At 38.2% G+C, this 72,089-nt stretch overlaps 2 protein-coding genes across 2 annotated transcripts; one reads left to right on the forward strand and one right to left on the reverse strand.

The window, feature by feature from the left end:
- Positions 1–8,036: 8,036 nt before the first annotated feature.
- On the forward strand, positions 8,037–41,461 carry LOC140138909 (uncharacterized). Its single transcript, XM_072160693.1, is given in 9 exon segments — positions 8,037–8,155; positions 17,131–17,289; positions 17,708–17,826; positions 19,076–19,146; positions 19,149–19,184; positions 21,128–21,177; positions 21,989–22,129; positions 23,564–23,632; positions 40,148–41,461. Coding segments are annotated over 8 exon segments (1,371 nt in total). The 5' UTR covers positions 8,037–8,155; positions 17,131–17,163; the 3' UTR covers positions 40,907–41,461.
- Positions 41,462–52,477: 11,016 nt separating this feature from the next.
- On the reverse strand, positions 52,478–70,633 carry LOC140138910 (protein ABHD8-like). Its single transcript, XM_072160694.1, has 5 exons — positions 70,569–70,633; positions 60,353–61,079; positions 59,214–59,384; positions 55,824–56,034; positions 52,478–54,706 (listed from the first exon to the last, which is right to left on the reverse strand). Exons 2-5 carry the CDS (start codon positions 61,048–61,050, stop codon positions 54,512–54,514), a joined length of 1,275 nt encoding a protein of 424 aa, XP_072016795.1. The 5' UTR covers positions 61,051–61,079; positions 70,569–70,633; the 3' UTR covers positions 52,478–54,511.
- Between the last annotated feature and the right edge of the window lie 1,456 nt (positions 70,634–72,089).

Genomic DNA, 72,089 nt, shown 5'->3' on the forward strand with positions numbered 1-72,089 from the left:
CCACCTCAAGATCAAAAATTTAATTAAGACACCCTACAAATAGCACAGCTGCATACGGAAACCCACGTACAAATGTCAGCCGGCCGAAAATTTAACTCAAAATGAGAATGCAAAAAATTAACCACATTGCTTTTAAAAACAGAAAAAGATGAAGAGGACCTAACACTAAGGGGAAGCTGATTCCAAATTGGCACAATGCGGTTAAAAAACTGGACTTAAAAGCTTCCGCTTTGCAGAAGGGGATCCTAAGGCGCAAGGTGTCGCATGTTGCTCTTGTGTTGGGACCGTCTTGCCCAATCTCTGACTTGTAACACTTGACATACTTGTAGACATCCAGATCGTAATTGTCAGACAAGGACTTGTAAAATAAACAAATATCAAGTTGCTCTCTCGAGCGTGAGGGGTAACATACCCAGATGGCACAACCGCTCCCGATAATCCAGATCAGGATAGTGCATGATGAACTTGGTAGCTCGCCTTTGAACACTTTCGAGACACTGAATATTGTGTCTGGATGTACCACTCCAAAGGCAGCTACCAAATTCAAGATCACTTCTGATCAATGAATTATACAGAGCTATGGAGATTTATTCAGGTGCCTTAAAACCAACTGTGCGCATGATGAGACCCATTTTTTTATTGCACTTTTTACCAATCTGTTAATATGGTCGTTCCAATCAAGTTTGGATATGACATCAACACCAAGGTCTCTGACTGATTTGATTGCACTAAGTTTTGTGTTATTCATAAAATAATCAAAATTCACTAACAAACGTTTCCTTGAAACAGTAATGACTTGGCATTTTGAGGGATGAAAATTTAATTCCCAAGTATTACTCCATTGAACAAGATGATGAAGATCTTCCTGAAGCAATTTGCAATCATTGACATTTTTTACAGTAATGTAACATTTTGCGTCATCCGCAAAGAGTGCAACTTTTGCATGATGGACAATGCTAGGCAGGTCGTTGATATATAAAACAAAAAAGTAAAGGGCCAAGGATGGACCCCTGTGGCACTCCAGAAATAACAGGCAGCCAGTCAGAATAAACCCCATCAACAACGACCCTCTGCCGTCTGCCAGTTAAGTAAGCCCTAAGCCAGTGCGAAAGATCTGAGTGGATACCAAATGAGCCAAGTTTATGAATAAGAAGCTCATGAGATACACTGTCAAAGGCTTTCGAAAAATCAAGATATATCATATCAACCTGCCCAGCATTGTCCAGGATGGAATTAAATTCATGGAAAACTTCAACTAACTGTGTAGTGGCTGAGCGTCCTTTCATGAACCCATGTTGGAGAGGGTAGATTTGGTTTTTAATAACAGGAAAAATCATATTAAAAATAGCACGCTCCATGATCTTGCCACATATACAAAGTAGTGATACAGGCCTGTAGTTGCTGGCAAGCTGCTTATCAGATTTCTTAAAAACAGGGACTACATTCGCGTCCAACCACTGGGTGATTTAAAAAAAAAAAGTTTTTGGAGTATTATACCCCTCAGTCATTGTGTATGATTTCCTTCAAATTTTTAAAGTGAACGAAACCCACTGGCTATTTCGACCATTTAACATATAGTTCCATGGGGCTGCATAATTGCTCATTTAAACTGACAAACATAATAAATTTGTGATAGGATAAAGCAAAATCAGTCGGAACTTGGAAATATTGATTTTGAGATATAGCCAAACAAAGGAAATATTTCCTTTTGTTTCCTGTTGTTTTGGAAACTCTTTATTAATTGCTCATATCTTTGGAATTGTTTGTTTTTAATGCAGTTTTCTGCAAAATACAGCTTTGTAAATGTTTTTTACTGTCTTTTAAGAAACTGAAAATTTCATATTTCTGAGTTCCGACTGATTTTGCTTGATCGGGTTTAGAAACAAATTAACTAATTAACTAATTTCATAAGATCGTACATTGTGGCTGAGGTGTAGTTTTCAAATGGAGTCACTCATTCAACTAGCCCCATTTGGCATGTTCTAAGGGAGTGTTCATAAATACTTTGGTGGGGGTTGGCAAATATGGGGGATCAAAAAAATTTGGGTTCTAAAAATTCCATCCTTACGGGAAGGGGTACCGGTATGAACGTTTGATAGTATTTATTGTGGGACATTGAGCACATCAGACATATCGAATTGCATTCTGAATACGAAGAATGTCCTTCTGATATCAAATAATTTTGATTTTTTGAAATTTGCAATGTAATGCACATTTTATGGCAAATCATTAAAAATTGATATTTTTGATATTTAACAGTACTTGAAGTTAACTTTATAAATCTGATGATTTATACTTAAAGTGTATGTAGGTGGGATGAAAAGCCGACGATCAATTGAAAATTTTGACCTTTCATATTGAAGATATGGATTTTTTTCCCAAAACACCCAAAAAATAGGTCTTTTGGGAAAAAAAATCCATATCTTCAATATAAAAGGTCAAAATTTTCAATTGATCGTCGGCTTTTCCTCCCAGCTACATACACTTTAAGAATATATCATTAGATTTATAAAATTTATTTCGAGGACTGTTATATATCAAAAATTTGAAAAATATCAAATTTTAATAATTTGTCATAAAATTTGTATTATATCGTGAATTTCAGAAAATGAAAATTATTTGATATCAGAAAGACATGCTTCGTATTCAGAATGCAATTCGATACGCCTGAGGTGCTCTCATGTCCCACAAAAAAACTACTGTCGAAACGTAATAAACGCTCATTCTAGATCCCTATAATGGGGGAGAGGATCAAAAAATTTTGTTGGTATTAAAGTCCGGGGTATTTAGAAGGCATGCACATTCCATATTTTTTGCGCGCTCAGAGCGCATGAATGTTAAGTATTCAATTGTGTACTCTCAAGCTTCAAATCAACAAAATTTGTGCAATACAATTGGGTGTAACACAATGACTCCAATGAGTAATATCTACAAATGATAATTTTTAACTAATGAGTTTACATATATTTTGGTTTCTTTTTTAGGACATGAAGGGGGGATCAAAAAATTTTACACCATAAAAAGTGGGGTGGGGTAAAAAAAAATCCACACTTTTTTATGGGATCTAACAAATTTTGATGTCCGAGGTTCCAACTTTTCCAACCCCCCCACCAAAGTATTTTTGAACACTCCCTAAGCTTATGTATTTTCACATTGTAATACGCTGATAAGTAGAGGGAGCCATGGATGTCATCGGTTGCTGGGTGGCCTCAGCTGTTCTACTATTTTGGGTGTTTGTCCTCATTTACGTGTCTATACAAATGCACCAACACACACACTCCACCCCTATACACCCTATCTCCCCCCCTTTGGCTTGCCAAAAATTTCTCCCCCCACCCCACACATGCCCCACAAATCATGTACATATTGTAAATAACTCGTACAGCTAAGTTATATATGAAATCATTGATTGACAATCATAGGAAGACAATACATATTACAGTAAAAAAACAGTTGCCTTGTGTTTTGATTATATGCTTGTGTTTGAGTACCGTATGTATTTATTTATGACATCTTCAGTGCTGAAGCATTGCTTTCCATATATATGAAGAGCTTTGTTTCAAAACCCCTTACATCCACTTTTGCCCGGCACTTTTGGCTGAAATTGAGTTATTGGCATGGTATTATAGTGTGGGTAAAAATACACATTTTGGTGGTTGTTTGACCTTCATACTACCTTCCCTTCCGGAGCTTAAGAGGTATCGTATATTTCCCGTTTGGGATATCTCAGGGAATTTCAGGAAATCTGAACTTAAAATGAATATAGAATTGTTTTGTTTTAAATTTTTTGATGTATAATAGTAGCCTGGAATGTTCTTTACCTGTAGGAACTGTATTTTGGTCACTATGTTATTTTAATTAACAAAAGGTGTAGCTTTGGAAATGCCCAAAAATGCCATTTTCCCGAATTGAATTAAAAATTCATAATTAAGAAAGTAAATGAGATATTTCAATTTTTCTTTTTGATTTTCAAAGCATTAGTCAAGTTACTTAATGTACACTGTAGTTCAAACAAATGGGCTCAAATTTGATTGCAAAGGTGGTTTCTACAAAAGGGGTAATTTTATTTTGTTGCAAAACACCTTACATCCACAAAAGGTGCGATATAAAATAAATAATAAAATAATTAGGAAGGCTTGAAAATTGTACCAAACCTATTCTTTTAGTTTCTATTCATCAACACTTTATCCAAAATCAAATCGAACAAGTAGGCCTAATACTTGCACAATTAAAAAAAGCTGTTTTTCCTCAAAAAGTCAAAAGTGGATGTAAGGGGTTTTGCAACAAAGGTCTTCATATATTGGATGTAATCAGATTTGGACAGCCAGGGTTTACACCCTACCCATTTCAAAACTGATATGGATAAGGAGGCCTATATCTGCCCATTTGTTTAACCCCATGAGAACTACCTGCCGATTGGCCAAACAATTTTCATTAATATCGGTTTGACCAATCAGCGACATTGTTAGAATAATTTCACCACTCAAAAGAATTTGGGTGAATTATTTGCAAAGCTCCATTCTGATTGGTGATTAAAGTGAAGATATCATATAATTGACCAATCAGAGGCAATGTTAGATCAGCAGGTAGGACTCAGTGGGTTAACTATCTTCATCTTTTATACAGTGATCCCAGCAAAAGTGAAAAAAAAAGTAAAATTGTGTATACATTGCCTAAAAGTGAAGGATAAGTCATTGTAATTGTCATTGGGTATTTTTGAAATGACAAATTTGCCAAAAAAACAAGGAAAGCAGCAGTATTGACAAAGTTGAAGCCCCATTCAAATACATGTAGCTAATTTCTCTACTTAATTAGAGAAATTACAGATTCGTGTAAAATGTTCTATTTTGTCTTAATACACAGCTTTCGGCCGAACCCCTAGCAGGTTATGTTAGCACATCTATGACACTAACAAAGTTGCCAAAATCTGAATTTTTATCATTTTTGAAATTCGCAATGTAATACACATTTTATGGCAAATCATTAAAAATTGATATTTTTGATATTTAACAGTACAAGTAAACTTTATAAATCTGATGATTTATACTTAGAGTGTATGTAGGTGGGATGAAAAGCCAACGATCAATTGAAAAATTTGACCTTTCGTATTGAAGATATGGATTTTTTTCCCAGAACACCAAAAGAAATTATAGGTCTTTTTGGGAAAAAAATCCATATCTTCAATATGAAAGGTCAAAATTTTCAATTGATCGTCGGGCTTTTCCTCCCAGCTACATACACTTTAAAAGGGCATTTCGTGATCCACAGCCTCATCCCCCACTTTTCTCAAAAAAAGTTGAGATTTTTATATCACTGGAATACTCTGGCTACATAATGTTTATGTACAAAATATTTCTTGCAGATAAAATCGATTTGAAAAGATATCGGGAAATTTGAATATCGTTGTGGTGCACCAGAACGAAATTACAACGTATTGTCTATGGAGCAGTGTAATACACATAATCATGCATAACTCGCAAACGCAAAAATCGGAATCAACTGAAATTTTGAGAATATGCTTTTTTCGTGGATATGTACTGAAAAATGTCATAAAAAGAGGATGCTAGGATCACGAAATACTCCTTTAAGAATATATCATTAGATTTATCAAATTTACTTCGAGTACTGTTAAATATCAAAAATGTGAAAAATATCAATTTTTAATAATTTGTCATAAAATTTGTATTATATCGTGATTTTCAAAAAATGAAAATTATTTGATATCAGATATACATGCTTCAGATTCATAATGCAATTCAATATGTCTGAGGTGCTCTCATGTCCCCTAAAAAATACTGTCGAAATGCTCAAAACGCTCATTCCAGATCCCTTAACAAGTATGCAAATAAATATTTTTATACAACCTAAAACCGAATATTCAATGACTTCATGAATATTCAACACCTGGCTCATAAATATTCAATGAACTTATGAATATTCAATGACCTCATGAATATTCAATGTCCTCGTGAATTTTCACTGACCTCATTATTATCCAAGTACCTCATGAATATTCAATACCTGGTTCATGAATATTCAACACCTGACAGATGAATATTCAATGACGCAATGAATATTCAATGACCTCATGAGTATTCATCAACACCTGGCCATGAATATTCAATGACATTCATAAATTTTCAATGACCTCATGAATATTAGAATTAATTAGTGACCCTGCTATTTCTCCTGTGAAACAAGTTCGCAACCCGGGGTTCGCAATTCTAGGCGTGATCTAGGGATGCTCAAATGACTCTTACTTCGCACATATCTTCTGTTACCAAATCTGCTTCATATCATATTAGAAACTTGGGTAAAATTCGCAAATTCCTTACTGAACAGGCTACTGAGCAATTAGTGCATGCATTTATCACCTCTCGTTTGGACATTGGTAATTCGTTACTTCTTGGACTTCCAAAAGAACAAATTCATCGTTACAGTTGATTCAAAATCCAGTCACATAACCCCAATTTTATCTGATTTACATTGGCTGCCAGTTCATTTGAGACTCCAGTATAAGCTCCTTCTCACATATCGCGCTGTTCATGGATCTGCACCATCATACATCACTGTGTCGGATGGGCATGAAACTTGGTGGGTACAGTCAACATTTAAAGCCAAATTTTTGGAAGGTCATTTCGAGGTCACCAGGGGTCATCTGAGGTCAAATTAGTAAAAACTGTCATATGGGCATGAAACTTGGTGGGTTCAGTCAACATTTAAAGCCACATTTTTGGAAGGTCATTTCAAGGTCACCAGGGGTCATCTGAGGTCAAATTAGTAAAAACTCTCGTATGGGCATGAAACTTGGTGGGTGCAGTCAACATTTAAAGCCAAATTTTTGGAAGGTCATTTCAGGGTCACCATGGATCATCTGAGGTCAAATTAGTAAAAACTGTTGCATGGGCATGACACTTGGTGGGTAGGCCTACAGTCACCATCAGCCAGATAATCGTGCCCAGCCGATAACCACCAAATTCATTTAGGCCTACCTCTACCAAAAGTAATCGCATAAGCAGACGGCCGCGAAAGCAGGCGAGACTCGTGGTTCGCCTTGTTTAATTTTATTTTTGTTATTTTATAATTTAGTGGCTCCTGAACTGGGGCCCTACACCCCCCTCCCAATAATTTTGGTGAGAGGGCCCAATTACCCTAGGCCCCCAATAATCTAAGGTAAAATTCATAATGGGGTAAAATGCATAATTTTAGGATAAAATTCATAATTCAAAATGTAAGGTGCAATTCATGTAAAAAAGTACCCCGGAAAAGTACTATCATCATGGAGGTATATAAATTTATATACCTCCATGATTTCAAAAGCTTCTGTGCCCCCGCCCCCATATTTCAAATCTTCCGGAGCCTCTGCTATTTATTTATTATATTATGTTCTTCTTCTTTTTTATTCATTTTGTTCTTTATTTGTTTTTTAGTTATGCATTTAGGGGTGGTGCAATAATTATGTGTACTCGGGGGTGAATTATAGGGGGGCAAAGATTTTTGGCAGGCCAAAAGGGGGGCAAGCATTTTTTGGCAGGTCGAAAAGGGGGGTCAAGCGATTTTTGGCAGGTCGAAGGGGGGGGCAAGCAATTTTGGCACAGATATTTTGGGCACTGCTTATATTACGCCCTAAAAAGGCGAGAGAAAACGTTATTTAACACGCTCAAATATGCAAAATTTCCTGTCACTACCGCCAAGCATTATATGTTAAGACAATTTTAGGTTTTAAATTGGGTTCCCCAAAATCTTGCATGTGTAAGGGGGGGCAAAGATTTTTGGCACGCCAAAAGGGGGGGCAAAGGTTTTTAGCACGCCAAAGGGGGGGGCAAGCGATTTTGGCAGACCATTTTGAGAATTCACCCCAGGGTACACATAATTATTGCACCACCCCTTATTGATTTATTCTGCTGTAATATGTTATATGACAAGTGCAGTGTCAATCATTGTAACCTGTCCAAGCTTGGCTTTAGTTCTGACGTCATGTAATTAATATTAAAATCTCACAAAGGACCGTTGGTTTACAAGGATTTCAAAATGGCGACTGAACCAACGATGTGTACACGTTTATTTTTAACCATGTGAAATTGAGCCGTTTCTTTTGTTATTTCAGTACAGTGCACAGTTATTTCACTTTGCAGGTTATATAAGAATAAATAAGGTAAGTTTTACGGAGTTGCTCGTTTGCTAAAATGGCGTAAGTAAGCCCATGATAAGGCTAAAGTCGGTATTTTTAAAGACACCAGTTTTTGAATTTTTAAGCTTCCCTCCACTCTGCACTTATAAAACATTATGGCCTTTTTTTCTTCTTTAATATCCTCACACAAAGTAGAAAGCCCATATTTTTCTCATTGATCCTGTCTAGTAGCCAGGGGAGACATGCCAACTAGTAGTAGTATGGCCTCAGGGAACCCACTTATCTTAAAATAGGGCATATTGTAGGGTCTAAGGGTGTCCACATGCAGCACACGGCGGCTGACGGCGCACCGTTGTTTTCCATTCACACACAGCACAGGGCTTGTTGAACGCAAAAAGCAAACGTTTTAGAATTGTTCTCATTTGTAAGATAGAGCTATACAACTTCGTAATACTAAAAAGGGATGAAATCAAATTATAGAAATCCAAAAAATATCGAAATCCGATGAGTATTTTTGCATCTACGATTTTCCAAAGTTGAGGTTTTTTCCGACTCCCGAGCGGCCATGTCGGTCGTTTTTTTGTGAATGGCTCCAATATTTTTCGTCAAAATGGTGATATATCTCCAAAAAGAAAATATATGCAGACTATAAATGATTATTTTTATTAATTGTATATTAAGTACAGACTTCAATGCCCTATATACTGAAATCCCTAGATTTTTTGATAAAGGGAAAGTATTTTAATATTTTTTTTTTAAATGCATCACTTACGGAAATATGGTTCCCGTCACCAAATATACTACATGTGATATCAAAATAAAGCTTGTTCTGTCGGCTACAAGATCCATTTAAAAAAATCTTTGTAAATCGCCCACATGTTACTTTCTCTTCCATACATCGTCATACCATACCCGCCCGTTGTTCAGGGCTGTCAACTCTCACGCATTGGCCGTGAGTCTCACGCATTGGGTCACTTTCTCACGGTCTCACGCCGTAGTATAATCTCACGCCTAGGTAGTAAATCTCACGCAAAAAGCTAGAAAATGAGTATAATCGCACGCATCGTCATGAATAATTTGTTGCTCCTACCCAGCCCCCTGCTTTTCACATTCTCGAGCGCCGTGGCTCAAATAATCATGGTACAAAATGAACATTGGAGTCAGCAAATCCCGGTACGCCTCTTTTTCACGCCAGGCAATTCCAAAAAGTTGACAGCCCTGCCGTTGTTTTCAATGAGAAACAAGGTGAAAATCAGCTGTTGTGTTGCCAGCAAGCTCACGCAATCTCGTCCCCGCTGCTAGCGCACATGACTAGCGTACGTGCAAAACCAAGGCATGTGCCTGTACTGTATGACGGCGCGCTGTCGAGTCTGCATGTGTTGCCGTATTGGACAAACATGTGCTTGCTCGAAGCCGGTTGGGGCCGGTTCTGTGTTGGTGATTGTAATTAAAAAAAAATGACTGTTCATCTTCTAGTACATTTTAGAGGTATTTTATCCCGAGTTTTATAAATTAAAGAATAAAAACCAGGCAGTTATGTGGTACAGTTTTTTGTTTTTAGGCTTGTACTTGTAGATGGTGAATTTCTATTTCTAACGCAATGATTTTTTTTAAATGCGACCACGTGACGCACGTAAACCCATGGAGCTATTATAAGATGGAGAGGAAATAGATTACGTAACGCATTGAAACCTTGTGCCGATTTGAAATCTGACAAGCTATTCATCGAAAGGTACCTTTTGTTTGGGACAAAGGGCTTCCACCATTAAATCGGTAAGCTGACCCGAAAGTGTATTAACGCTTTACCTAGCAGGCTACTGTCAATAAGTGATCAAATGCAAGTCGCGTGAAAGCGCTTAATGGAATGAAAAGTACCTATTGTTATACATAAACCCAAGGGTGTGATTGAGTAGCCGTAAGCACAAAAGGCACACATTAGCCGCTAATGCATAGTTCGTTGTCACCCCACTGACATTAGGTGCTTCATTTAAATAAATTGAATGCGCCTGCTGAATGATTACACATCATGGCTGCCATGTCTATAATGGTATTAAATAGCTACGTCCCGGAGCTACGTATACATGTAACATATAATAAGTATACCGGTATAGGCCTATATAAAAGTTGTTTTACAAATTGAGATTTTATTTTATTTTATTTTAAGAAGGAGAAATATGTCATAATCAGTGGCGTACTGAAGGGGGCAGCTCTTCTGTGAGAGGTCTTGGGAGGGGATGAGGTTGAAGGAGGGATATGAAGAATGAGAGGGACTGGAGGAAGAGAGAAAGAGGAAGAAATAAAGAGAAATAAATAAATAGACGTAAATAAATAGAAAGGTAAGGAAAATGATAGGAATGAGAGGGGACAAAACGTAAGAGGGGATGGAGAAGGGAAGGGAGATAAGAAGAGGGAGTGATACTTTAGCAAGTACAGAGAAAGGAAAAGATATGAATGACAAATAAATGTAGGCCTTATAATAATTATTATAGAAACTAAACACAGCCCCCCCCCCACACACACACACACACATAGGCCTAACACTAACAGCTCTATAGGCAGCCATTCGATGATGCCAATGCCTTTATGCGTTACGTGATTTAAAACGCCCAGTCAGATGTATTTTACACCTGCCAAGCACAAGTCACCCAATTTCAAAATTGGACGTTGAATGTACACTCTCATGAATATTGATTGGCAACATTTTCCAATATGTCAGCCAAATCGGACACAATAGAACAATAGACCATTCAGTGCGTTGGTATCACCCAACAGGCCAAGTATGCAGTCGCGCACGAGGTGTAGCTGGGCTATTGCATTGATTGAATAGGGTGATGCCCGGGTGACATGTATGATATTGAGGGCACTTTTCAAATTCCTAAATTTAGATTAGTTTTTCTTTTTTTTTTAAATAATACTTATTTATTTAGTATGTTTATTGTATATGCAACTTTTTGTTTAAGAATTTAAGGCCATTTAAAAAAAATCAACATTGGGTGGGTGGGGGGGCGGGAAAGAGGGATGGGGAAAGGGTTTGGGGCATGCGATGTGAAATGAAGATATGCAAATAAAGACATACTTTTAACTTTAATTGTTCACAAATGTTTTTTTTAATATTTTCATATTTTAATATAACAGGTCTAAAGTTTACTGGTAATTTCATGAAACAGGAGAGCGTAAGAGGGTTTTTTTGTGTGTTTTTTTTTTTTTTTTTTGAATATGCTCAATCAAGTCAATTCAAGAATTGTTTGTTGATGTTCTTCTTTCATATATTAATCTTAGTTCTAATTTTTGGTTCACATTTTGCAAGGTTTAAATTGCACCTTAGTCTATACTTTGAAACACCCATAAACAAAATGGAATATTCCACTCAATTTGCAATTGAATGAGACTTGTATTATGATTATTATTTTCTTTTTCAACCATCCTATTTTTACATCAAATAGGAAACAAATGTACATTGTGTTATATCAACCTTTATTCAGGAATGCAAAATACAAAATATGCAATGCAAGAATACAAGGAGGAACAAAAACCCAGGACAAAATCTGGACAAGATGCCCAAATTAATGCAGGGTGACATATTATACATTAGCAAAAATACACAAGAATATACAAACAAGCAGAACACGCCAGGAATATCAAGCAGGACTAGAAGAACCCAACAAAATGGCAGGGCGGCGGGTGCGATCACAAACTGATGTGGGGCTGGTCTTCGGAGCCCCAGGCCGGCTCCTGCCTACATGTAGCATTCCAGATCGTGTAACTAGACAGGAGGGCCATTTTGCTGAGTTCTTTCATGAATTTCTTAGACGGTTTGGCTCTGCCTACAAAAGAAAATATCTCGACAATGCGTCCAACATTTTCTTGGGTAATGAGCCCACGTGATCCGACTTCAAAACATGTCAAATCACAAGTAAACCCATTATCTGAAATGTCGGACACAAGGTCAAGGTACTTCGCTTGTTTTCGCCATGGGCTTTTGATATGTTGGTTTCAAATGGCACAGTTAACTCAACAAGATGGATGGAATTGTCCTGATTATTTTGGATGACAATGTCAGGCTTGAGTTTAGAAACAATGACATTAACTGGTAGGGTACCCCCTGTTGTGGTGAAGCCCGAAATGTCACTGAAGATGAGGATATTGTTATTTTCATGACCGGTTAACGCTTTAAGGGTGTGTTTGAGGATGGAGTTATGGCGCCAGGTGTATCTACCTTGATTTAGTGACACGGGCAGTTGTTCAGAGCGTGGAGCAAGGTCTCATGATTGCCACATAACTTACATCCAGTTTGGGCCCTTTTTCCCCACGTTCTGAGGTTGCTGAATGTTGGTAGGAAATCAATGGCAGAACGAACGGCAAAGCTGAGGACACCTCTGGGGAGATCATATATTATTGATCTCCATGTTAGGTCTAGATTTTCAAGTTCAATGATCTTTAGGAAGTTACCCTGTTGAACAAGAGGTTTTATGTACTCACGCCAGAAGTTGAGACGATTATCAGTGACCAGGTTTTTGACAGTTTGTTTGATGGAAGTCCATTTATCTGGAGATGGAGCCTACTTTGTCGCTAGCTCGTAATTTTCGTTCCAACGGACCGAGCCAAATTTATTTTTCTTACGTTTCACTTAGACTCTCTGTTCAGCTTGGACTTGAGGGCATGCACAACACGGTCATCGGCTTTCACCATACAACGTGCATATGCAAGAGTATGGGATTCGGGAAAGAGCTCAGAAATACGGGGAAAGCCTAAGACATCTGGGCTATGGATAAAAGCAGGAGTAGGGCCCCGTGGTGGTAGACCCAAGAAAGCTTTTAACGGTGTTGGTGTGCATGTGGTCAAGTTTATCAAGCTGGGTGTCAGTAATTTCATGAACTGTTAACATATACCTGATCGAAGGGATGGCATATTGGGTGTAGACCCGCAATTTAAATTCATCCCTGACCATGCATGATGAGATGTTAGTGATCATGCTATCTAACTTTGATCTTATTATTTCATTAATGTCCTTAGACTTGCCAGAAAAAGTAATGTTGCACCCAAGGAATTTCTCTGGGGCATCTTTCAGGGATTTGAGCACATCATCTCCCATGGAAAATGTGCAAACATCTGGTTTACCAGAACGTATGGAGATCGATTTGCATTTCACTGGCTTCAGGGTCAGATTCATGGATCTGGTGAAATCATAGATTTCATTCATGATTTTTTGGTGGTGACGCTTGTTAGATGTGATAAGACAAAAATCATCAGCAAATGGCAAAGTGATATAACGACAACCATCTAAGTTGTAGCCATAGCTGTCTTCCAGAGATTTTAAATGTTGCACAGTTGGATTAAACACAGCCAGAAAGATGATCGGAGACAATGGAATGGATCACCCTGAAAGACCCCCCTTTTGAAGTCAAAAGGTGACGACATCCAACAGGGGCCTTTAATTTGCCCTTGTAATCTTGAGTATACATAGATTTTCAACATAATCACAGATTGGATTTGGTATACCATTTCTCTTGAGGGTATGATTAATCAAATTGTGTTCAACTGAACCAAAAGCATCTGCAAGGTCAAAAAACGTAACATGAATGGTGTTTTTCTTATTTCTAGCATATGACAACATTTCATTCATAACGAAAGTATGTTCTGTGCAACCGTTTATGCCTTTAAGAAAGGCTTTTTGCGTATTAGAGTCTAACAGTTTATTATTGAGCATATAACACGAAATTCTGTCGGACAGTATTTGATGAAATACCTTTCCAACACAAGATGTTAATGATATCATTCTAAAGTTCTGTGGATCCGATGTATCGCCTGCTTTGTGAATCAATGACACAGTACTTGAATCAATGACACAGAATCAATGACACAATAATCAAAACAATTCATAAAGCCTCCATTTAAATACATACGAACCTAAATTGAAGTTACAAAAATCCCTCAACATGGATTGATTCACCATACTTGTTGCCTGCATTAAGCAGGCCTACTCTATTATTTTCAACAAAAATATTTATATAAAAATGACAGACTAGAATTGTGTTCTTTCAAGTACCATACAGGTATATTTTATTAGCAACATTACAATAGAAAATGTGCTCATTCATAGATCGAAATTGAAGAACAATTAAAATTACCCCTTTAATTAAATGGAACATCCCATTTTAAGTATGTCATTTGAATTTTAAAAGTTTCATTTGAACAACATATCACACTTAATTCACTTTCAACAAAATTATACAGTTGCTGTTGGTAAACAGATCACATTGCAAACATTACCAAGTACAATTTATTATAAAGCAAATCTTGAGCTTCATTTGTGCCATCGCTGTAAGATATGCTAATTTTATGCAAATTAAGCCTTAAAACTAACAACACTTCAAATTATTGCACATAAAACTTGATCCACATCATGTGTACTACCAACATGCCAAGTTACATAAGAATTGCATCTCAAATAACTTCAGGACAGTACTTTAGAAAATGTATTTCAATACGTAGCACAATTTTTGTTATTCCCCATAGAGATTGTACAGGCTTGATTCACAGGTGGAGCCATGAAAGCAATGCATTATGGGTAATATCAAAAATGAGGCAAAACAATGTTTTTCAAAGTGCGATAACTCAAGAATGGCTATATAGCTATTTGAATAAAACTTGGAATATAGTTAGACAAGGGATGAATACTTCAAAAAACATTACGGTGTCAAAGAAACAGTAACTTTGTTTACATATTGTCTACAAAAACGCCTCTTTTGCACTTTTTACCAAAACGCATTTAAAATTATGCTTTTTTGACGCCTTAAAACGGTTGTATCTGGGGACCGGATGGTCCGATTTTGATAGGTAATTCTTTTTTTAACGAGTGTCTTAAAACATACATGTACTCTTTCGGATAAAATTTAAAAAAATACACAATTAACAATTTAAAAGTAGGTATGAGAGGGAAACCTCAGTTAACACATTTGTTAGTCAGTCAAAATGGCCAAAACATATTTACATGGAAATATAAAAGAACTGCTAGCTCAAGGAAACCTACATAAATATGTTGTCTATACTTCACTTGACCCAAATATATGATTTTTATGGTGATAAGATACTACTTTACATGGAATTTTAGAGGATTTTGATAGCAGTTCCATTAAAAAAGCTGCTATCATCATGAGACTAAGATCTAGAAACACCCCCGATATACTGTTTTGGGGAATTTTGCTAGCAGAATCTTTTTGATGAAAGTCGATATTTGACAAGATGTTACTTTGCCACGGAAAGTGCTATGACAAAAAGGTTTTCAGTTTTGGCTTTCTTTACTCAAGGGCTTTAATTTGATATATAAAATGATGTAGTTTGATGACAAATTTGAATTCACCTGGCATACCTACTTAAAGCCACGGTTTCTCCGTGAAACGGAAAAATTCACGGAATTCGGGGTTTGCTCAAGGAAATTTGAAAATGTCACAAAATAGTGAAAAACTGTATAAAATGTCTAACTTTTGTGTTGATTTGCAAAAGAAAACAAAGAAAAGAGATAACTTAGCAGTAATCAACCATTAAACAATCCATTCTAGCATTTATTCTAGGCATACGATGCAAGATTCTGGCCGATACAGCTATCGGAAGTACACACAAGACAATTAATGATGCTTAATTTTAATGAGGATGTTTAAGTGGAAACTAGAGTAAAAAGGTATCGGTACATATAATTATATAAGACTGTAGACAAATTACACATTTAAAAACTGAACATGCTTGTATTCACTTTTCAGTGCTTTATAATGTAAAACAGAAAATCACGGAATCGTCCAATTTGTAACACGGAATTTAAATTTTGTAACACGGAAAAATCGTGGCTTTACCCATACTGTACTCAGTTGTAGGGGTGTCTACGTTTAACCGACTTTAAATGATAATGCACTATCCGTTTAGGAAAATCACTACAAAATGTGAAAAAAAATTTTAAACCAGGTTAAATTTCCCGATGGTGCTCCTGTAGAAAGGAGGGATTTACAAGTACCTAATAATGGCGGTGATATTTTCGTGGTAAGTGGCCGTGCGTTTTGAACTGGGTACACCAATAGGGTGGAGCAGTACTTTTGTGCAAGATTTTTTTGTGCTAATTCTTAGTATTTTGGAGGTAAAATATAGTGGTTGTCCAGGGGATAAATACATAGCTCAATATGGTTGTCCCCAGTGATTTTTGGACAAGAGGATAAGTGCTTATATCGAACACTGCAGTTATGCAAAGAAATGTTTTGTAATTTTAGGGGGGGTTGTTTTTTTAACCCTTTATATAATTAATTTTTGTGATGTGACTGAGAATCGCACATGGAATTGTAGAAGGGATCACATCGCAATTTAAATCATTGATTTAAATTGTCGTGATTTAAATCAAACAACCCTGGTCCCTGCCAAGTAGCCCAAGTATGCACCTATTGGCATCACTAGTATTGACGATGTTTCATTCTAGAGTAATGGGTTCTGTAGTTAATAGTTATGGGCACTAACCTGCACTTGTGGGTCCAGAACCTCAAATTTTTATCAGTTGGCCTCACCTCACCTCACCTTACCAGGCTATGTTCGACCATTGTTTGACGTAGCCCTCTTCATGATTCTTCCACTGTTCTCTGTCTCTTGCATTTCTTGTCCATGTATTGTAGGTCCCATGTAGGCTGTAATGTCATCACGCCACCTTCTCTTCTGTCTTCCTCTTGACCAGTCCCCTGTTCTTGGTTGCCATTCTGTAAGCTGTTTAGTCCATCTGTTATCTTCCCTTCGTGCAAGGTGACCTGCCCATCTCCATTTCGCTTCTTTGAGTTTGGCCCCAAAAATTTAACTTCTAAATATAGTAAAGATCCTGCATGGACCCCTCCCTGGACCCCCCCCCAAAGTTTTAGAAGCTAGTGCTACCTCTGCTCTCTTGATTTTCAAACTGCTGGTAAAATTCCAATAAGCTATTAGACTTAGAAAAAAAAAAAGTTTGTAATCATATGTCCTCTCAATCATTTCAGATTTTTCAATAGTTTATAACAGGAGCAGCAACCATGGATTTCCAGAATCGGGCAGGTGGCAAAACTGGGAGCGGAGGAGTAGCCTCTTCCTCAGAATCAAATAGAGATCGAAGGGAGAGGCTCCGCCAGCTTGCGTTGGAGACTATTGACCTCAATAAGGTAAAGTAATATCAGTATATTAAGCCTCAGGGTATTATGTGGGAGAGCGCAAATCATGCAAAAAAAGGGAATTTTGAGTCCCATTGCACATTTTGGGATTTTGCTAAATGCAGTATTTTTCAATGTAAATTTAGCTATAAACAACAAGAATTGATGTCGGCGTACATTCTTCAGTAGACTGAGAAAGAAGGTTATTTTTTGCCGTTTAAAAGATGTCAAGATGTCAAAATGTCAAGATTTTTCTAGCTCAATGATTATGTATTAGGTTCTAAATTCAGCAGTCACACTCACTGCAAATTTCCCTGGTAGGCATAAAAAATCCAACATAAAATGTTTATGTTTGTGGTACTTTTTCAAAAGACAAATTTGCTGTTTCAGAATTCATGATATATATGTACATTTATTGTGATTGTTGCAGGATCCTTATTTTATGAAGAACCATCTTGGCTCCTATGAGTGCAAACTGTGTTTAACTCTACACAATAATGAAGGCAGCTATTTAGCTCACACACAGGGAAAGAAGCATCAGTCAAATCTGTAAGTACATACACTAATAGCTGCCCTGTGATACACTCATAAAGACCATCTTGGCTCCTATGAGTGCAAACTGTGTTAAACTCTACACAATAATGAAGGCAGCTATTTAGCTCACACACAGGGAAAGAAGCATCAGTCAAATCTGTAAGTACATATACACTAATAGCTGCCCTGTGGTACACTCATAAGAACCATCTTGGCTCCAATGAGTGCAAACTGTGTTTAACTCTACACAATAATGAAGGCAGCTATTTAGCTCACACACAGGGAAAGAAGCATCAGTCAAAGTACATAAACACCAATAAAGCAGGTTTTTGCAGGATGCTTAGGTAGGCTGAGCATCCCGCCAAAAACTGCTTTTGTTGAAAAAACCATATCAGTTATTTTTTGATGATTTTTTTGATGTGTTCTCAAAGTGGATGTAAGGGGTTTTGCAACAAAGCTCTTCACATGTCTTTGTTTCTCTCTTACTGTGTTAAGGGGGTACTATACCCTGTGGTAAATTTGTGACTATTTTTGCATTTTTCTATATATGCTAGGAAGTGGGGTACATCCTAGCGGTACCTTATTTCTTATCATAAATAACGAACCGCTTGTCTTGAGTCACTGAAATTCCAGTGTAGTAATTGGATTCCTTGCCCCTATAATACACATAACTTTTGTTACCACTGTGTTATTAGTTTTTGAGAAAAATGCAAAAATAGACACAAATTTATCGAGGGGTGTAGTACCCCCTTAAAAAATGAATTGGGCTTTAAAAAATAGCTGACTTGCCCTTTGGGTGCCAGCACCTGGGTTGGTCGGTCAATATAACTTTGAGGGGGTAAAGTGGGTAGTTGATGAAGGGGTAAAAAACCCCACTTTTAAGCGTAAAGAAAACCCTGATCGCTGGTTTCCAATGGCGATATATGTATTTGCTGGTGACATTAACAAAATCAGAAATCAAGTCAGAGTAATTGACAATTTTATGCATTACACTGCAGGTAAACATATATTTTGAATATTATAAACCAAAATATGACATTGGAAAAAAACCGCAGTGACCCTGTTTTTCAGATTTTTGGGTCGGTCGATAAGGGCAAGTCAACTTTTTTTAAGCCTTATTGAGGAAAAGGCCTTCAAAATTGAGAAAAACTTTGCAATTTCTCAAAGTGGCAACCTGTCTTAAATAAAAAAGAAAACACTTAGAAATTCAGAAATGATGAAATAAACACTTTTATATGTGTTGATTTTATTTCATGACTTGCAGAGCAAGAAGAGCAGCTAAAGAAGCTAAGGAAGCCCCAGCTCAGCCTGCACCAGAGAAGGCCAGAATAGAGATCAAAAATTTGTCAAAATTGGTAGACCTGGTTATAAAGGTGAGTTGTAAGACTAAAGCCCAAAATTTTCTGCTTTATAAATCAAATTCTGCTTGCTTCCACTTTGTCGATTTTGAAATTTTTTATGAAATTTAATGTTTTTGCCCAAAGCTGCATTTTACAATAATTACCCAACGGAGAGTCCAGCGATACAATGCGAAAAGAGCGGTGCATTTGTGTGTATTTACATTGCACATGTACGACCTGGAGACTAGGATAAAGTAAAATTAGAAATTAAACTGTTCATCTGGACTTACTGTTTTGAGCTGGATACAGTATCACGTCTCATCCAAGATGCATCTTCAGGCCTAATACGCTGGCGCTGAAGTGTTGATCTGTGACTTGGAGTGACGTCACGGGAGAGTAACTGGTCAGCATTTCAGCGCCAGCCCATTAGGCCTGAAGATGCATCTTGGATGAGACGTGATACTGTAGCCAGCTCAACAGTTTAATTTCTAATTTTAATCTATCTACCTGGATGATTCAGATACTGCATTGCGGCATGGAAAATCCTAGTCTCAGTCACAGTCATCATGATTTCATAGGACTTGATATTGACATGATTTTAGATTTGCATTGTGTTGCATGCTAGCCATATAGGATTCATCATAAAAAGTTTTGAGGTATTTTCGGCAAAAAACGAATCCTGTTCAAGGTTGCCTAATGTTAGATTTTGAAATTACATTGCAGTGGGATGCCAAAAACTTGACGTAAATGTTAATCTCATTATGGCACTGAGTTTGAGCTTGTTCATGACATGATCAAAGCCCGGGGGACACTCAATTTAAATTTTGGTAGGGGTGTGCGGCGCGGAGCGCCAAACTTTGGGAGCAAAGAACTGATTTTTGGGCAAAATATGGCTTGATGAACTGAAATTTCAAGATTTTTGTGGGGGTCTGTGAACTAAAATTGGGCAAAAATATAGGCTTTGGAGCTAAATTTTGGCCAAATTATAGGCTTTTTAGCTAAGAAATTCAATTTTTTTCCAAATTTGAGCTCAAGAGCTAAAATTTTCAGAGTTTGAGGCTCAATGAACTGGAGCATGATGCAAATGTGGGTCTTAAGGAACTGCCGGAGAGCCTGAAAAAGGGACCCTTGACCGCCGCACATACCCATACCACCTTTACATGTGAGTGAGCCCCGGGGATCAAAGTTGGTCCTGGAAGCATCTCAAGTCCCACTACCTCCAGAGTTGACACCTTAACACCCTGGACACTAAACTGGTCATCTAACAGCATTTCTGATTGGTTGGTAACTTGAAATACTCATTTAAATTGCCAATTATGACTAGGCTTTAAACTATTTATGGTCAAACTTATTTTGAAGATGATCTTATTAATACCCTCCTTGATTGGTTCAAAATTGGACACAATATTCATTTTGGCCAATCGGCAGGTAGTTATTTTAAATGGCAAGAGGCAGCTATTTTACATATGACTTCCTTGCACTCACATGGCGAGTTGTCTTGAATTTTATCATGAAGAACTTTACAGGTTGCATTGGAAATTGACGCTGTGGGTTGGCCACCTCTGTGGTATTCCATTTAAAATTCATACACTCCCTATGGAAGACATGACCTTAATCTTCCACACAGGGAGTGTATACTTCAAATTGAATCACCCATACAGATAACCCCATTAGATGAGTGCATTAGTTGTGCTATTCCAGTTGAAATCCATACCCTTCTAATCTTTCACACAGGGAGTGTGAAATGAATTTCAAATGGTTGCCTGAATGGGTGACTCCATTCAAGCTCTACACCCCCTGTGTAGGAGAGTAAGGCAATGTGTTCCACAGGGGGTGTATGGATTTCAAGCTCTACACCCCCTGTGTAGGAGAGTAAGGCAATGTGTTCCACAGGGGGTGTATGGATTACAACTGGAATAGCCCATTTCCATTACCATTTTTATTGGCTAACACAATTGAATACGTTTTGTTTACAGTCACCAAGCAGCGTGAACCAGACAATGGACAGCAAAGTCTGCTATTTCAGGTGAGTTGGTCTGAACCCTGGAATTATGGAAACTTTCGGGCCTCATAACTGCTAAATTGTTGGTCTAAAGTATATAAAAGTATACATATTTAGAATGACAAAGACTTGATAAGTTCATCTGTGAGGTCAAATTTGGGCCAAAATGCTCATTTGGCAATGTTAGATCGTCAGGTAGTGCTCAGGGGGTTAACTGTATGCCACATACTGTGCCAAAAGAAAGTATCTTCAGTTCATTGTCTTTACAAGTTCAATTTTAAATGGAGAAATTTCATGAAATAATAGGGGAATGCAGAATTTGTGTATAGAAGTGAAGGGGCATAAATAGTGACTGGTCCCTTAGGTGAATTTCATCTAAAGTTACTGATGACATCAAACTTGGCAAGATGTTGTGTGACCCAAATTAGCAGTCAAGTTAGCTCAATCGAAAAAGGCGTTCGACTGTGGTACGAGAGGTTGCGGGTTCGAACCCTGGTGGTGCCTAGTACGCTCACGTGAAAAAAATTGAGTTAGCTTGAAATTCCCCTGGACAAGGTACTCACTGCTAATATATGTCTCGTTGTAACCCATACGGGAGCTGATACTGGTTACAATGGTTATTTGTGGAATGTCTAGGGTGTGCGTTCTTGAAGCAGCAAAGTCCCTGTTTTGTTGTTTAATGGTTTGTGGAATGATGTGGGGCCATAGTGGTCAGCGACAACCTGTAAAGTGTGCTGAGGCTTGTGGATCAACGTCTAGGCGTTGTGCCTGTGCGTAGCGCACTATAAATCACTGCGCTTTTTTTTTTAGTAACGCTTTCAATTCTTTTATGTAGATTGATTACCCAGAGATAGCTGAGGGTGTGGTGCCCCGTCATCGCTTCATGTCCGCATATGAACAGAGAGTGGAGCCCCCGGACAAAAAGTGGCAGTATTGTTTGTTTGCAGCTGAGCCGTATGAGACTATATCATTCAAGGTATGGCAGATTAGGAGATGTTTTGGGCTATTCCAGTTGAAATCCATACACCCCTTATGGAAGACATGACCTTAATCTTCCACACATCCCAGGGGTGTAGATTTCAATTGGAGTCACCCATTCAGGTAACCCCATTTGGAATTCACACCCCCTGTGTGGGAGATTAAGGTCATGTCTTCCATAAGGGGTGTATGGATTTCAAATGGAATAGCCCATATTCAAACCACAATATTAGGTATGGCAAATTAGATATTTTGGGCTATTCCAGTTGATATACATACACCCCTATGAAAATGATAACCTTAAACTTACACACAGAGAGTGTGAATGTCAAATGGAGCCACCCATTCAGGTAACCCCATTTGAAATCCACACACCCCCTGTGTGGGAGATTACAGTCATGTCTTCCATAGGGGGTATGAAATTCAACTGGAATAGCTCAGTGTGTATTTTGAGTATGAAACAAGAAGTACAACACGTTTCTCATATTCAACTCACAATATTTAAGTCCGTGTTCGTCATCATGCTTATTCTGATTATTTTGTTGTTTCTTTTTTTTTTTTTTTTTTTTGCATTTTGTTTTTCTTGCACTTTTTAGCAAAAATGGATATAAACTTTGTAATTTAGATGTAGGAATCTATACTTTTTAAATCATTGGACAAGAATTTTCAAGTAAAAAAAACAAACAATTCTGGTCTCCCTTGTGGCTCATCTATTCTGACATTTTTCATGGTATTTGGAGAAAAAAATCAGATTTTCGCCGAATTTTTCTGGAAAAACTATATTTTTATTTTTTTTAAAAATAAATTCCGCATTTCTTTTTTTTCCAAATCTCATGAATTTACAAATCGGCGCTCGAGCTTTGAGAAAGACGCTAAAAGTTGTTTGCCCCCCCTTTGGCCGTGCCAAAAATCTTTACCCCCCTTTGACGTACCAAAAATCTTTGCCCCCCCTACACATGCTAGATTTTGGGGAACCCGAATTTAAAACCTTAAATTGTCTTATCATATAATGCGAGCGCAGCGATCAGGAAATATTTTGCATATTTGAACGTGTTTCCTCGTAATATAGAAACGGTGCCCAAAATATCTGTGCCAAAAATTGCTTGCCCCCTCCTTTCGACCTGCCCAAAAATCGCTTGAACCCCTTTCAACCTACCAAAAAATGCTTGCCCCCCCCCCCCCCACTTTTGGCCTGCCAAAAATCTTTGCCCCTATAATTCACCACCCGGGGTACATAATTATTGCACCACCTCTAAAGGCGTTGCAGATAACCCACGATAAAAAAAAGCTTGTTACAGATGAGGATAATATGCCCAATTGTTGGCTACACCTGTCTGTCCTGTAAAAATGCTCCGACCAGCAAATGCCTTTTTACAGTTACTGCAACATTGTATGTTCTTATGATTAGTGTTTAATATTCTTTTGTTGCTAGGTACCCAGCCGTGAAGTTGATAAAAGCGAAACCAAATTTTGGACGTCATGGAACAGAGAAACAAAGCAGGTAAGAGTATTTGCAGTATGTCACCGCCATCCACCACAAACCGCTCGTAAAATCGGCCCCCGGTCAATTTTAATTCAATTTTATTTCATATATTTAGAAATTATATCATAAGCTTTAAAATGATAATATAAAATTTGGCTTTAAACAATATCCAGAAGTGGAGTTATGGTTGGTTGATTGTAGCACTTTCAGCAAAAAGTACCTTATTTTGGTGCTCCAATCTTCCAAATTTCCCGCTTCCCACTTTCCACATTTTTTCCAAGCCTGATGATTGGGCTAATCCAGTTGAAATCCATACACCTCCTATGGAAGACATGACTTTAATCTCCCATACAGGGAGTGTAGAGATTTCAAACTGGACACCACAAATCAGCCGTAAAGTCGGCCCAGTCAGTTTTGTTTTATTTCGTGTTTAGAAAATATATATCATAAGCTTTAAAATGGTATATCATTTGACTTCAAACGATATCCAGAAGTGTTCATGAAAGTTCATCTGTGTTGGTATAAATCATGATTTTGATTTAAACTTTTGATCCAAACACAAGGAAATAATTCCTACCTCTGAATTTTCAGATGGTACTCCATCTTTCATCAGCGAGTGAGTGACTGTATCAGGTCGTGATTTTCTTGACCTTTGACCTGAAAACAGACTCGTAGACTCCTGAAAGCTTGAACCGCCCCGTCTTTGTTGAGAGATGGTTGGTTGGCTTTGATGTGAACTGCTTCTTTGACTCCACGTTGGAACCACCTGCTGTCTCTGTCAAGTATGCGAACTTTATCCAAGTCCACAAAATGTCCCGGAGACTTGATGTGAATGTGGTTTGAGACCTCTGATGCTGTGCTACTGGGTCTCCTGTGTTCATTGAAACGTGTTTTCAGAGAGCGTTCAGTTTCGCCAATATAGGCTTCTTTGCGCTGTCCGGTACCGGTAACAGTTTTGCCCTGGCAAGGGATGTAATATACCGGACCTGTAATGTCCTTCTTATCTGTCTTGTCCTTGGGTGACACGAGGATTTGTCTAAGTGTGCGGGTCGGTTTGAAGAAAATGCTAACACCGTAGTTGCTAAAAGTCCTTCTAATGGCTTCAGAAGTGCCTTTGATATAGGGGAGAGGCATAACTACACAATACCCACCACACCATGGGCACAGCCCTGAGCTGCTTCAAAGGGAATAGCCCCCTCAATTTGATATTTTCTTGTATTTTGACAAATAATCCCCTATAGTCACATCATAATTTCTTTTACATTTTGGTTCTTGGACAAATGTCTTCAACGGCGCCATCTATCTAGTAGTTGGACAAATAATCCCCTACAGTCACGACATGGCTTTTGGGATTTTGGTATTTGGACAAATAATTTCAGACAGAGAGGGTGTGTTGGTTGAAAACAGCCCGACGGTGTTGGTCGGCGTGAGACGCAGTGTCTTCAACGGCGCCATCTATCTAGTAGTTGGACAAATAATCCCCCTACAGTCACGACATGGCTTTTTGGATTCTGGTATTTGGACAAATAATTTCAGACAGAGAGGGCGTGTTGGTTGAAAACAGCCCGACGGTGTTGGTCGGCGTATACGCAGTTGAAAACTCATTATTTGAGTACGTCCAAGGTTCCACACCATGGGCCATTAACCAAGTGCGTCCATGTCCAAATAGGATATGCACGCAATTCTTGGTTTTATGTTGGCGCAGTCGGCGCAGACGTAGTTCTGAATTCGATAGAGGGCTTATAGGTCTTGGTTTTATGTTGGCGCGTCGGCGTAGTCGTAGTTCTGAATTGATATGGGGCTTTGAAAACAGCATGCTTCTTAACAGGACATAGACACACTAGCGTGTAGGTCTTGGTTTTATGTTGGCGTAGTCGGCGCAGACGTAGTTCTCAATTCGATAGTCGGCTTATAGGTCTTGGTTTTATGTTGGCGCAGTCGGCGTAGCCGTAGTTCTGAATTCGATATGGGGCTTTGAAAACAGCATGCTTCTTAACAGGACATAGACACACTTGCGTAAACACAATGCACGACTAAACATAATGTATGAGGGAATGCCTCGTTCTAACAAGAAAGCCCGACTGCGCGTTGGGACGAGAGACCTTTATTTTTGTAGTATATTTAGAATCAATCGTATCAAATTTTTACTTGAGTTGTAAAAACCATAAAAAGAGTCTCAATCAGTCTCATTAATTTTTATGTATTTTGCTGTTTGTTGGTATAAGAAAATATGTAATAGTGCAATGCATCGCAACAAGACCAAAGTCATATAATTTGGATTCTATTATTTTTTAGAATTCAGTTCAGCCATCAATTCGCGGGAGAATTTTCCCAATTTTAACGTAATAAAATGGACTTTACAATCCATACCCGATGACCCCCCTTTTTTTTTTTTTTTTTTGCGGCTACTAACTATCCCCTTTCTTTGGTTGCGGCTACCCATAACCCCCTTTTTTCTATAATATCATCATCAAAATGCAACTAAACAATGCAGAAACTGTCCAATTTTGCTTCATTTTCTCACAATTATGCCGAAAGTTTCAAAATTTTGCTACATTTTGTCACAATTTTCTACCCGATGACCCTTTCTTTAAATCTTATACTCGATGACCCCTTTTTTATTTTGTTTGTACCCAATGACCCCTTAGTTTTAAAAATAACGCTTTGTACCCGATATGCATGCCCCTACTTGGCGACTCGGTAGGCACATACCCGTCACTTCCAAAATTGAGTGCCCCCCTCCACCCAGGTCCAAGTTGGATATGGTATACAAATGTGACTCAAAGACAGAGATATACACAATTATTGTTTAATTCTTGATGGTTTATTGATAGTAATAACAAAATATACTTACAAAATTGGATGCAAATATAAGTGAGATGATTGTAGTCATACAGTTATATAACAAGATTAGAATGTACACGAATTTGTTTGCCTTATTAATACAGAAAGGTGTACAATAGAGTTGATAATGGTAATCATGGCTATGTGTCATTATCCCAGACACTGAAATGACGAAAACACTTACACCAAAATTTGGGCCTCTGGTCAGCCATTCAGAAAGAACGCATAATTTATTCAAGCAATGTTTTTAGAAAATTCCCTGGAATCAGCCAAATAATAATGATTTCTGGACAACTTTTTCGAACGGAGTAAATACCCGACCGAGCCTCCCAACAATTACTGGGAAGCTAGTTGCGCCTATAACCCAAGAGTTCCCCTTAACACACTGGGAACTATTTTGCTAGGCACTCATCTAGCGATCAACTCCTTATCGAGGAGGAAAAGCTCTATATACCAATGGACAAATATTTCGCTAGGCAATCCTCTACACGATCATCTCCTCGGAGGAGGAAATAAAAAGCTCCATAATACCAATGGAGAGAATATAAAATGCCGCGGACTTACATGAATTAAGCTAGGCAGTCATCTAGCGCGTCAAAAGAAATTAAATGGCTGATACCTTTCTCATTTTCCAATTATATTCATATTCAGATTACATAGTGGACATCGGTAAATATACCCATGCCAAATACCCAGTAGGTAGATGCCTACGGATATTGGAACTACTAAATCGAATTTATTAATGTAGTACATGTATAATTCTGTACATTAAATCGATCATTTTAGAAAAATGATCCAAAAACTGCCACAAGGACTACTTGTTAACATCCGTACCCTGTACCATGGAATAAGCTATTTCTGATCCCCTCATTTCCTTTGCTAGTAAATACCGCAAGATCCACACTTATGATTATTTGAAGAGCCTCTGAATTTTACGGTTGAGGCCTCTTCACCACAGTGGACCATTAACCCGATTTGAACATGTTGAAGGAGTTAATTGCAAAACCCGTTATTTTTCGCTGCCAACGCCAAGCAAACACAGTGCCATGCTCTGCACATTTATGATTTTTTTTCCGAATACATAACAAGGATACCATGTCTAATACAAAAGGCAGCCTTTAACAGAAATTAACGCGATAACCAGCCGGCTGCGCAAATAAAAACTTGAACCCAATATTTCATTTTATTTATACTTTGATGAACAAGAAAATCTGAGGGCATAGTACTTGGCCCCTGTCTAGCTATCCCATGCCAACCTGGTGTTAATTCCTCCCGTCCTGCTATAATTAACATTACTCGACCTAAGACTGAAGGGTATTACCACCTAAGACTGAAAGTGGTACCAATTGTATCGATTTTGTTAATGCTTCTGAAGACTCATTAGAGTGAACACATTACACAAAATAGAATTAAAAAAAAAAAATACAACTGCGCAACAGAATAAAATGTGTTGCTGAGTGCTGAGATAGAAACTGAACCTAAAGTGATATACTCACGTACACTCTCACACCCAGTATACAATAGTCATACTACTATGTAACTCAACAAACCTCAATGTAATTAGAATATTATTCAAATTAGTAGAACTCTCAATCGAATATATTCTCATTTCTCCTTCAGTATTTCATCTCATTCCTAATTACCTTTTAATTTGAAGACCGACACTTTATGTGTACTTGTCTCACTACTGCGAGACTCAAATTTTATGACACACTATCAAACTCTTGAAATCAATTTTAAACAGATATCAAATATGACATATGGGGAGTGGTGGGTGGGATAAAAAATGTCTGCATCCGTTCTTGCTGAAAAACTGACAGAGAATGGCCTTAGCCAACAAAATGGCCACCGACGGCTCCAAGCAAGGATGCCCGTGATTGGCCCGCCTGAAACCAAACAAGGCACCCAATTGGCTCCTCATGAAAACATCGCGTGACATCACGAGGGCGATCCCATTTCAGCTGCAGGGATAATTTTGTGTTTCATTTGATATGTACAAATTAAACTGCATTCTTTTGAAAATATGCAAGCTTCATAAGCATGTAATTGAAGATTCCGCATGTTTTGAAGGTGATAATGATACTTTTTTGATAATTTTGGCTATGGAGCACGGGCCCAAAACGGGGAGGCTGTATATTGCACGTCCCACGGCTGGTACCAGAGGATTATTTAAGCACTTCCCAGCAAGTCTTGCGGTTAGCATAGCTGTGTGAGTGAACATGACACCACTGCCGCCCACTGCATACACACGTGCATGGTTAAATTTGAATTTGGACAGATATATTTACAATAAAAACACCTTCAAAAAAGTTGGCCGATTTCACATTTTATGTTATCTTATCTACAGAAGGTGTGATTTATCCTTCGTGCATACATCACTTTACATCTGAAATCGACCAAGTAATAATGACACACGGACAATTCTTAAACAACATCTTTTGCACAGAGTTCAATGGGATTTGAAAAATATAGTGGCAGTTGAAACTCTAGTGATAACACGTGTACAGAGCATGATGCGCCTTCCTTAAATCATCCTCTGGGCTGGTAATGCGTTCAATCTCAGCCCATTGTCATTCGAAGCAATAAATATTTGACTTCAACAGGAAGGCCTGTTTCCATTGCTACATTCTTGATGTCTTATATTAAACGAAAGTAGGCCCCTACGATTGCCGGATTCGAATGATATTGTTGATTGTAACACATAATAAGTTCTATGTTAAAGCTTTGTTTTACATTACCTAATTACAATTGGGTGAACAATGTGTTCGTATGTTTACTGCGCTCTGTACAAAATAGAAGAATAACATTACATAAAACCCTCCACCACTAAATACTTACAAATTAATATATGAAGAAAATAATATTTAAACTGGACTACTCCCTAACATTTTGTGTCTTGAGCTGTTTAAGGTGGTTATTCAGGCATTATAAAAGTGCTCTAAACAGATTAATTGAGTAGACCAAAGTACACTGATCAATATGCCTTTTCTTTGGAATCAATCTGACATAGGCCTACATTTTTCAAAATACATCAATTTATATTTTCTTTGTATCGTATTGTCTTTATCAATAATCAATCAAGTCAATAAGCTAAAATGACTGCAGAAGCTCATTAACATATAATTTTTGCCAATATTTTGCTAAAAATCCATGCATAAATGTTAAAGTACTTTTATTTTGCATAAATTTGCCCTGAAACTTGGTCAAAGTGTTTCTAATATGTTTTAATGTATTATATAGTGAAGCCACCCCCTAATTTGCAAACAAAAAACGTTTTCAACATCGTTTGAAAAAGGTTATTAAATCCCTAATTTGCATATTTCCATAATTCAGTAGCATTTATGCAAATTAGGTCATTAATTATGCAAATTAGAGGGCGGCTTCACTCTATAATACATTAGAACATATTATAAACACTTTGACCAAGTTTCACGGCATCCAATACCAGGCATATACATTTTTGTAAGGTCTACTGCAAAACATAGCCATTGAACACAGTAATACCTTACCCAGCAAACCATAAACGTTTCAACATCCTTTGCAAAAGGTTATAAAAGGTTGTCAGAAAACGTTTCAATGTGGGGTTCTATAATGCGTTCATTAATGGTATAAAACGTTTTCATAACATTTCATAACTTTTGATGGTAATTACTCAGGGGCGGAGCCAGCTTTCTTGGTCAGGGGGGCAACAAAAATTCAATGGCACGGTTGAAAAAAAATTGCAGTTGCAACTTGTGACATGAAATTGTTGTTCTTAGAGAGACTGTACATGTTTTGGAACTTCCAAAAGGCTTTATTAGGGCCATATCTTGGCGTAGCGTGCTAAAAAATTGCATTTGACACTATTTTTGCCCATTATCGATACGAAAATTGCTTTATTGTGACAATGTCCAAAATTTTTGTAGGCCTATTCGACACTATTTTGGCCCATGATCGGGGTGAGTTTTGATGACAAAGGGGCACCTTGCCCTTTTTTTCCCCTTTGCCCTTTGGTCAGGGACCCATCTTTCTTTCATTTTATCAGGGGGGAAGTTTGGCCCCCCTGCCCCCCCTCCTGGCTACGCTACTGTAATTACTGCACAACAAGCAACAATGTTTGACAGAAAATAGATAAATGCGAGTTATATCATTGGTATACATGTACAAACGTTTTTATAACATTCCTAAAACATTATTGAAAACTTGGTACAAATCATTCTAAACAGAATGTTATGGAGTTGCAAAAATATTTTGAAGAAAATGTTTGTCCAAGTATTTACAATAACGTTTTTAAAATGTTTTCACGACCTTTATATAACGCGACATTTAAATTTTAGAACAATGTTTTACGTTTTTATAACATTCCAGCAACATTTTTGAAAACTTTGTACAAATCATTCTCAACAGGATGTTATTTTGGAGTTGAAAAAATATTTTGAAAACAATGTTTGTCCAAGTATTTACAATCACGTTTTTAAAATGTTTTCCACGACCTTTATATAATGCGACATTGAAATGTTATTACAATGTTTTACGTTCTTATAACATTACAAAAACATTTTTTTTAAACTTTGTACAAATCATTCTAACCAATCGTGATGTTTTATTTCATCACGCTCTAAACAATAATTATCATTTTCAAGGAAATAACAAATAGACCTACACATAAAAGATTATTAATGATTTTAGGCCCTAAAATATGCATGTTGGGACCAGACTCCAGAAGCGTCAGCCCTGAGAGAAATGTTATAAATTGGGCCTTTTTGACGAATACAAATACCTTCAATTCCGGGCTTCAATATTATTTTAGTAACCTTATAGTCAAAACGATTTCCTGTGGCATCATGCCCGACAAATTTAGGTGAAAACTGCATTTTAAGTGATGTCATTTTTTCTGATTATCGTGACGAAATCCCGCGGACAATAATTTTATTTGTAGGCCTACTTACCTTTTAACGCCGATTTCTTTAATATGTCTTATGATACGGCATCCAAGCAAAAACCAAAATACTGTCTTCTTTATTATACAGGAGTCTTAACGCGTTGTTGTCCGAGTAATTACAAATGAGCTCGACTCATTAAGGCTACATGCTCTTTTTTTTTTTTTTTTTTGGCTGGAAATAATTCCGCCAAAACATTAAAGTAATCTTTTCCCACAACTAAATATCATAGCCAGGAAATTAATGATGCATCTGGTAGCTTAGATCATAACTTTCATTATACTTAGTTGCAATTATCCCAGAAAATTCTTGATTTGTTTTTACAGAGTCTTGAATTGTCGATGTTTTTGATCAAAAAACATCACTTTCGGTGTATTTTGAAACTCGAGGCATTAACTCTTCTCAAATTAGCCCCAAATCATAATTTATTATATGCACGTGTAGCAAACACCAATTGGAGTAATTGGGCGTTGTTTGCGGAGCCTAAATTTGGTTTGATTTTATTTCACAATAATTCTAAGGTGAGAATTTTGACCTGACATTTCCTTTTTGGATTTCAAATTTAGATTCATTGATATGTGATATTTTGAATAAATAAAGAGTACGCTTACCTTTCTGCAACACTTCCCGGTATCATTAAGCATCTGCTGATAACCGACATTTTAGCTGAAAACAGTCCTTCCTATTATTTTTGAACAAAATATGTTTCAAAAGTGCGTACACTATGCGTATAAACTAGCACAGCGAGGTAATGAACAGAGCTATTTACGATTGGGGTATATATCTATTGTAAGCTATTAGGGTAGGCCTATAGTATATCTTCCCGCAAGTGACAAGATGTGTCAAGCAGGGCGGTATATTCAAACGCTATTGTCTGGATCATTGAGTATCGATTAGCACGTATACATGCAGCACGGATGTGTGTGGTCCTCCCAGGTTTTGACATAAATTACAAATGACGCGTCGTGAATGACCCAGCGTTTTCATTTTATTATTACTAAATTAATCGTCGTTATCACGAGTGCTAAGAGTCGTACCAGTTCAATTCATCAAAATTAATTTGTATTAAATGAAAAACAAACAGACAAGTAGAGTCATATGTCTTTCTATGACCGTATTCCTACCAAAATCTGATTTTCAATTCATAGAAACGTGTTGATATGTATATCTATGAAAATCGCCGAATGTTAACCACAGTCACCGTGGCACAGTATAGGCATCTTTAGCATTCATAGTGCAATTGGCAGTGGTTCGAACCCGTGAAAATTTTAGTATTTTTATTCTTTTTACTAATGCGCAGTGCCATTTTTCAAACACGCCCCTGAATGAAACTCATGGGCAAGTACCCTTAAAGATTTGGTGGGAGATTTGTCATCCACCGTTATCCATTCATGGGTCCTCGGGTTATGTGCCACGTGCGTGTTGAACATCATGTCCAAACCAAAACAGTTAACTTAGTTTTCCTTTTTGTGACCTATGTACACCATGTCTCTTTACTTCCATTGTTATTAATACACCAATGCTTGTAGAAAGAAATCAAGTTGACGTCAAGGTTAAGCAACCAAAAGTGTCATCCGAATCGACCTAAGCTTAGTAGGCCTATTGTTAGTAACTGGTGGCCCATTGTGTATGTTTTTCTCCTCCACCAGTTCCAAAAACAGGGAATAAAAACTTCAACAAAAAAAAAAAAAAAAAAAAAGAAAATGTACACAAAGTGCAAAGCAACGTAACAAGACAAAACTTTCATACCATTTTCATAAAAGTTCATGAGGGAATTAAGTCACAATATTTTCCAAACACTTATGACAAAGGCCATAATTTATTTGAAATACACTAAATCTAAATTACAATGGGCTATTCAGAAATTTTCCACACACCCCCAAAGGTGACATTGGGATTTCCCACAGATTTCCCCCTCAATATTGCTTGGGAATTCCTATCATGAAATGTCGAAAGAACATCCCATTTCCCATCCAGATGCACATCGGAATGTAAATGTCGGGAAATCACATATAATTTTAATTTTTTCACCTTTGGGGGGTGTGTGGCAAATTTCTGGAATAGCCCAATGGCTATGCTTTCAAAAATTGAGCAGTTCAATACATTATTATTCTTTATTGTAACTGCTTCATTAATAAATAATAGGGGCTTCACTTACAAAATGATTATTTAAGGTCTTACAAAAATTATATGCCATATTACCGTCCATAATGTACATTCATACACCAGTTCGTTTGGGCTTTGTTTGTGTAAACATAATTGGGGTACTCTTAATCTAAATTGCAACAGAAAATTTTGCAGTTTTGAATACATGACAAGGATTTCAATTTTTTTCGTGCTGGACTTAAGGGATCTGGAATGAGCGTTTTGGGGGAGAAATTTTGACACCTATTTTGTGGACATCATAATAATTCATCACTTTTTTCATCACTTTTTTCATCACTTTGAAAACAAAATTACAAAATGCAATCAAACAATATCAGGGCATGGAATAATAATATTAAATTTCTCAATCCATGGGCTTTAAACATTATACAGAAAACTAAACAATCTTTTTTCCATACAAAATAACGTGAAACGTAACAAATGAAAAATTTGCGAAGTGATGAAAAAATCCTCACTTTTGTCATCACAAAATTATAGAAAACATTAAAAATCAAAAATATAAAAGTAGTACAAAATCCTCACTTTTTTTCACCAGAAAAAAAAGAAACATAATAAATAAAAAAAATTGCAAAGTCATGACAAAATTCTCACTTTTTTCCTCACAAAATATTAAAAGACATAACAAAATTCAAAATGTGCAAAGTGATGAAAAACTGTCACTTTTTTCCTCACAAACTTTAAATAAGAAACATAACAAATGAACAAATTACAAAGTGATAAAAAATCCTCACTTTTTTCCACAACAAATTTTAATAAGAAACATACCAAATCAAAATATTACAAAGTGATAAAAATTTCGGGTTAGTACAATTTGTGACCCTGACTTCTCATACACGACTTTTCAACCCAAAAATTTCAGCCAATATGGTACATATTTTCTAATGATTCCAGGCATGAGACTGCACTTTCCTAAAAAAAACTGAAAAAAATGAAAATAAGCAAGAAAAAGGGCAAAAATTAAAAAAAAAAGGATAAAATTAAATAAAGATTCGGAAATTATAAAAAAAAAAAAAAACTGAATTCAGTTTTTAAACTGAAAATTCTCATGCCTGTGATTCAAGCAAAATATTTTTTTTTGTAATTCTCAAAACCCAACTTAACTAAATAACAAAAACTGATGCTAAACTTAAAATGTGTAGGCCTATCCATTATTTAAATTCAATCAAACCCGGAAATTAAGCATGTTATTAAAACCCTAACCCACGATGGGTAGATTTTTTTTTGATTACCCAAATCAGCTATAATGCGTAACATATTAAAAGGGCTACTGCATGGAGGTGAGGTTTATGACCAAGAAATGTAAATATTGACTTTCCCTCTGTGTGTGTCATCACGTGAACAATAACGTAATAGTATTGACTTTTGTTGAACCATGGTTTAACTTGTTAAGGCCCAGTAAAAATACATGTTTCTCGTTCGCGCCCTCATCCTTTTTTGAAGATTTTTCAAATTTCTTTTTATTTTGTAAACTTTCAGTTATAACCGGGGTTATAATTAGATAGATAACATGTTGAAAAAGATGTTTCAGAAGTTGAAACTTATTTTACGGCTTTGTAAATGCATAATACATCATTTAAGAAGAGTTTTGTGATCACTAGAGGGCTTACCTCTCAAAACAATAAAATAAAAAGGGCCTCCTCCTTTTTCTCAGATATCAATATGAGCTAATATGTGCGTCGAATACCCAAAAATGGTGCTAAATACAGGTATTTAGCGTCATTTCCCAATAAAATTAGAAAATAAAAAGCTCCTCTCCTAATTTTTAAAAACCCGGACGAGAAACATATTTTTATTTTTACTTGGCCTAAAAGGTCAGTGAACTCATCATCACTCCTGCCAGAGACCATGTTCTCGGGAGGGCTGTGCAAGGCAACATGATTCAGCTTTGGCCCTTCAGATCTGTAACCTAAGTTTTTCCAAGCTGTCCCAAAAATTCTCTTTTCCGTGAAAAGCAATTTGCTATCAATGCTGAAATGCAAAGGGATACTGGAGTCACCGAGCCAGGGGCCAAAATTTCCGATCGCATCGTTCAACTAAATAAAAATTCCTTTAAAAAAGGAACGGGGCGCCCAATGTGAGCTAGGATATGGTCATTATCAAAGAGCTTTTAAATAGAAATAGAGTCGCAATAGATTATATAATCTTTTGTTCGTTTGATGCCGATTAGAAGTTGCGACAGGCTATTCATAAAAGTGGTACCATTGTTTCAATAAAGGGTTCCGCCATTAAATTGGTCACTGATCCGGCATCATATTAACGCTCTACACAACAGGCGAGTATCAATAAGTGACCACACTACAGTCATGTGTAAGGGCAGTCATGTGTAAAGTGGTACCATTGTACTCATGTATCCCAAATGTGTGCTTGTGTGGGTCTGAAGACTATGAGGAGGCTTTAGCTGTCGATGCAATCATCTTTACCACCCACCTGACGATAGGTGTTTCATTTAAATAAATTGAATGCTCTTGGTGATCGATTACACATTAGAATGTATGAAGGCTGCCATTTCCAGTCCATATATCTATTACACTATAATGGTAATCGCTATACGTATACATGTAAGTATTTAAGTATAGGCCTATAAAGGTTGTTTATATTTGTGGAAACTTGGTACAAATCATTCTAAACAGAATGTTATTTTGGGGTTGAAAAAATATTTTGCAAAAAATATTTGCCCAAAATATTTTAAATAAGGACAAATGCCCGCAAATAAATTGCAATGAACAAAATAATCATGTGCCCTAAAATCGTGCCAAAGCCCACCCCTATAGCCAAAGTCATCCTTGAAGAACTAATATCACTTTCAAAACATACTGAATCTTCAATTATTATGCTTAGGGAGTGCTCATAAATACTTTGGTAGAGGGGGGGGCTGAAAAATATGTAGGGGGGGGGGGGTTATAAAGTTTTGGGAGTTCAGAATATAGGGGGGATTCACAAGTTTTGGGTGTATGAACAGGGGGGTTAAAAAGTTTTTGTGCACTTAGAGGGGGGGGGGGGCTGTAAAAATTTTTAGCAACATTAGTCCTGAAGCAAAAAAATAAACGAATAGCCTGAAATATTTTCGCAAATGTTCCAGTATTAAAAACCAAAACAAAAGTTCATTCCAGATAAGGGTATTTATTTGATCAGGTCCTTAATGTATTTGATAAGTCATTCAATAGTCAAAGATATATTTAGTATCAAGTGTTGAAAAAAGTTCTTTATCCACGAAATCTTTTTTTTTATTACCAAACATGGTTAACACTTCTTTATACTTTTCTTAACTTTGTGATGAGTCCCTGAATTAATGAATTAGAATGTCCCTATGCCTATTTAAATCTTTAAGGTTCTTTATAGAACTTTTTAAGGTTTAAGAGTGTCTTTTATCAGGATCTAATGCCAAAAATAATGCATCAACTTTTTATCAAAATCATCAAAACAACTCAAACAACAACAGAGTGTTCTAATGAAAAGCCATAAAAGTAAGAAAGAAGAATAATGACACAATCTTACCACCAAATTTCGCATCAATTATTATGACTGCAATTAAAAGGGCATTTCCTGATCCACAGCATCATCCCCCCACTTTTCTCAAAAATTTCTTGCAGATTAATTCGTTTTGCAAACATATCGTGAAATTTGAATTTCGTTCTGGTATACCAGAACGAAATTTCAACACATAATTTGTCTATGGCCCAGTGTAATCATGGTAATACACATAATCATGCATAACTCGCAAACGCAAAATCGGAATCAACTGAAATTGTGGGTATAAGCTTTGTTCGTGGATATCTACTGAAAAATGTAATAAAAAGAGGATGCTAGGATCACGAAATCCTCCTTTAAAGTTATTTTTTAATTCATCATTTCTAATTCATCATTTTAAAACGTAGGCCTACAGTAGTCACACCTATCAGACTTCGAAGTTAATCTTCCATATTTGATCAAATCTATTCAATTATACATTTCCCTATTTGAACGCCACGCATGATGTGCATATGTGCACATTAATCAATGGTATTTCATCACATTAAATACCATCATTATCTGGAACACCCGGTATATATGTAATTATATTAATTCAACGTCAGTTTACCTTCATACTTTGATGTTGTAGGCCTATACTCGAAGATATACCCTTAACAATTATTAAATCCACTGAACAAATTACGTTCCCATATTATTAACTTTAAAGTAATCAAATATAGGTCTATATACCATTCTCAGGTATAACGCCCACGCCTAAACACAAAACCTGCTATTTTTGAACTACGTATGCGCCGACTACGCAAACAAAAAAAGGGTCCAAACGGTCCAAACAGTACATGTAGCAGCAAAACACTCAAACACTATACTGGTATCAAACACAAAACAACATACCATACCAATTCAACTTCAACGGGACAGCCCCTCCAACACTGCGTCCATGCCCCATTTATAAAATCACCCATTTTAATTACGTCCACGCCCAAAGCCCAAACATGCCAAATCTCGACTACGTCTGCGCCGACATTAAACCAGGACCAGGATCCAATTTACATATGTACCAACAACAAACTCAAACACTATCAAACACAAAACAACATCTTGTAGGCATACTCCTTCAACGCCATTGGGGATTTGGGACAAATCCCCCGCTATACCGCGTCCACGCCCCATTCTTAAAATCACCACTTTTAACTACGTCCACGCCCAAACGCAAAATCTGCCATTTTCAACTACGGCTGCGCCGACTCACGCCGACTTAAAACCAAGACCTATGTCCAACATATTAACATACTGTCCATGTACTGCCACCATACACATTCACACACAAACTAACATATTATACTAATTCACCGTCATGGGCACAAACCCCCCAAACACTATGTCCCATTCATAAAATCACGTCCAAGCCAAAAGCCCAAAACCTGTTAATTTTCAACTACGTCTGCGCCGACACGCCGACATAAAAACTAGAATAATTTGTCCTAGTAGGCCTCAAATACAATCACACATCTTGTACTCCTTCAACGGTAACGGGATAAATCCCCGCAATACTACGTCCACGCCCCATTTATTAAAACCTGTCAATTTTCAACTACGTCTGCGCCGACTGCGCCTTGTTAAATACCGACACCTATAGGCCTACTCCCGAGTAGTACACCAGCAAACATTATTACCATGATTACACGCAAACAAACACATTTCCTTTGTTCCAACGATGCGTCTACGCTGCATTTATCAAACCGCAAAAAAACTGTGTCCAAGTCAAACACCAACTCTGTCGGTTTTCAACTACGTCTCCGCCTACTGCGACCACAAAAAAACCAAGACCTATACTTAGTCTCCAGAATACCACACTCACAACATTATCATACACAACTCATTACAACACAATACACCACTAGTCACGCACAAAACACCTAATTCCCATGCAATACCAACGCCCCAAAGAACAAACATGTCAATTTTTCGACTACGTCTGCGCCGACTGCGCCTCGTTAAAAACCGACACCTAGACCTATACCGGGCACATACACTCCCGAGTAGTACATCTAACAAAAAAATACACTATAAATTACAAACAAACAAACAGACTTCCTTTGTTTCAACTGCAACTTAAACAATGCATCTACGCTGCATTGATTAACCCGCCAATTTAAACTGCGTCCACGTCAAACGCCAACTCTGTCGGTTTTTTTCGACTATGTCTGCGCCGACTCCCCCCACAAAAAAACCAAGACCTATACTTAGTCTCCAGAATAACACACTCAGAACATTACCATACACAAATCATTAAAACAGAATACCCCACTCAAGCACAAAACACCCTATTCCAATACATACAAACATGTTACAACTTTATACAACTATACCCCCGAGAGGGGTATTCTGTAGTTACTCCAGGGGAGAACTATGTGACCTTTATTTGGGCGTTTATCGCCCACGTCGCTCGTTTTGTGAGTTTTTGGTTCTGTCGCTTTATCGAGAGCCCATTTGGGGTATCCGCATTTCACTAAAGCATTGTTCACATGTGCTTTCTCGTCTACGCGATAAACCCAGAAGTGGGTTTATGGTTTGTTGAAATCTGTTCCTTCAACAAAATTTTACTTTTCAGTTCTACATGTGTCTCTTTTTCCACATTTCTGGTAGTAAATATCAAACAGTCATAATCTCATTGTTAATTGTTGGTTAGATAAAATACAATGCTTTGCTTTCCACCACTTGAACAGGATTTAGCCAAAGCAAACAAAGACAAGAACTATTTAAAGGATGCTATAGAAATAGGTAGAAGCTTATTCTCTTCAGCAATAGGATTATTGATTGGTTTAAACAGTGTTTGATGAGATATTTGTCGCGCCGAATTGAGATACTTGTGAATATGACCTTCGCACATATTTTACACTGTAACTCAGAATACAATTTGCAGAGTTTATGGCTCATTCGTTGTGTCCACTCACAAATGTAGTCACGCATTCAGGTAACCCCATTTGAGATTTACACTCCCTGTGTGGAAGATTAAAGTCATGTCTCTCACAGGAGGTGTATGGATTTCAACTTGAACAGCCCATTTTGACACAGTCTGTATAAAGGTTTATTGTTTGTGTATAACACATTCTTTTTTGTTTTTTATTCCTAGTTTTTCCTGCAGTTCCACTTCAAGTTGGAAGCCAAGCCACCAGCACCTCCACCACCACCAAACATGAGAGGACCAAGACCTCCAATGATGCCACCACCACCACCCCCAGGAACCACCGGCCCTCCGGGTGGAATGCCAGAGAGGGGACCAGGTCCCCGTCCACCTCCTCCTCACATGGGAGGTCCCCCACCTCACATGGGAGGGCCTCCTCCTCACATGGGCGGTCCTCCTCCTCGTATGGGAGGGCCTCCTCCTCCTCCTCACATGGGAGGTCCCCCTAATATGGGAGGACCCCCTCCAAACATGGGAGGGCCCCCTAACATGGGCGGTCCCCCTCCTAACATGGGAGGACCCCCTCCTCCACCACCCGTCTCGTCGGAAGAAGAGAAGAAAGATGTACCTCCAATGCAACCCCCTCCAGCACCTCCAGCTCCTCCAACACCTCTCCCTCCTCCCCCAGGCTTTCCATTACCACCTGGTATGGGCCCTCCTCCGGTGCCACCGCCCGGGATGCCCCTGCCTCCTATGCCTCCATTTGGCATGCCTCCAATGCCACCAAGAATGCCCGGCCTCCCCCATCCAGATTTCCGTGGGCCGCCACCCATGCGCCCTCCACCAGGACCCCCTACATCAAGCCCAAGCAGATTACCAATGCCGGGTATACCACAAGGGGTGCCGCCGCCACCCCCTCCTGCACCAGTACCGCCCCCATCTGGAGGGGACACGTCAACAGACCAAAGCATAGATGGGGGAACGTGAGGGTTGAAATTCAAATGCAATGGTATATAATGTTTAGAAAGAGCATTGCATTTTTATCTAAATTTTGTGGGATTTGAGATCTTGTACATTGTACTCACAGGAACTTTCATGTGTAGTATTCACCTTGAGAGAGATATCTTACAGTTCCCACAATGCATTTCTATTTCAATTTTCTGTACTGATTTGCTGTTTAGTGCAACATGGGTCGATAGTGATGAAATATACCTCAATGAACAGAGGACTTCCAAATCTTGCAAACTATGTTTATTTCTTGACTATCGACCCATGTTTAGCCAGTCCATTCTCAAAATGAAAACAAAGGAAACCTGTACAAAGTAATGGAAGTGTCATTTGATTAATGAGGTGATGCATCATGTTGCAAAGGATTCTGGGAAGGGTAAGATATCTTCTCTTGTATTCACCAAAAGTGTTATTTTGGAAATTTACGAACCTGATGAATCTTTTCACGGATTTCAGAAGCACCAAGTTTTGTTCAGTACATAAAAGTCAAGACTTTATAACATCATAGATTGATATAGAATGGTACATTAATGGTACATTAATGGTTCATTGTTGTGCTCTTGACATATGTGACCAGATCTGATCCACTCAGGCCACAGTTGGAAATGTTGAAAATTGAGTTACTACAATTCTCGCGTTTCACAATACGATACGCCTCCAGCGGTCGTTGGGTCGAGGCCAAAATATGCAGTGCATCATGGGAAAATGAGTCGACATCAAAAGCCCGTGTAATACGAATACAATACAGGAACATGCATCATTGTGGGTTTAAATGTCATTTTAATGATGTTACATGCGAATGCACACTAAAACAACAATTTACAATTATAGTAGATCCATTTTCTATCTATTGATCACAGGGAATCCTTTGTGGAACTGTTTTCAACATATTTATTATCACACTCGCGTGAAAATTCAATAGCAGTTAGAACGGCGATGTCGACTCTGGAGTCAAAAATTTGACTGCCAAAAGCAACCGCTGGCGGCGCATCGTATTGTGAAACGCGAGAATTACTTACTTGCTCAGTACTTTAATACACTTACTGATGTTGAATCCCAATACAAGGTCTCTTGAATATTTGGTTGCAAATGCCCATTTTCTTATGTTTTTCATTGTTTTTTCTCCACACTTTTTGCCTTTATCTCAGTTTCATTATTGCCGACTTTAGCCTGATTGGATCAGATCTGGTCACATATTGCCGAATAGATTCAAAGTCTATTCACTGCTTACAAATAGTAATACTGCCCTCTGTTGACAGAATAAATGAATACTATAAAGCTTGATCACTACTTGATCCCCTGAAGCCAGCATTTAATTTTTTTTTGGGGGGGGAGGGGTGCGATTTTAAAAAGTGGACTTGGTGGGGCAGGACTCCTTGAGTTGGCAGGTCCCTGTGATTTGGACCCCTTAATTTTGTACGTCTGTGTAGAATTAGATGCCTGGACCCCTTTATTTGCCAATTTGGACCCCTGGACTCAGCAGGTCACCGCAAACCCTGATCAGATGTTGTGTCCATTTTGAAGCCCTCTGATCTGAAACTTGGCTATCGGGATAAATGGGATGCAGCAGATCAAAAGGGGGACTTTAATTTCACAGGTGACGTCAATTTTGAAAGCATATTGGAAGCTTTAAAATGACACCTCATTTGCTAACATTGATTTAAGGCATTCAAATTTTGAAAAAGTGAAAAAGCATCCCAAATTCTCATTAATTCTGTTGGGCTATTCCATGTGCAATTCATTCCCCCTGTGTCGTCTCACATTTCCAGTTGAGCTTTATGATCAGTTGAGGTTGAAATGGTTGCTCATTTTATTGAAAATTATGATATCCAGTTGGCATTTACCCAATTTGGGTCATAATTTTTTTGAAATTTCAAAATCATCCGCTCCTTTTCCACTATTTTTGGATGAAAAGATTTGGAAATGTCTAAAGCTGTAATTGAATTTGGTTGGAGTTCCAAAAAAGGGGAGTGTAGTTTTTAAATGGAATGGCCAATTTTTGTTGGTTCAGATATGAGATAAAACGGGTGCACCTGGAAAGCTATTCACTAGGAAATTCATTTGTTCAGATTTACTCAAGATTTGGGACATTTCTTGACAATTTCTTGTTTTTTCTTTATAATAAAGAAATAGTTAAGAAAAGTCGAGAAATGGTCAAGAAAATGTCCGAATCTGAACTAAATCTTGACAAATTAACTTAGTAGTGATTGGGCTATTCCAGTGGTAAAGACAGCCACGTGTGACAAAGCCTGAAATAGTGTATAAATTTGGGGTAATAAGTCCAAGAAGGGGCTTATTAAAAGTAGAATTTGGACTTCAAAAACTAGGAGTTTGGGCAAGAAGGTAAAATGTGGCATCTGTGCAGTGAGTGAGTGACATGTAATAAGTTGACTCAGTTTAAGATGTAATACAGTATAGTCCAACCTCTCTTATCCGGACCTCTTTTATATGGATCTCTGTTATCCGGCTGTGAAATCTTCACAGGAAAACATGTTTTCGATGATTTAACACCTTAATTCCATGCTCTGAATGCTTAGAATGAAATATCTATGTTATATAAAGCACTCTAAAGCCATCTTTTAGTGCTATTAGCCAATGTTAAACCAATCTTTTGTTCTAACAATTTCAGTCCTTGGAACTTTCAATGCAGAATTACATGTAATTCACTTATCCGGATTTTTCACTTATCCGGACAATGCTTGGTCCCATCATGGCCGGATAAAAGAGGTTGGACTGTATACGATTTTGGTCAAATTTTAATTTGGTTGTTCTTTACCAGTCATTCCATGTCAACTCCTGGGATGTGCACCGCAGCACCTCTTCAATTTTTTTACGCTGATCCCCCTAAATTTCAAATTGATGCCACAGGAAAACAAAATATGCGTATGAAGCTCAAATTTTCAGGATTTTACTTTCTCATCAATATCTACCACCACACAGAAAAAGAAAAAATTGAAGAGGTGCTGCGGTGCACATCCCTGGAGTTGACATGGAATGGCTCACCAAATATTTATTAGTAACAACTGTCATATGGGATTTGCTGTAATAGAGGTTATCCACTTTACTCATGTGTGACTTCTAACAAAAGGCGTTGGTTCCCCGTAGTATTCCTCATTCAATCCAATTCAAAGCACGACCTCAGACCTACCTGCATGAATTTGGCAGGCTATTTTGAAACAGTGATGGTTGCACATGCAGGTTATTCTTTTGAAAGTCCTAAATAGGATATCCTGATAGGATATGCAGCTTATAGAACATGGATAACCTCTATTGATGGTGGCATGTCATAGCGGAGAAATAACATAACTTCAATATTTTCCTAATGTCACTTTGACAAGTGTACACGAGGCTATGCCAGTTTAAATCCATACACCCCATATGGAAGACATGGCTTTATTCTCCCACACAGGGGTGAAGATTTCACCCATTCAGGTAATCCCATTTGAAATTCACACTCCGTGTCCAATATTAAAGGTCATATCTTCCGTAGGGGTGTATGATTTCAACCAGAATAGCATATTCACTGTATTTCTTTATCCTTTATCTGCCAGCCCTTATTTCTCATACTCAAGCAAAGGCTGCAACAGGGTCAGAGTACTCGACGTAGAATATTTGATGCAAATTGTCTTCGTTATTTAACGAATGTTTGATGTAAAATTGATTATGCTTAATATGTCTGGTGGAAATATATCGTTATGAATTCGGCAGACGGCCGAATCCAGATTCGGCTTTTGGTAAATTCATTTTACGCATGCATTACTTTTGAATTTGAGAATAAGGGATCAATGCTGTACAGCATTGAGGGCAGCATATCAATTTTGTAACGGAGATCAGATGATAACAGCATAGTAAGTATTCAAAAGAGGGTGGCATACAGGGTTAGCTAACAGCGACTCGCAGTACGGCCAATGACGATAACCATTAAAAAAATCGATATGCTGCCCTCTATAGGTAAAGCGTTGATCCCTTGTTCTCTAATTCAAAAGTAATGCATGCCTAAAATGAATTTACCAAAAGCTGAATCCGAATTCGGCCGTCTGCCGAATTCATAACGATATTATCGATTTTACGTCAGCAGACATTCGTTAGAAATTAAACATTACTGGAATAGAATGGAATGGATTAAATAAAGAAGATGTGTTACATCGAATATTCTACATCCACTCAAGTCTGTAGCGGCCTTAATTCAGTTATCATGGAATAGAATATTGTACACAATTTGTTGATAAATAAAATAACACAACAGATGTTTTTACAAACTAGAGCGGTTCTCGACTTGCGCGGTTCTCGACGCAAAGCGTCGGCCACAATGCCTCCACCTTGAGGCGTATCATTTGAACCGGTGCAATTTCAACCCGAAATGACCTGCCAAAAATTTGGCTCTAAATGTTGAATGTACCCACCAAGTATCATGCCCATATGACAGTATTTACTAATTTGACCTCAGCTGACCCCTAGATGACCTTGGATGACCCCGAAATGACCTTCCAAAATTAAACTTTAAATGTTGACTGTACCCACCCAGTTTCATGCCCATTCAACAGTTTGAAGTTATTTGACCTCAGATGACCCTGGGTGACCCCGGATGACCCCAAAATGGCCGTCCAAAAATTTGACTCTAAATGTTTATTGTACCCACCAAGTTTCATGCCCATACGACAGTTTTAAGTTATTTGACCTCAGATGACCTGTGGGTGACCTTGGATGACCCCAAAATGACCTTCAAAAAATTTGGTTCTAAATGTTTACAGTACCCACCAAGGTTCATGCCCATGTTTACAGTACTCATGCCCATATGATGGTTTTTGCTAATTTGACCTCAGATGACCCCTAGATGACCTTGGGTGACCTTGACCCACTAACCACACCTACTGGAATTTGAAGACCGCCAATGACCATCCCTCCACCAAATTGCATCACTATACATCTTACCAGTTGGCCCATATGACGGTTTTGCTAATTTGACCTCTGATGACCCCTAGATGACCTTGAGTGACCTTGAACCACTAACCAAACCTACTGGCATGTGAAGACCGCCAATGACCATCCCTCCACCAAATTGCATCACTTTACATCTTACCAGTTCCGAGAAATTGGACCCGCAAGCTCGGACGGACGGACGGACGGACAGATGGACGGACGGACAACCAGGAAACATAATACCTCCGGTGGAGGCATAAAAACAAATTGCTAATGCTTTATTTCATTTGTCTGTAAATAGTTCATATCTGTATCTGTATGGGTATGGGTTCTCTTACTAGTAAGAGCCCCTAAAAAAAAACTGACCAGTCAGTCATTGCTACTCAACAAGTTTTGGACCAGAAGACCCTATCTGCCACGTGTAAATGTATACAATATAGAATGAAGAAATTGTCAAAATGTACAAAGGGCAGCAATAATATTGCAAACAAGGATGGAATGATGTTACAGGAGAGTTGCCATGGAACGTTTCTGATTCCTAGGTTGTGGCGTATAGTCCCTTTCCTCGACTAAGAGATGGTTCCTCCTGCTGGACATGCATGGCCTCAAGATGTGCCTTGAATGATACCAGGCCTTTTGTTTAAAGGAGGGCTAGAGTTGTCACTCGACCACAGCTCTCCTTAATTGCTTTGGTGCGAGCTAGAATCACTCCCCTTAATTGCAAGCACAGCAGCTGAAGGGAGTATCCCATTATGCTTTGCGGTACCATTAATAGAACTGTATGTGCCATAGAAAATGTACACAAAATCCCTCACTTCAACTTTTTCATTTCAATAGCTGGCTTAAATCAGGGGAGGTTAAGACTTTTGTTTGCAAAAATATGACCCCTTAAGTATTGTGAAACTATTCATAGCTCTCAATATCTAAGCGGCTCTTGTTTATATTTTGTATACATTTGCTATGGAGCATGCAGCTATACTGCAATGCTTGCTGGGATACTCCTTTCAGCTGCTGTTAATTGTAAGTAGGTGAGCTGTTTTTTATGACTTCTCCCAATAGTTTCCACAGAAGTTTATTTGCAAATTATGACTAAATATGACCAGTAAAAAATACTTCAATGAATTATAATACTTTGTTATCTACCTGGATGATTGAGAACACTCACAAATGTGTTAAAGCCATATTATAACATTTGCTGAGGAAGACGCCTCACTGAATTTTTAAAATTCCTTTTTTACATGATTAAATTGTACTAATATACCCTGCAAAAATTAAGACTCTAGGTGCTGTAGTTTTGTCAAAATCCGAGATTTTGAATAAAACGCCGGATCCGGCGCTTTATTATTACGATGGCATTATTTGTCGACCGCTTCCGCGGTGTTCATCACACACAGTGCGTACACGGCGTGCGGGGCGGTGATATACACAACAAAGGGTCGTACCACAACATGACCGAAGGAGTGGTACGTATTGGCGACATGTGCGCTGGTAGTAAATTCTAATTTTCTTTGCTTTGCCGTAGTTGTTCGGCTCAAAAATAAAAGGGGATATATCTGACAGTAAAAGCTAACATTTTATGGCAAATAAATGCTGATCTATTTTGTTTGAAAATGTTATAATATGGCTTTAAGTTTCATTAGAATATCAAAATCAACATTTAAGCAATAAAGTGCACATATGTTTCCCTGGTCGATACATCGCATTGAAAATATCACAAAAATATTCTGTACAGCTGCAGAAATTGATGACCCTGTAAGATTAATTTCCACTGCCTCTGTATGAAGCCCAGTGTAGTCTAATGCTTTTAGTATTGACAAGCACTGCATTGGGCTAGTCCAGTCATGTGGCATAACTAGGGTTGGTAGCGCCCAGGGCTAGAAACAAATTTGGCACCCCTAACCCCCCCCCCCCTGAGAATATCTTTGATGCCTGCCCCCACCCATTTCTTGAAACAACTTTGGAAATTTTGGACAAATAAGGCCTACCACTAGTTATCGGTTAATAACTAGAATATTGGTCTTGAAATGTTCTTTCAATTGATTTTGTGCTGAAATGTGCACAAAGCGTGCGACAATTTTGTCTTACATCGCTTGGAGGGGCGCAGAATCGATGCTGGATTGGTCAATTTGGCGCCCCCTAAGGGTGGCGCCTGGGGCACGTTGCCCCCCCCCCCCTAGTTACGCCACTGAGTCCAGTTGAAATCCATACACCCACTATGGGATATATCATGACCTTAATCTTCCACACAGGGAGTGAGAATTTCAAATGGGGCTATCTGAATGGGCGACTCCATTCAAATCTACACACCCATGTGTGGAGATTAAGGTAATGTCTTCCATAGGGGGTGTGTGAATTTTAACTGGAATAACACATGGGGCTTTGTTCTTTATTCTTTGTTGTTAGTTATTCTAGGCTGTTCCAGTTGAGATCCATACACCCCTTAATCTCCCGCACAGTGGGTGTATATTTTCCTCTATGGAAGATATGACATAATGTCCCACACAAGGGGAGGAGAGATTCAAATGGAGTCACCCATCCAGGTAATTCCATTTGAAGTATACACTGTGTGGGAGATTAAGGTCATGCCTTCCATAAAGGTGTATGGATTTCACCTGGAATAGCCTACTGAACTATTCTGGCTACTTCTTGATAAGGCAAAAAAAAAAAAGGTTTGTCTCAAAGCTTGTGTGCGCGTTTGTAAAATCCCACGATTTGACAAAAAACAAATGCGGAAATTTTTTTTATTTCAAAAAAAAAAAATTTTAAGTTTTTTCCAGAAAAAAATCGGCGAAAATCAGACTTTTTTCTCAAAATACCATGAAAAAAAGTCAAGAATAAAAAAATTTAAAAAATCGCATTTCGCATTTGTTTTTAAATTTCTCGTGAGCTTTGAGACAAACCTTTTTTTTTTTTTTTTTAAATACAGATAAAAATATATGTCCATCGTGAACAGAATTATCATACATTATTACTTCACATTACAGGATATGTATCTCAAAAACTGTTACAATTAGCCCCCTTTGAATTTGATTTTCATACACCCTCTGAGAAAGATTCAACCTGAATCTTCCACAGAGGGAGGGTGCGTTTTAAATGGAACCATCTAATGTGTTCATTCCATTTGAAATGCATACTCCCCCTGTGGAAGATATTTCCAGAATCTTCCACAGGGGTAGTGTGGGTTTTAAATGAAATAGTCCAATTTGTGGTTAAATGTTGACAGCTCGCTACAAGAGTTATTACCGTTGATTTGGTTGAAAAAGGTGAGATATCAATTCTGTTCATATATGTGACGTGTCATATCAAAAGGAGACACTTTTGGGCAGGTTATAAATTTTGAGGTTTTTGCATATCTTGAATATAGAGATGTTTTGTTCCACAGCGCCGTTTCTCCCAATGAAATCGGACATTCCTAAGCGAAGATATTGAGTTCGGAAGTTATGGTATTATAAAATTGGAAATTGAGATATCGGCCTTTAAAAATATTATTAACAATGTTGAGAGTAGGAATTAACTTGAAAAATGTCTCAAAAAATACAAGATGCCAGTTATATTCCGCTCTGAAACTATCAGACAATATTTGTAACATTAATAACACCACAAATTCGCAACAAACCCAAATTGTGAAAAAATCACCCACCGGCAGTTTTTGGCTATTTCTCCATTTACGATCCTGCCCAAAAGTGTCTCCTTTTGACATGACACGTCACATATTAGTGATAACAAACATATTTGTGACCATCCACCACTAAGTGGTAGTAAAGTCGGCTCTAGATCATTTTCTGTTTATTGCATTTGCAGATTTTGAAAGAATGCACTTTCAGCTTTAAAATGACACCCCAACCAGCTTCATCGGACATCTGGAAGTGAAGTAATGGTTCATCAAAGGTCAATTATATTTTACATAGAAATCCATATATACTCAAAATGGAAAATGTTGACTTTATGACCAGTTTGTGGTGGATGGGCACATTTTCCATTGGTCATGTGTTACACGATGTGGGCTGATAGTTTTCTGTGTCATTTAGGGTAGATGTATCATTTAAGACAGTTCATCACAATATGCTGATTAGAGTCCGGGGTTAGGGTTAGTAACCCCTGACCCTAATTAGCATATCGTGATGGTCTGTCTTAAATAGGACATTTATCCGATTTAGAGCTGTTTTTAAAATGGCCGTCAATTTCACCACACCTTATGCTGTGACGTGTACTTGTTCAGAATGTTCAGTTCTGAATTTGTAATTAACCATTTCACCTGGGTTACTGGTGGTGCCATTGATCAAGATCTGCATGATCAGAATGGTGAAAAGCTATACCACAAGTTTTCTATTTCTAGCGCAAAAATATCAAATAAATTTAATTTTTTTTGCACCCACAAATATCACATTTTTGGGGCAACTGAATATTTTGACAAGCAGAATCTATGCTTAGGTTTTCCCTTATTTTTTACACTGGATGTATGCTTAAATGGGATGCAATAAAATATGTGACACGATCAAGGGAAATGAGTCGGATGTTGCTAATATTGATTTTGAGATATTAGTAAAGAAAGTGTTAACATTCTTTTGTTTGATATTGTTTTCAGCGATTGATAAATTGACGCAACTTTGCAAAGAAAAGTAGTATCAACATGGGGTTTTCACTAACTGAAAGCTCTAAATGTCATCTTTAGAAACATGTAAAACTCATTTTTGACCAGAGTCGACATGCGACTCATTCCCCTTGATCATGTCACATATGATTAATCATTCTGTTTGATACTAACATAGGCGTCGACATACTTTGCTTTAAACGGTAACATTATTTAAGATACACACCTGCATGACTATTGCCCATGTACATATTGCCAATCAAATATTGCCTTAGATTTGTTTTTAATCTCATGATCAAAAACAATTTAGAATAACAACAATAACGGTCTATTTCAGCTGAAATCCAGACCCCCTATAAAAGACATGACCTAAATCTTCCACACAGGGGTGTAGATTTCAAATGGATCGAGTCACCCATTCAGGTAGCCCCATTTGAAATTCACACTCCCTGTGTGGAAGATTATCAAGTTATGTCTTCCATAGGGGTGAATGGATTTCAACTAAAATGGCCCATTTCTGGAATGTATAGTAGTGATTTTCTAAAAAATTTCTCCTCACTTACGGCAAAAGGGCAACTGCGTACGGTTATCATCAAAATTGAGTTATCACACATGGGTCCAGATATGTTATCTACAATATACCCCAATTCAGTCAATTCACAATAAAATACACCTCTAGCGGTCGCTGGGGACATGCCAAAATATGCAGTGCATCATGGGATTATGTTGACATCCAAAGCCTGCATAATACGAATACAACACAGTAACATGCATCATTGTGGGTTTAAATTGTCATTGTAATGATGTTACATGCGAATGCACACTAAAACAGTAATTTACAATTACTGTAGATGCATTTTTCCATCTACTGATCACAGGGAATCCTTGTGGAGCTGTTTTCAATATTTTTATTATCACACCCGCGTGAAAATCCAATGGCAGCTAGAACAGCGATGTTGACTCTGGATTCAAAAATTTGACTGGCAAAAGCAATCACCGCTGGCAGTGCATCGTATTGTGAATCGTGAGAAATATAAATCTCAAAAACCATAATTTCGACCCAATTCTGAAATTAATAGTCTCAATATATATTAGTTATGCCCTTTTGCCCTTGTTTCTCCCTCACTTCATGGAGTTTAAAAGTCAATTCTTCAATGAAGAATTGTTTTATTTTCTAGTATTTTCTGAGAACAGGTCTTACTTGAAATTTTTAATTATTATATTATAAAAATTTTGTTTACATTATCCATTTAAGAAAGCCGGCACCCATATATACACCAGGATGGAGAGGAGTAATTGAGATAAAGTGCCTTACTCAAGGGCACAACACAATGGCGTCGCCGGGGCTTGAACCCGCAACCTTCTGATTATGAGTCGGAGCCTGTTCCGCTTCGCCATCATGCTCCCTTTGTCCTGTAGAATTCTGTATTTTAAGGGGTTTTGGCAGTGATATTTTATATATTGTATAAGAAAAGCCTCCAATGTACTTGTGTCTCTTGAACATATTTAAAACAAATCTGCCAAGAGGTGAGGTTTTGCTTTAAACATACCCTATTTCGTCAAATTTCGTCAGGGCGCTACATTTTCCCAAAGGGGGCGTTTATTCAAGGTCAATTTTAGAATGATAATTCCCGTTAAAATCAATAGGTAAACTTAAAACTCACGCTAAAATGACGAACTATGAACTAGAAACACTGACTTCTTATCGACCATGTTGGTAAGCTTACTACACAAGGTTGCATGGAAATATCAGCATTTTTGAAACATCTTGGTTGAAAAAAAAAATGGCGGGGGGGGCGTTTATTTGAAGGGGGCGACTATTTGACGAAATATCGTATTCAGGGGACAGTGACACATACGAGGTTTTCCTGCCCAAAGACATCTATAGGTTGGCCACAGGGTTGCCATAAAATTTCAGCCCGAATTACGAGTCAAAAAATCAAAAATCACCCAATTTACTTTTAACCAAGGACAGGAAACTACCGGAAGTCACAGTAGAAGCCAATATTGAATAGTAGCAAAAGATTTTGATATTGGTGTTAATCACTGATGGTTTCTATGGGACAGGAATTGTCAAAAGTCGCTGGGAAAATCTTCAAAATTCACTCTATTAGGCTACTAAATCGCAACTTTGGCAACCCTGGTTTGCCACCAATATCAAAATCTTCATTCAGGGACAGTGGGCATCCTTCTTCAAAATCTGGTACGCATTTATTGGTTAATTGAACATAAATATGTAAGTACAGAATGAGTTTTTAAAAAAAATACACTGTACACACAACAATATTAAGTAAATTACAGTAATAATTATCAACACACATAAGTAGCCCTATAAAATATTTGGCTAAAAATAAAAGAATAATCTATTATTATACATAATAATATTTCATACAATACTTTGATTGGGGAATATTCCCATTCTTTGGTTGTAAATACACTGGGCTATTCAAGTTGAAATCCTCCCACCCCGAAAGACATGACCTTAATCTCCCACAGAGAGGGGGTGTAGATTTCAACTGGAGCCACCCATTTAAAATTCACACTCCCTGTGTTGGCAACTAAGTTTCATGTCTTCCATAGAGGGGGGGGGTGGATTTCAACTGTACAGCCCATTACAAAAGGTGGTTTCATAATTAGTTGCTCATTTTTTAGTCATGTTAATTGATTGTCAAATTTGGTCTCAATTTGAAGTCAGTTTGTACCAAAATTCCTTCCAAAGAAGTAATAGGCATATTGCATAACAAAAGATATAGTTCAGAGGTTAATCCATCTCCTTTGAAGTACGCATATTGTTTTGTGGGAAGGAATGTTGATACAAATCGACATCCGGTAGAGAAACCGGATATGCGTATTGTTATTGCTTATTACATTAAGACTGATACCATTTAGGAAGTACTTTATCACTACACTAAATCCGTATTTGTGTACCAATGTGCATGTATTTGTGTTATGCTTGCAGTGACAACTGAAAAATTTACTGTTTGTATTGTGCCGGACTCTTGAATACATTCGCAAGCGACTTCGGTTATAGGCCATAGCGCGACTTCCTGTTGTGACAAGATCGCGCTCTGATGTTCTAAAAATATGTGATCAAAAAGTCAATTTGGACACAACTGCACAGTCTCAGTTCCCCAGATTCTGAGGCACTGAGACTGTGCCGCCGGGCTGTGCCGTTGTGTATAATTTGACCTCTTGGACACAACTGCGCAATCTCAGTTCCCAAATTATGGGGGAAAATCCGACACTTTAAATTTTTTAACACACAAGTTTCTCAGTCGTCAACCCTGGATGTTGACCAACTGAGGACAGCAGTCGCAGCACTCTACTTTTTCACCTTGTTGAATCGGTAACATAAGTGTGTTTTCAAGAGGGCGCTGTAACAGGGACTTTGCCTGTTGGTGTGCTGTCTGTTCCTGTGTAAATCTATGGATGTAATTAGCTATTCCAGTTGATACCCATACACCCCCTATGGAAGATATGACCTTAATCTCCCACACAGGGGGTGTAGAAATCAAATGGAGTCATCCATTCAAGTAACCCCATTTGATATTCACACTCCCTGTGTATAAGATTAAGGTCATGTCTATCATAGGGGGTGTGTGGATTTCAACTGGAATAATTGGATGGTTTGAACCCAATGCACAAATTTATTGGTCGAGCTATGAGTTTTAGAATTATTGGACGAGAAGTAGTGGAGTCCAATATTTTACAACTCATAGCGAGACCAATAAATATTGGGCGTAAAGCATCCAATTCTATCATTATTATGTTTTGGATCCAATATTTTCACACACTTTGATCCATCAAAACATAATAATGTCTGATGTCAGTGGTTTTTCCACAGATGAGATTACAAGGTACTAGTGTGTGCCCTTGCGACCAACCATGTTTAAATACACAAACAAACACTATCAGAACGGATACTGTTTATCTATACCCTGCCAAAGTCCTTCTAATTGTGCGAGATGTTTGTCTGTCATATTTCATGTTTGTCTGTCAGCACTCTTCTACCATGACTTGAGAAGGAAGTTGAATCTTTGCACTAGACGGCCTTGTTGTAGGTCTGTATTCTGTCAGCACTCTTCTACCGTGACTTGAGAAGGTAGTTGAATCTTTGCACTAGAAGGCCTTGTTGTAGGTCTGTATTTGGATATCATCATATCTTTTTGTATAAACTCATGTATAAGTGCGTTGACCTGGTCTGGGCATTCTATCATCACCATATGGCCAGCTGATTCTAAGGTGGTTAACTCGCATGCATAGATGGTCTGAAATCAGAGAAATACATAGACAAAAAAATATTACTTCCCATAAAAGAAGTCTCCGGCGATCACAATATTACGCCTTATATGTTAGAAAAATAATTATCAAGCACGAATCACATGGTTTTATTAAAACAAACTCATATTGACCATAAAAATGAATAAAAACAGCCGGCTCTCAACACTCGATATTCAGAATTCCCGCGCTGAAATTGTCTAGTGCAATGATCGAGTTGGTTTAAAATAAAACCATGCAATGCTCGATAATAATTTTCCTAACATATATGGCATAATGTTCTCAATTCACTATATAGTTTTCGGCAAGGTTCTATGATCCGTCTGCCAATTTGGCACTGTTTACAGCGTTCAGGTTTTTAAATGAGGGAACTTTTTGGTAATATGATGGAAATTTTGGAATTTGGCGGTAAATTTTTGAAAATTTGATGGCAATTTTGGAATTTGGATGCTAATTTTGCTAAGAAATGTATACATTCTAAGAATTTATTAGAAATATTTACTATTTAGTGGACCGTCCCACCACCAGATCATCTGCTGACCCCCTATTGTTGATTCCCAAACGATGCAAAACCGAATCTCACAGGGCATCGTTTTTCAACCGTATTGTTCCCCTGTGGAATCAACTTCCTCTCACAATAATTAGATCCACTGTCAACATGTCCTCTTTTAAGAGCCAGCTCTCTGAGTGGTACAAGAACAAACTAGAAGAGAGTTTTGATCCTTACAACACATGCTCTTGGGTTACATGTACATGTTGCCAGTGTTCTGGTTGTAGGCTTGTGTAGGTTTTTTTTTGGTTTTTTTGTCTTGTTTTTTTTTTTTTTTTTTAGGGGGGGGGAGAGGGTGTCCTCATTGTTTTGATCTTTGGTGGGACTGTCCTAGAGGTGCTTTGCACCTGTTAGTCCTTGCCTTTCACTGGTGCAAAATTTTATCTGTACTTCCTTTTTTTTTTGTCTGTACTTTTGAATATTCATGTGCAATATATTTTGATGTTATATTATAATTATTGTATACCAGTGATAAAGCGTAATAAATAAATAAATAAATAAATAATATTTCAGAGTGAAATTTAGCTTATCTTTTTCAAATTTTTTCAGCCACTCACCTCTTGCATCCATTCCTCTTCTTCCAATGAAACAAATTTATCCTGCATCCCGTATATAAGTAAGACTGACACTGTTATTGCTAGGTGATAGTCTTCATCCCCTTCCTTCCATGTTTGGCCTTTCATCATACCCTGTAATACGTACGAGGGCACGTCAAATGCGCGCAACTTTTTTAAACGTGCCTTCACACCCTGACTGTGGATAGCTCGCCTATGAAAGAAAAGAAAACAAGAAAAAATAGTAAAGATCTTTTCTGGTAATACGTGGGAGGGTATGTCAAATCGCACAGCTTTTTAAATGTGCCTTCACCCCTGACTGTGGATAGCTTGCCTGTGAAAGAAAAGAAATTAGAAAATAAGAAAAAGTAGTAAACATCATTTCTTGTAATACGTACAAAGGTACGTCAAATGCGTGTAGCTTTTTTAAATGTGCCTTCACCCCCAGACTGTGAATGGCTCGCCTGGGAAAGAAAAGACAACAAGAAAAAGTAGTAAACATCTTTTCTTGTTATACGTAGGAGGGTACGTCAAATGTGTGTAGCTGTTTTTTTAAACATGTCTTCACCCCTGACTGTGAATAGCTCGCCTGTGATAGAAAAGAAAAGAAAAAGTATTAAACATCATTTCTTGTAATACATAGGGCGGTACGTCAAATGCGCGCAGCTTTTTTGTGCCTTCACACCCTGACTGTGGATAGCTCGCCTGTGAAAGAAAAGAAAAGAAAAAGTAGTAAACATCATTTCTTGTAATACATAGGGCGGTACATCAAATGCGCACAGCTTTTTTAAATGTGCCTTCACAAGTTCACACCCGACTGTGGATAGCTCGCCTGTTAAAGAAAAGACAATGTGATAGAAAAAACAACAAGAAAAAATAGTAAACATCATTTCTGGTAATACGTAGGATAGTACGTCAAATGTGTGCGGCTTTTTTAAATATGCCTCCACACCCTGACTGTGGATAGCTCGCCTGTGAAAGAAAAGAAAACGAAATAATGTAGTAAACATCATTTGTTATAACACGTAGGACGATACATCAAATGCGCACAGCTTTTTTAAATGTGCCTTCACAAGTTCACACCCGACTGTGGATAGCTCGGCTGTGATAGAAAAGAAACATCATTTCTTGTAATACGTACGAGGGTACGTCAAATGCGCGCAGCTTTTTTAAACGTGCCTTCACCCCCTGACTGTGAATAGCTCGCCTGTGAAAGAAAAGAAAAGAAAAAGTAGTAAACATCATTTCTTGTAATACATAGGGCGGTACGTCAAATGCGCGCAACTTTTTTAAACGTGCCTTCACACCCTGACTGTGGATAGCTCGTCTGTGATAGAAAAGAAAAGAAAAAGTATTAAACATCATTTCTTGTAATACGTAGGATGGAACGTCAAATGCGCGCAACTTTTTTAAACGTGCCTTCACACCCTGACTGTGGATAGCTGCGTCTGTGATAGAAAAGAAAAGAAAAGTATTAAACATCATTTCTTGTTATACGTGCGAGGGCACGTCAAATCGCGCAGCTTTTTAAATGTGCCTTCACACCCTGACTGTGGATAGCTCGTCTGTGATAGAAAAGAAAAGAAAAAGTATTAAACATCATTTCTTGTTATACGTACGAGGGCACGTCAAATGCGCGCAGCTTTTTTAAACGTGCCTTCACACCCTGACTGTGGATAGCTCGTCTGTGATAGAAAAGAAAAGAAAAAGTATTAAACATCATTTCTTGTTATACGTACGAGGGCACGTCAAATGCGCGCAGCTTTTTAAACGTGCCTTCACACCCTGACTGTGGATAGCTCGTCTATGAAAGAAAAGAAAACAAGAAAAAGTAGTAAACATCATTTGTTATAACACGTAGGACAGTGCATCAAATGCGCACAGCTTTTTTAAACGTGCCTTCACACCCTGACTGTGGATAGCTCGCCTATGAAAGAAAAGAAAACAAGAAAAAATAGTAAAGATCTTTTCTGGTAATACGTAGGAGGGTATGTCAAATGCGCACAGCTTTTTTAAATGTGCCTTCACCCCTGACTGTGGATAGCTTGCCTGTGAAAGAAAAGAAATTAGAAAATAAGAAAAAGTAGTAAACATCATTTCTTGTAATACGTACAAAGGTACGTCAAATGCGTGTAGCTTTTTTAAACGTGCCTTCACCCCCAGACTGTGAATGGCTCGCCTGGGAAAGAAAAGACAACAAGAAAAAGTAGTAAACATCTTTTCTTGTTATACGTAGGAGGGTACGTCAAATGTGTGTAGCTGTTTTTTTAAACATGTCTTCACCCCCTGACTGTGGATAGCTCTCCTGTGAAAGAAAAATAATGAGGTTGCCCTGAGAACAACTTCAGCATAAATTCTGCTTATCCTCAAAATATTTCAGTTACAAGTCCCAAAAATGAAAATAAATTTGATTATTTTTGCTCTGGAAATCCTGTGCTAAATATTAAACAGTCAAAATTTGCCATTCTGATCATGCAGATCTCGATCACTGGCACCATCAATTAACTCAGTGAAACAGTTTTAAAATTAATGACATTCAGAACTGAACATGGGGACATCACAGCATACAGTTTGAATCCAGGGCTCGAAATAAGCCGGTCCCCGGGGCCCATGGCCCTCAAAAATTTGTGAGGGTCCCAAAAATTTAAGAGCAAGGGCCCAAATGGCCCTCAGAAATTCAGGCTTATTTCAATTCCTTGAGTACACCCTTCTATAATAGCTTAATATGGATTATTGGTACATATATTTGGGCCCGCAAAACCTTGCCAGGGCCCCCAAAAAATTAAGATCAAGGGCCTGAATGGCACACTGAAGTTCTGGCTTATTTTGAGGCCTTTAGACCTTTCTTGATGATACGAAACATTTCCATGACAAGTTCAAATGTATGGTGTTTTATTTATTAATCATGATTTTCGAGGTAAAATATAGTGCTTGTAAATCCATCGGACAAGTGCATGGCTCAAAGTGGTTGTCCTCAGGGAGTTTTGGACAAGCGGACAAGGGCTTACTTTGAACACTGTGGAGGTTGACACCCCTTTAAAGGCCACTATGCTAGACACACACATCAGCCAGGCTTAAGCAGGCACCAAGGCATTAGCCAGAGGGGTGTCCAGGTGTCATTTGGACGCCCTGTTTTCAATTTGGACACCCTGAAATTCTGATTTTTATAATGGAGTGAATAGGAAGTGGACACCCTGATTTTGAAGAATAAGGTATTTTTGACCATTTTTGACACCCTAAAGACACCTCTCTGGCTAATGCCTTGGCAGGCACACAGGCTTTTTTAACCCCATGGTTGCCAAGTTTTGGCTCCTCGTGTGTCCAATATTTTACACTACAAACTATAGGACCAGAAACTATCTTTGGGACCAGGAGCTTATTTCAGGAGCTTACCTTTCAAAAATATCTGTAATAGCAGGTTTGATACACCATAGGACACAGGCAGGAAGGCCAAATACCTGACAGGTCTGGGGTTCAAGTGGTACAGGTCCGCCTCCGCTGATCAGAATCATCTTGGTCACTTTCCTTGAACGCTCTTTGGATATCTTTGTGCAGAATGAGGAGCTGTAATAAGGCAAATAAGATGAGATAAGTCAAATATTCATTCTATTCACCATCAGGGGTAGCGCTAGGCTGCATTTTTGGGTCCCGGACTCACCAAAATACAGTTCGGACCTCCTATTTTTAAATTTTCTGCGAGTTCAGGGGTTCCTGCAGACCCCAAGCTTTTCAATCTAGCGCTACTGCAGACAAACTATTTATGCTGCATTTGTGCAACCCGGACTCGCCAAACTCGCCAAACTTGGGGTCCCTGGAACGCTTTGTTCTAGCACTACCCTGTTCACCATTCACATAGAGATTGCCATTCACATAGAGATTTTCCCATTAGGGTCGGTCGGTCTGGCTATTTTTCTTTCTTTTTTCGGCATTCATTTGCACAGAAAAAACTTGTTTCCCATTTTTGTTTAAATCTGCATCGGTCGGGCTCGTAGAACAGGGTTTTCTTTTTTTCGCCCCTATGCAATAGAATAAAAACCCTGATATACAGGCTCAGCTGATTGATTGTTTGGGGGGAAATTTGTTTTTTTGCTAGATGTGAAATCAGCCATTATCATTTTGGCCAAAGTGGAATGAATTTGATAGACACTGTCTAAATTGAAGTGGGGAAACTAGGACGGGGGAAACTGCCTTGACAGGGGGCAGATCGCCCCTGTTCAGTACATAATATTTCAGAAATAATAACCACTTTCTAGATAGAGCCATGAACCTTTTCCATTTAAAATCCACACAAGATTTTTGAAATATCTACAACAGAAAGATGGTCATTTCAAATGTGTCATTGGCTCCAGAACATGTTTAAAGGATTTTTAAATTGAAACTCACCCACCCTCTTTCTCAGAGGGTGTATGAAATTCAAATGCCTAAAGTGTTCAATTGATCCATTTGAAATTTGAACATACTCCCCCTGTGGAAGATATTTCCAAAATCTTCCACAGGGGTAGTGTGCATTTCAAATGGAATAGCCGACTTACCCATAAGAATGTCCAATCAATATATTCCTTCTTTTAGCATAGCCGTCAAACAGCGCCAACATATCATCCGCTAACTCGTTAAATGCGTAGGCTGAACTCTGACGAGGTGCACGACTAAAACCGTGTCCCAACAGATCCGGTGCGATCACTTCAAATCCCTCCTTGACAAGGTAATCAATCTGATGACGCCACAAGTCTGATGATCCACCGACACCGTGAATTAAAAACACCATGACGTTGCCATCGTCGTACGCCGAGTGCAACGACGAACGACTGACATGTCTTCGATGCACTAGGGTTTGACTCCCTGCTGTACTGGTACTCAATCGTGTCTTTACAGTTGATGTTTTCGATGAGGTGGTCCGTAGGCTTGATGTGCTTGATTGTGGGTCAGTAGAGACCCACGCTGAGCTGCGAGATGTTGCCGTTGAGTTGCGATTACTGTTCGTGTTCGTATTATCATGGTCAATTTGCGAAGATTTGTCCGTGTTCACAAAGAAAATACCTTCGTTATCTTGTACTTCAGCTACGTGAACTCGCCATGTTTGAGGAATAAAGTGCTGTATTCGAATCCATCTTCCCTTGCGAACTTCGATGATTTTTGGTCCTTGTCCGACATCGGATGGAGCGACATGGCTGTGTTTGGTCAGGCAACTACCACACATTATATGCATAGTTAGTATCGCACATATCTTCATAAATTGGTGGTACCATCGCTGACTGAAAGCTAAGATAAATGACAGATAATTGAAACTTGATTATAATATAATAGTTTAAAACTTGTCCTATAAACATGAAAAACAATGAAAATAAGGGGCTGTGCAATAATTATCAGGGGATAAATTTGGGGAAAGCAGTTGAGTTGGCAAGTCAAATGGGGGGTGGGGTGGGAACAATTTTTGGCAGGTCTAAGGGGGCAAGTGATTAGAATGGGTGGGTGGCTTGCATTACAACAGCTTTTATCTGATATACCTTGTAACAGCTTTTTATGAAATTTATTGAAAATATATACCATGCAAAATTTTGAACAACCGATAGCTTGTGATACTAAAGTTAGGTGCAAGTATTTTTTATGTACATTGTTTGACACATGTACGCAGTTGCCATACAGGACACAATGTCATATATAAGAATAAAAACTTCTTTAACTAAGGGGTACTACACCGCTGGCAAATTTTGTGCATATTTTTTTGCATTTTTCTCAAAATTAATGCACATTGGTGACAAGTAAGATATGCATATTATAGGGGCAAGGACTACAACTACTGTACTGAAAATTCAGCAACTCAAAGCAAGTAGTTAAATTAATTTATTTATCAAATATTGGTTTTCCCTCATTTTTGACTGTAACTCCACAACTGTTGTCTGTGCTGAAATAAAATTTCCAGTGCAGTAGTTGTATTCCTTGCCCCTATAATATACCTTACTTGTCCCCAATGCACTATAATTTTTGAGAAAAATGCAAAAATAGGCACAAAATTGGGCAGGGGTGTAGTACCCCCTTAATTATTGCCACAAAAATATGAGGATATTGTTGTTGATATATTAGTGGCGCATTGTGCTATATATTCCTTCATCAATTTATCATGATTGTACTTGGTCGCATGTCATTAGGTGGGTATCCAAAAAAGGTGGAGGGATTACATTTTCCCAAAAATTGCCGTACAATTTTGCTTGCCATTTCGCAACCCCTTGTCCTACTGGACTGGTTGATGCCACATTTTAAGCCTAATTTTATATTCTTTCAGTGTGCTAAAAGAACAATGCCGTTTTCAAAATAAAAACCACATTAATGTAAGTGAAAAATGTCAGGGGTGGAGGAGAAGGCGGATGCGGAGCAGGCGGATGCAGTAATGGTGCTTTTTGGCAATGTTTTCAATGTTTTGGGCTGGTGTTTGTTTGTATAGCATTAACAATATTTTAGCTGGGTATAATTTGGGAACAAAAAACAATTTCCAACATGGTATGACCATATCTTTTGGCACCGGTTGTACACCTTTTCTTTATGTATCTTATTATATTTTGAGCCAAAGTTACAATATAAGGTACCATAAAACGTTAAATAATGACCCTACCACAAGAAAAGTATATGTTTTGTCATAGCGCTTTCCATAGCAAAGTTACATCTTGTTAAAGATTGACTTTCATCAAAAACATTCAGCCAACATTTAATGCATCAATTAAAAAATAAAACAGCATAGTCTCATGAATGATAGAGCATGTTTTCTATGTGAAACTGCTATCAAAATCCCTCTAAAATTCCAAGTGCGATTCTCTCATTTTATTTTGGGGTCAAGTGAAATCAACATAATTCCTTGACCTATCTTTTTAATTTTTTATATGAAATATGTGACCCCTCAGCACAACTGAGCCCGGATGTCGCCAGTGCCAATCTCGAGATATGCTCCATTGAACTTAACAATAAACAATAGGAAACAAAGGATTTATTGACTGTTTTATTGATTTTTCACTACTTAAATGTCAAGTACTATAGACATGATATACATCATTTTAAAGCTAATTCCAAGCAGAATATTTTGGTTGAATATCTCAAAAATGATGATTGGCGACTTCAGGGCTCAGTTGTGCCGAGGGTCACATATATGTATTGTGTTTGGGCCAATTTGGCTGACTAGCAAATGTGTTAACTGTTACTGAGGTTTGCCTTGGACAGATTTCTCGATCAATGCAAATGTGTTAATTATATAGAGGCCGTCAGCCTTTTTCGCAGGATCCGCCATCTTGTGGATACTGCTGTTCTGCATGTCATGCGTTAGACAATACGCCCCCCGATTACGCGGACGTCGCAACGCGTGACGCACCTCTTCAATTGAGCGTCAATGCGGTGATCTTAGCAACAAGGCACTCGTACCCACAAGATGGCGCCGTTGACGTCACAATGACTACCTCTAATATTGTATGGAATCTGTTGATTTATCTGGCATGCATGTTTTGCTTGTGAGGGTGCTTTACCAGGCATATCTTGGTAGTGCATCCTCCTGAATACTCCAAAAAGAGTTTTAACTGGAGGTGGGTCGGAGAGAGTGGTCTAGTTGATATGAATCGCAGGGTCAGATTTGAGAGCTGTTTTGAAGGTCAATATGAAGGCTGGCCTACTGTGGTATGAAGGAGTTTATTCCATTCTCTAGAGGTGCGGATAAAGAAGGAGTTTGCATTAGCCTCTGTGTTTGTGTGTTGCTGCTGGAATTGCTGTGAGTGTCCTCTTAAGCTCTTCTGGGTCTGGTTGTTTTAGGTTTGATGTGATCTGTGTGCTAATATCTAGGTGACCAATTAGGATCATATAAAAGCAGGTAAGACGATGACAGTACACTTCCTTCTTTCCTGAAGCGAGGACCAATTCAGTTCTTTCAGGATGGCAGTGATGCTGGTATCTTGCCCATAAGTCATGTTAGTGTTGGACACAAACCTACATGTAGCAGTCCTCTTCTGAACTCTTTCAATGGTGTCAATGTTCTTCTTGGTATACTATAGGGATCCCAAGAAGCTGTATCCAGTGTTCGATTTACCACCTGCATACCTGCACCAGTGCATGTAACATTCCCTCTGTGCATGCAGCTTTTCACTACCTGCCTGCACGCGTGCGCGCATGTACGATTTTAGCGCTAGCGATATGACAAGGCAATATACAAAAGTAAACAAGCAGTCAGTCCGATTTGGAAAAACCCAATCTATTTTTAGCGCAATATCCTGACTTCATTAGAAGGGCTGGCGCCGTCGCGCAATTGACAATTCCCGATACCCCTATCACGTGAGAACTGTCACTTTTTTTCATTGACTTCCCTAGTCTCCTACACAGCCAGTTTGCGTTGGTCTGATACTTGTCGATCCTAACGAACATTCAAGATAGCCACATACAGTCTGGTCCGAGACTATGACTTCCCTTAGAGGGGCTAGCGTAATGTGACGTCATAAACCAATTCCCGATACCCTCGCACATGTAGAAGCTGTCATTTTCATTTCATTGAAAAAAAAGAACCGGAATTTAAACCATGGGAAATATTTGTTTACGTACGGAAAATAATCATAATAATGTCCAGCAAAAAGGAAATAGCTCAAAAACACTTGCATCATTCTGGAAATTGTGCACCTCGTCGGCGACTAGTTCTAGAACAGATGAAGCCACAGCATCCAGTGTTTTGGCTAAGAAATCGGCGAGTGATCGGCATAAAAATGACAATGACAGTGGAGCCGGAATATTATTACAAGCAACTGACAATGATCGTGATTCAATGTGATTTTATGTTTGCTTTAATTTTGGTGCATGCACACTTTTTGCTGTGCATGTAGAAATTTTGGGCTACATGCACCAGTGCAGGTAGGAAAAAATTTGTAAATCGGACACTGGCTGTATCATAGTCTAAGTGGGGTCTAACTAGTGTCAAGTGCAATTTTTCCTTGACAGATGGAGCACTTGATAAAAATTTCTTCTGACATGTCTGATGAAGTTAAGCACCCTGGTTGCTTTTGAGGTAGCATACTTTGCTCGAGAAACACTAGCAACGAATTTGCTCACGGATGCCCTCGCATTTGTTAAAGCGTTGCGTTAGAGAATATGCTTGAACAAATCATACTCTGTCTGTTTGTTCCAGCGAAGATCACATTGAAAGTGGACACCTAAATATTGGATATTATTTGTCTCCTCCAGGTCGACTCCCATCATGGAGTAGTTGCAAGCATGCAAGGTTCAGGATTTGGCGTTTCTTTACTTTCAGTTTCGTGCTTTAGGGTTTTTTTTATTCTTTACAATATGTTATAGCTGCCTTGTGAAAGTACAGTGTTATAACCCTAATCCTAACCCTCACCTAAGGCAGCTATTACATTGTACAAATAAAAACCCTAAAGTAAAGGAATGCCCAGGATTCCTCTCATCATGCTCATGCGGGTGATCCCAACTGGCAATGATCCTCATGAGTCATGGTTTTACACTTTGATGGATAATTTGTTCAAATCTGCTTCTCAATATTCATTGTTAATGATGGAGAAGACACTGACACTGTAAGTTAAGTGTAATTTCATCTAGCATGTATTGTCTACTATTGTCTAGATCTACATGTAGCTACATGGATCGAATCCATGGCAGGGGTGGAATTTCGCGGGAGTCTGAGAGTCGACTCTCGCAGAGACTCCCGTAAAATCCTATTGCGAGAGTCCATGTGGACTCTCGCTGGAAATGATCGGATCAGTGAACTTACGTTTAAGTTCAACACGCCTTAAAACTCAAAGCTTGCAAAATATAAAGGAAAAGTCGCCAAAGATGCAATGACATATATGGAAGTGAGAGTATGATGACACATATATTAAAAACTTAACTTTGTTAGTTATATTTGTTAGTTTGTTTGTTTTAATGCATTTTACGTAGGCCTACATATAATACCTTTTGGACTCCCGCAAGATTGTACAACGAGAATCCATTTACGGGAATCCATGGACTCTCGCAAAACTCTCTTGCGAGAATCCACTTGGACTCCTGTGGCACTTTACGAAATTCCACCCCTGCCATGGGTTCCTACAGTCACCCATCCCGGCATGGAAAACAGGGTACTGAATAGCTGTACACCATGTCCATATAAAAAGGGATGGTTTGTTTACATGGCAATAATTCCTTCAGAATAGGCAATACAGATTCCAAACATATAGTGTTCAACTCTAGTGTGATGCAGAACTCACTGCTTAAGGCCCTTCGCACTTGATTATTAGTTTCCTGTTTAAGATTTTGAAAAAGGGATGAGGTGACTTTTAATTATTAATTATTAATTATCTTTTATTTTCTTTATTTAGTTTGAACTATTACAAGCAACTATTGACTTGTTTTGACCAGAGCGGGCATTTAATTATTTCACAACAATATTTGATTTTATAAATAAGTGAAGGTGGAGTTGCACTCTTTGTTCATTCATCATTATTGTTGATATTATTAAAGTCAGAAAATGGCAAGTAGAAGTAGTTGAAAGTCATTTTAAAGGAGAAAATTTGAAATAAAAATAAAATACCCGGACCCTACCCGGACCTTCTTTTAAAACTTAACAACCAACCCATTGATAGAGTGACAGACATCACCTTCCTTGGCATTCACATTTCTAGTAAATTAAATTGGAACATTCACATTGATGTCCTTTGTAAGAAGGCTCGTCGGATGATTGGCATGATACATAGGAACTTCCACCTTGCTCCTCAACATCTTCGGCGCACCTTGTACATTTCTCTGGTCCGTCCAGCTCTTGAGTACAGCAGCTCAACCTGGCACCCACTCACCAAAACCCAAACCAACCGTCTGGAATCTGTTCAGAGGTTTGCCTGCCGGGTCATATTACAATCTTGGGACCTGGATCATGACAGCCTCCTTTCCCAAACTAACCTCCCCTCTTGAGGCCCGTCGCGACTCCTTTACGGTGCGCCATGTGTTCAAAATTCTTGCCGGCCTTTCATCTGCTCCTAATGTATTCACTCCTCATTCGCGTTCCAACTCAAGATGTAACCATTCCCGAGCTCTCTACCCACCTTTCAGCCGCCTCACACTTTGTCAAAGAAGTTTCTTCCACCTTGGTCCTATGTTATGGAATGCGCTGCCAGAAAATGTTGTCTGTTGTCCCACCTTGTCCGCTTTCAGGGCTGCAGTTAAAACCCTCCAATAGTTGTCTTTTTATCTTGTTTTTGCTTTTCAGTTTATTTTTGTTCGCTTTGTATGTAGGGCTTCCCTTTAATTTAGTGCTCTATGAGCACTATTGGGTATTGCCTGTGCTTTTTGCCAAATGTTATAAATAAATAAATAAAAATAATTAATTATTTTGAGATTTTCAATTTTGGACGCGGGCGGTAAACAGGAAACTAATAATTAAGTGCGAAGGGCCTAATTGGAGTATAAATGATCCAGATCCAGATCCATATAAAACTTACCTCATATCAGTTTTAGTTGTTCCTTATAACTCCAAATTGACATGACAATTAATTCTATTTGCTCAATTTCATACCAAAATCAAGGAAAACATGGTTTTGTTATTGCAAAATAACATGAAAATGAGAAAGGTTATATCTGGTCATTTGAAGTAGGCCACTTCAGGTAATCAATATTGGTCCTTGAATTGCGTACCTCATTGACTTTTTGCTCATTGTAAAGCGGGCTTCAGACTCCAGTATTATACGTACAATATTGTATGTACAATATATACGTTATTTAATCTATTGCCATTCTATTTCCAGTAATGTTTAAGTTCTAACGAATGTTTGATGACGAAAAATCGATAATATGTTACATACAATATCTAGCAGAAATATATTATCGATTTTACGTCATCAAACATTCGTTAGAACTTAAACATTACTGGAAATAGAATGGCAATAGATTAAATAAACGTATATATTACATACAATATTGTACGTATAATAAAAAGTCTGTATACTGCTTAAGAGTGATACCGGTAGTGTTGTAAACTTGATTGAATAACATTAAGATTGCCAACTGATATCCTTTGTATTTGAGTTGTCTGATGATAGTATTAGAACTGTCATGGATGTAAACATTACACAAAAATGTCAACAAAACATGCTACTGCAGAACTCTATGCCTGTATGTGTGTGTCTGAGGGCCGATCTGAGGTAGTTCATCACGTAAACTTGTATGGCTCAAAATTCGGACCGCTCGCCATTAAGTTTACTGCTTTCTGTGTTTTGAAATTTGTTGGACGTTTTAACGATCCCCGATTCCCGGTCGATTATTTTAGCTGTGTCACGTCACATGCATGACGCTGGTGGGTACCAACCAAACTTCAGATCGCCGATAACGATGTTATATGGGACTTACATATAGGATTACATAGAGATATTTCTTGCCAAAACTTAACCATTTCTAGGCAAGTTGGCCCTACTTTGTCTGCATTATGTGAAAAAGGACAGTCGTAAGTAAGTATAAGTGCAACGCTTTTGATGTTTTGATGTTTCGGGAGACTGGGAGGGATCATAATCAAACGATGATGGAGCCTATTCTTGACTGTGTAATATTCCTTCACCACATTGCCGTACGGTAGACAGTCTTATACGATGGACAGATAGTATCAGTTTGTGAATGGGGACATCGTATAAGTTCCTTGTACTAGATCTGAGGGTTGATGACACACATTCGATGGGTGTAACATGTAGCAAGCATCTTCCAGCATAGACCTGCCTGCATGTCTTCGGTCCTATCCTTCAACATACTGACATTTACTGGCCTGAAGACATGCTGCGGTAGATTTTGGTCCTTTTCGCAGAAGAAATTTGCCATCTTCATATCGGCCCATAAAATAATTTATATATAAACTCAATACCGACATCATTTATAATATGTACCTTTACATCACAAGTTTTCCATAAGCTGTTGTTGAAATTTCACTTCATTCTTCCTTTTCTCGTAAAAAGCAGTTCTTTCGGAGCACTTTCTCTTCCGAAATTTTCTAAGTAGAGACTCGTCGACGGAAGTAATGGCCACGTGGAGGCGTGTTTTATACAAACCAGCACAGACACAGGAAGTGCACAGAACGTTTAATAAGAGGCAAAGTTCCTGTGCTTTTTATCGTTCGATCGTGCCCATGTGATTGTGCCATTTTTTGTGCGCGCGCATGCTTCATCTTTCAGATGATGATGGACTTCGCCAGTTGGTGAATGGTTTGTATTATTTTCTCATCTATGATTGACGTCACGTTACGTTATTTACGTCACGTTACAAGAAGCGACCGTTATAAAATGTGAACAGCACGTTAAACAACATAAACAGAGGTATTAAAATTCGAAAAACGTGGAAAAAACCATAAAAATATACCATTTTTAACAATCATATCAAGACATCCATATGCGGATAGTTTGCCGGAGTGTCTGAAGATCACATATTGCACTACATTTGCGTAAGTTATTTATGTGCTTTAGAAAAAGAAGAATTTTAAGTTTTTGGCAATCGGGAAATGGCCAGTATAAGCTCAAGCTAGCGTATTTGCAAAACGGACATTAATATGGCGACCTGTAACTCGGTATCCGAGAATGTCATAATGTTAAATAAAGATACCGAGCCGGGATACCGAGTTACAGTTACTGGAACTACTTCCAGCATAGACCTGCCTGCATGTCTTCGGTCCTATCCTTCAACATACTGACATTTACTGGCCCGTTCGACATGCGGCGGTGGATTGGCATCCGTTTCGCAAATAAATTCGGCTTCTTCATCGGCCCATAAAATATGTTATATAAAAATAAACACCCACATCACGTCTAATATTTACCTCTAAACTACAAGCTTTCCATACGCTGTTGTTAACACTTCACTGTATTCTTCATTTTCTTGTAAAAGCAATTATTTCAGGAGCACTTTTTGGTCCCGTTATATTCTAAGTAGAAGTTGTCGAGAGGAAGTGAGGTTAAAGGTCAAATTTGTCAACACGTGTGGCGTGTTTACAAACTTACACCTTGGGCTGTGTCAGAACAACATGGACGCGATTTTACAATAGTATATTTATGTAATAATGCTCCCAAAGTCCTATATCTACCTCCAAGCGGTGGGTGACAGTAACGAGTGTTCTGGATAAAAGTTGAATTAAACCTTGGCTGTAAAAATTATATAAAAATTTCAAAATAAAAGGGATGTAGAGCCTCCCTTATTTCCACTTTAAAATTTTGGGCGATTTTTTTATTGGCGCCATTTCACGGCTATACCCTCGACTTGGGCTAAAAAGTTTTGGCAACCCTGGTCAGAAGTGACGTCACAAAATTCACACCATGTAAACAGTGGGAAACGAAATGTGGAAAGTCCGAAAAAACCCATCAAATTGCAGTATTATAAGTGAAAATATGAAGACATCCATATGCGGATAGTTCGCCGGAGTGTCTGAAGTTCACATATTGGACTACATTTATGCGTAAGTTATTTATGTGATTTAGAAAAGAAGAATTTTAAGTTTTCGCAACCGGTAATCATGTGGTATTGGCCTGAATAAGCTTCTTTGCGAAAAAGGATACAAATGGACCGATCTGTAACTCGGTAATCAGATAATGTCATAATGTTAAATAAAGATTACCGAGTTACAGTTACTGGAACTACTTCCAGCAGAGCTAGAGTGCAGTCATGTTCACAGTTTTAACTTGAACAGGAAAGATTTCATGTCGAAATTTAACGTATCATCAAAGCTATAATACATGTTCATTTTTCGGCTGATATACACTTGATGATACCTACCTTCACCAGAAATTCAAATCTGGCATTCTGGTCCTGTTCAAACGTTGAAAAAAACCGTCAAATGTCAATGTGTGGTGAATTTTGTCACACACTCCGTTGTCGCAGTGTTTCTATGGAAAACATTATCACTTCCGGTTGATAATGGACTAATTGATTGATGAGGGCGCTATTCCTGTATCCTGTATCCTGTATGGGAGATCCCGCCTTTTGTTCAGGCGCACCGCTGATATAGCGTAAAAAGTTACATGTAGAACAACAATTAACAATTGTCACTGGTTTCACCACAGTTCACCGACCACCACCATTAAACATTCAATTGTTAGGCTCACTGCACACCTCCAGGCAAGGGAAAGTTCAGGTGAGGAGCAATAATGCTGATGCAACGGACGAGTATGAGTTTACATGTATGATAATATTGAGCATCTGATTAGGGTCATGCAAAAATGTGAGTTTGTGAGAGCCCTTGCAAGGGGCATGCATTATTGTGGATGCCTAACTGCAATACAACATGTATGTCAATGGGATTATGCAAAAAGCACAATAGTACAAACACTGGCACACTTTAGGGATACAATAAATACCATATAACGTGCTGGGGTGCATGAATAAACACAGGAACCACAATTATATAAATATAAATATGAGTCAGTACATGGCATAGAATTATACAATGACCCTTATTCATGTAAACATGAAAAAACATACATAGAAATATAAGTTCAGCAAACATTAGAATACACAATGGGTCAAATTGGGTGTCAGGAAACATAGGTCTCCAGACTTTAAAAACGATGCATATAAGAACACTAAGGTTTAGACAGGTTCTCCAAGAGCATGCTACGTTGTCTGTGGAGCGCGAAGCACAGCTTCCTGCTAATAGGTTCCACAATTTCAGCAAGTTGAAACTCTGAAGTCATGGCCCTTCTAATAACTTGATGGGAGCAGTCCAGAATGAGCTGGAGCAGAAGATTCTGGTTGCTGAAGACTGTGTCAACTTCACTTTGAGAGCAGATCATGAGCAGCTCGTGCTTAAGCAGTTTCATGTAGTAAGATCTCTGTTGGTTGAGTTCGGTGCATCTGATAAGAAAGTGACATCTGTCTTCGGGTTCTATCTCACACATCAGACAAGTGTCATTGGTCTTGTACTGGTTGAACTTAGCTCTGTTGCACTGGAGCACATATGTATTGGTAAGCAGTCTGGCTTTGATGCTGGCATGAGTCGCCTCACGGGGGTTAGTGGAAAGAGCTGTCCATACTTGGTGTGGGTGGCCTATTTGAAAGTTGCTAGTGTTAATATGGTTAAGAGATGATTTCATCTGTGCTTCACTTTGCATGTTTTCATTCCAAACAGCACTGATAGCTCCACTGGTTTGAGAAGTCCACTTGTTTTTCTCAGGGGGGTTAGCAATGACATCATAGATTGATGGTAAATGATACTTGTTAAGCACTTTCCTCACCTTCATAAACCATGACCTGCTGTTGAATGATTTAACAGCAAGTTGCCTGATAGCGAGTTCTCTT

This window comes from Amphiura filiformis, chromosome 18 (assembly GCF_039555335.1).
Source record: "Amphiura filiformis chromosome 18, Afil_fr2py, whole genome shotgun sequence".
Lineage (NCBI taxonomy): Eukaryota > Metazoa > Echinodermata > Ophiuroidea > Amphilepidida > Amphiuridae > Amphiura > Amphiura filiformis.

Coding starts and splice junctions, on each gene's coding strand:
- LOC140138910 (XM_072160694.1), bottom strand. CDS start 61,050: ATGAAGATATGTGCGATACTAACTATGCATATAATGTGTGGTAGTTGC. Junction 59,385..60,352: donor TTGATTGGACATTCTTATGG/GTAAGTCGGCTA, acceptor GCCTTATTACAG/CTCCTCATTCTGCACAAAGA. Junction 54,707..55,823: donor AAGAGGAATGGATGCAAGAG/GTGAGTGGCTGA, acceptor CTCTGATTTCAG/ACCATCTATGCATGCGAGTT.